Consider the following 72,089-nt stretch of genomic DNA (forward strand, 5'->3'; position numbering starts at 1 on the left):
ATGTTAAATTTCTAAAAAATAAATAAATAAATAAATATAAATAAATATATATATATATTAAAATATTTAAATAGGAAAGCTACTATAATATGCAAAAGAATGATGAGACTGAGGAATATACTTACTTCAATATTACCTTTAATGTAGGTCCACAACCAAAAATATAATTTTAGTGGTTTCATAAAAAGTACTGACATAAGGAAAAATATTTGAAAATAAACTTAAAAAAAAAGAAGTTTCTAAAATTTAAATGCAAGAAAAGATCATTGGAAGTTGAAATATCTAAAGTCTTACAGAACTGATACATGAGTTGGGGTTGGCAAATGGTGGTAACAAACAGGACAATATCTCTGAGGCTTAACATAAGATTTATTTCTTGCTAATGTCACATTCTTTTGCAGTCATGAAAGGACTCAGATTTCTTCCAGTTAGTGACTCCACCATTCCCAATTGCCTCTCTGCTGCAAAATGATCAAAGAGAGCAAATATGGAATATAATATGTATATAAAATACAATAATTAAATATCATATAAATAATATAACAATTAGTATTATATATAGGTATATATTATTTAATATATATTACATATATATTTATGTATAATATATATCATGTATTTTTTAGGGTCAGAAGGTATTTTCAACATACTATTTTTTTCTTCAAATTTTTATTTAAATTCTAGTTAGCTAACATACAGGGCAATATTGGTTTCAGTAGAATTCAGTGATTCATCACTTACAACACCCAGTGCTCTGGGTATTTATAAGACTGATGAATCATTGAACTCTATGTCTGAAACTAATAATATACTATAAGTTAATTAACTGAATTGAAATAAAAAACAGACACCCAGTGCTCTTCATAACAAGGGTCCTCCTTAATGCCCATCATCCATTTGCTCATCCCCCACCCACATCCCTCCATCAACCCTCAATTTGTTCCTTAACTCTAGTGTTAAGAGTCTCTTATGAAGGGTGCCTGGGTGGCTCAGTCGGCTAAGCGGCTGCCTTTGGCTCAGGTCATGATTCTAGGGTCCTGGGATCGAGCCCCACATCTGGCTCCCTGCTTGGAGGGAAGCCTGTTTCTCCCTCTCCCATTCCCCCTGCTTGCGTTCCCTCTTTCACTGTGTCTTTCTCTCTATCAAATAAATATATTAAAAAATCTTAAAAAAAATTTTTTTTAAAGTCTCTTATGGTTTCAAAATTCTTTGAACTCTAATTCAAAATATCTTTTTTTTTTAAAGTTTCTGTTGTTTATTTTTTAAAGCTAGAGGCTTCGTATTCTTTTTTTTCTTTTTAAAGATTTTATTTATCTATTTGACAGACAGAGATCACAAGTAGGCAGAGAGGCAGGCAGAGAGAGGAGGAAGCAGGCTCCCCACCAAGCAGAGAGCCCGATGCGGGGCTCGATCCCAGGACCCCGGGATCATGACCTGAGCCGAAGGCAGAGGCTTTAACCCACTGAGCCACCCAGGCTCCCCCAAAATATCTTTTTTAATATCTTTTAAGATGTGGCTAAATCTAAAAGTTTTTTATAAAGTCAATATAAAGAGAGACATTAAATAATTAAAAATACCAGCATTGTATTTCACTGATATGGTAAAAATAAGTTGAAAGGTTTGTGAATGACTGAAATGTGACACTGAAGGACGCTTCCAAGTTAAAACTCTTATTACTTTATTACATGAGTCTGATGTCCCTCAAGTTCCTCTGTTTCAAGTAAGCTATTTATAGTTAAATCATGGTGCATGAACCATGTTTTTGCTCCAGAAAAAGTTATGGGTATGTTGAGATAGATTCCTTCAGGCTTCAATAGTCACAAGCACCTGTTACATTGATCCCAGTGTGAGGGACTAATATTACCATTCTTCCCCATGCTCTGACCTGAAAATAATGAGAAATACTAAGATCACTATACAAACAATCCTTAGACCTGATTTTTTAGAGTATCTTACAGTGAAGCTCACACTGTAAGATAGGTCACACAGTTCCTTTTACAGATCATAATATTTGCAAAAATCTAGAGAAATTCATAGAAAAGCAAAGTGAGGCTTAAACATCCTAAATATTCAAGGACCATAAAATTTTCCAATATTTTTGCTATGAAATTGTGCTTGTCTCTGAGATGTTCTTAATATTTGGCCTCATGGTATACACTTAGAAGATTGTTGGCCAAGGGCTATTCATTTTTACAGGCTAAACTGTCTCCCCTAATTGATATGTTGAACTTGAATGTGACCATACAATGTGACTATATTTGAGGACAGGGTCTTTAAAGTGGTTAAATTAACTAATTAGGATTAAATAAAGTTATTAAAGTGGGCAGTAATTTCATATGACTGGTGTCCTTATAAGTGATTAGAGCACAGATATGCACAGAGAGAAGACCATGTGAAGATGTAAAGAGAAGACAGCCATCTACAAGCTAAGGAGAGAGGTCTCAGAAGAAGCTATCCCTGCCAAAACACTGATTTCAGACTTCTAGCCTCCAGACCTGTAAAAAAATAAATCTCTGTAATTTAAACCACCCAGTCTGTGCTATTCATTATGGCATCCCTACAACCTAATACACACCATGTTTATTAAAATCTTGCACTTCAATGTTTTCAAACACATGCTCTCCCAATTCTTGAGAAAATTTTGGTTTTCTCTAAAATGGACTAGGAAGGGGTTCCTGGGTGCCTCAGTCGGCTGAGTGTCTAACTCTTAGTTTTGGCTCAGGTCATGATCTCAGGTCCAGGGATTGAGCCCCACATAGGGTTCTGTGCTCAACAGGAAGTCTGCTTGAAGATTCTCTCCCTCTCCCTGTGCCCCTCTCCCCACTCTCCCTTCTCTCTCCCTCTCTCTATCTCTCTCTCTCTCGGAAATAAATAAATAGGAGCACCTGGGTGGCTCAGTTAGTTAAATGTCTGCCTTTGGCTCAAGTCATGATCCCAGGGTCCTGGGATGGAGCCCTGTGTCTGGCTCCTTGCTCAGTGGGGAGTCTGCTTCTCCCCCTGCCTTCCCCTGCCCCCCACTCCCACTCTCTTTCTCTCTCTCTCTCTCTCTCTCTCAAATAAATAAAATCTTAATTAACTAATTAAAGTCTTTTGAAAAATGGATTAAGGAGGGGTGCCTGGGTGGCTCAGTGGGTTAAGCCTCTGCCTTCAGCTCAGGTCATGATCTCAGGGTCCTAGGATCCAGCCCTGCATCGGGCTCTCTGCTCAGCAGGGAGCCTGCTTCCTCCTCTCTCTCTACCTACTTGGATCTGTGTGTGTGTGTGTGTGTGTGTGTGTGTGTCAAATAAATAAATAAAATCTTTATAAAAAAATGGATTGAGGAAATTTATTGTGAACCAAGACAGTCAACCTATCCAAGGGAACTCCCCCCGCCTCCAGTAGCTCAAAGATAACTCAGGATTATAAATAGTTTATGGTGGGGCCCACAGTTTCCCAATTAAGATGACATTCTTCTAACCTCAATGCAGAATCAGTTCTCTAGGGCAGACTCTAAAACATAAGAAAAAAATTCTCACTTGGAAAGCCTTTATACCAGTAGCCACTTCTCTTGAGGGGGCTTGATTTCAGAGTATACTTGGGTCCATATGGTCTTAGCTAGGATCCCACCCATTTGCAGAATTCTCCTAAGAGACTGCTTCTCAGGGAGACAAAATGTTCCAAAGCACAATTTGGTAAACAACAGTGTTCTGTGTGACTAGAGAAAGAGGAGGAACAGGTGGTTGGGAAAGTCTGAATCTTCGTCCCCTAAGAAGAAAGATTTATCTTATCTACTGAAATATCATAAAAAAGGAATAAGTCTTGAATAGGAGACAATTTAGTATGTTCTTGAGGACCACAGCAGTTTTTCCCAGAGTGATCCTCTTGGAACACTAGCTTCAGTAGATGTTCCTCATTACAAGGGCTTCATGACCAAATGAATTTTGAAAATATCGCATTCTCTATCAACTTAGGGATTCACAATTGCATAAATACATAAAAGGTCCTAAGAAATCCTATCAGTAAAAAAAAAAAAAAAAAAACAAAAAAAAAAAACCAACGATACTAAAAAACACAATTTAATTCTGTGAAACCCATCATTTCTCAAACCTATGTGATCAAGAACCCCTTATTAGAATTATTAGCAAGCATGCTATGACATACAGTTTGGGACTACAGTTTTGAACAGAGAGTCATGAAGAAACCCTGCTATATATAACATATATATATATATTTATATATATTAATATATATATAACAGATATATATGCCACAATGAGAATGTCAAAGGAATTGAAATTCCCTTCTCTTAATAATAATATTTAGTTGCTTTGAGCAAAGCAACATATTTATCTTAGACATTCTAATATACCTCTTTTTAGAATTTATCTGGAGATATATATATAGATAGATAGATATAGATATATATGTATATATATACACACACATAGATACACACATACATGTCATACTACATGTTACAACACATACACAAATGCATATTCTATTTATTTCCAAAGAATGTTCAGCATTTATATAGAGAGGAGTAATGGCCCTTGTGAACTAGGTTAAGAGGCAACATGAAGAATAAAAAAGGAAATTCTGTAAGCGTGACTTGACTCCAATTACTCCTCACTGAAAAAGCTGAGTAGTTCTATGTAATATCTGTCAAAAAGATGGCTGACTCAAAAAGATTTGGCCTCAATCCCTTGGCAACCATTTTAACTTTGTGACTGTTTATGCCAAAAACAATCAGCCTAAACTGTACACATTTCAGACAGAAAAAAAAAAGTTATCCAAAATGGTATGAAGTCAAGTGAGGAGTTAACCTTTTCAAATAAGTTAATAGTTTTGCAGTTTTACATGGTATATTTTCCTACCAGCCTTCACTCTAAAGTGTAGAAGATATGTCTGAGATATGAAATTAATACTGTGTTGATTTTGTTTAATTTAAAAATATTTAGCCTGCATTTTTAAAAGATTTTATTTATTTATTTATTTATTTATTTATTTTAGAGAGCTACAGATAGCATGAGCAGGGGGAGGGACAGAGGTAGAGGGAAAGAGAAAGGGAAAGAATCTCAAGCAGACTCTACACTTAGCACAGAGCCTGACATGGGGCTCAATCTCATGACCCTGAGATCATGACCTAAGCTTAAACCAAGAGTTGCAACTTTAACCAACTGAGCCACCCCTGTACCCCTAGGCTGCACTTTTTAAAAGAAACTGGCCTTCAGACATTTATTTGCATTAATCTAAAAAAAAATAGGTATTGTCAAAGCTGGAAAATATACCCAGGGTATTTCATCATAATGGAGTATATGAATGCTTACAATTTCTGCCTGGCAGAAACCAAATTGCTTCATCAACTCAATTAACTCCAAAGATTCATAGGCAAATGAGTCATCTATCACTGTTGTTTACATGAAGTTTTCAAAGGGTTCAGTGACAAAATGAGTCTGGCCTATTTCTTGATAAACATGTCTCAATACCCCTCCACTGAATACAACCAAATCATCTTCAAATTCTCTCACATCATATTATCACTGAGAACAAGTAATGTGATTATTAAAGGTCCAATTAATTCTAACTATTAAATACAATAATATTATTTTTTACTCTTTTTTAAAAATTGTGCCACTTATAAACATGAACATTTACCATTTTATATTCCTTTTTATCACCAGTAAATCTTACAACTCATGACATATTAAAATCAAAGAAAGAGTTCCATTAATATTTTTTCTCTCTAGAAATGTTTTGAACAAAATTGGATTAATGTAATACGTGGGCTCATAATGCAAAGTCATTAATCTACATATATGCACCAAATAACAAAGTACCAAAATACATGAAGCAAAAATGATAGCAGTGAAGGGCAAAAATGACAGTCAACAATAATAGTCAGAGACTTTAACATCCCACTATTAATATTGGAAATAATAGTTAGAAGATCAGAAACAGGAAACTTGAATAAAGCTACAAACTAACTTGACATAACAGACATCTATAGAACATTCAACACAACAATAGAATATATGTTCTTCCCAAGTATACATGGAACATTCTCTAGGACAGACCATATGCTAAGTCAAAAAGCAAACCTCAGAATATCTGAAAAGATAAAAAAAAAAAGAATGTAAAAGTATGTTCTTTGACTAGAATGGAATGAAAATATTTGGGAAAAATCACAAATATATGGAAATTAAAACACTCTTGAATAACCCATTGGTCAAATAAATCAAAAGGGAAATCAGGTAATATATTGAGATGGAAAAAAATACCAAAATTTACGGGAAGCAGTTAAAGTGGAACCTAGAGGGAAATTTCTGTTTATGCCTATATTAAGAAATTATAAAGAATTCAAGTGAAAATTCTAGCTTTCCTCCATAAGACACAAATGAAACCTAAAGCAAATAGAAGGAAGAAAATAATAAAGACTACAGCAGAAACAAATGAAAAAGAAAATGGAAAAACAATAAAGAGTATCAATGAAACCAGAAGTTTGTTCTTTGAAAAGTCTACAAAATTGGAAAATGTTTAATTTTGTACACCTGGAAAAAAAGAAATAATACTCAAATTACTAGAGTGAGTAATGAAAGAGGGATATTATTGCTGACATTAGACAAATAAAAAGGATAATAAAGAAGTACTACCAACAATTATACACCAACAAAGTAAATAACTTAAAAGGAAATGGACACATTCCTAGAAAGACACAAACAAAATTAACTCAAGGAGACTACATTGGGCGTACCTGAGTGGCTCAGTTGGTTACATGTCTAACTTCAGCTCAGGTCATGATCTCAGGGTCCTCAGATCAAGCCCAGTGTCATGCTCTGTGCTCAGTGGGGATTCTGCTTGTCCCTCTCTCTCCCCCTCTAACCCTCCCCCTACTTGTACTCTCTCTCTTTCTTATATAAGTAAATAAAATCTTTAAAAAAAAAAAAAGACTACACTGAAGAGCACTAAACATTGTTGAAAGAAATTATAGACAATAAAAATAAATGGGAAAACATACCAAACTCATGGATCAGAAGACTGAACACTATTAAAAAGGCAACACTCCCCAAACTGATCTACAAATTCAATACAATCAGAATCTGAGCTGAATTCTTTGAACAATTTGACAAGCTGATTATAAATTGCAAGGGACCTAGAATAGCAAAAACAATCTGAAAGAGAAGAACAAAGAACAAAGTAGAAGGATCCACACTTTCTGATTTCAAAATATTACAAATAACAGTAATCAAGACAATGTGGTACTATAAGGGTAGACATATAAATTAATGGAATAAAACAGAGAGTGCTGAAATAAACCTATACATCTATGGTCAACTGATTTTTTGACAAGGGTGCCAAGGTCATTCAATGAGGAAAGAATGGTCTTTTTATCAAATGGTGCTGAGACACCTGGACAGCTACATGCAAAATTAGAGAGTTGGACCTTTACCTCACGTATTCACAAAAATTAACTCAAAATGGATCAAACACCAAAATATAAGCACTAACACTATAAAACTGTTGAAATAAAATTGAGGTAAATTTTCAGGACACTTGATTTGAAAACATAAGAGCTAACACTATAAAATGGTTAGGAAAAAAATGGGGTAAATTTTCAGGACATTTGATTTGGCAATGGATTCTTAGATTTGACAGCAAAAGCACAAGCTTAAAAACAGATAAACTGAAAAATGTGGCTATGTGTAAGCAGCCCCAATAGGGCTCAGCATGACCCCAAAGTGAATTCTGTCCTGTGCTAAGGGAAGAAAACCAAACACACCAGTTTTGTGGGTGAGGATTACCTATTTTTTAAATATTTTATTTATTTATTTGACACAGAGAGAGAGAGAGAGAGAGAGAGAGAGACAGTGAGAGAGGGAATACAAACAGGGGAGTGGGAGAGGGAGAAGCAGGCTCCCTGATGAGCAGGGAGCCTGATGCAGGACTCAATCCCAGGACCCTGGGATCATGACCCAAGCCAAAGGCAGACACTCAACCAACTGAGCCACCCAGGTGCCCCCAAACATATCAATTTGACTGTGGGTCCCAGCAATGGAATGTGGGTTGACATCCGCTCTAACTTCAGGCCCCACTCACCAATAAAAGGTTCTCAGGGAGAGTGCTCTCCAGTGTGGTGTGACCACAACTATGACAAATACTTGGTCTGTCCCAGCTCAAGCCCAGGGCAGCTCAGACTAGCTACTAACAGCACAGAAACCAAAATCTGCCCACATCAGGCAAAGAGACCCACTGCAGACAACCAGACTGAAGACAAACAGGACTCAGCCACAATAGTAGGGTACATAGGAGACATTCCCCAAGTACCAGGTTCTGGTGAACAGGGGACATTGCATTACAGGGCACCATAGGACTTCTTCATAAGGCCATTATTTTCAAGAGCAGGAGACATAGCTGACTTTTCTTAACACAGAGAAACACACATATAGAGTTAAACAAAATGAAGAGACAGAGGACTATGTCCCAAACAAAAGAACAAGGCAAATTCACAGCAAGAGAGCTAAACAAAATGAAGACAAGCAATATGTCTGATAGAGATTTTAAAGTAGTGGTCATAAAGATACCTTCTTTAGGTAGAGAAGAGTGGAGGCCCTCAGTGAGACCCTCAACAAACAGATAGGAAATATAAGAAAAAACCAATCAGAGATGAAGAACTCAATAACTGAAATTTAAAGTACTCTAGAGGAAAAAAAAAAAAAAAAAGAAACTAGAAGAATGGATCAGCAACCTGTAAGACAGAGTAAAGGAAAGCAATAAGACTGAACAGGAGAAATAAAAAAAGAATTTTTAAAAAATGACTAGATTAAGAGAACATAGTGCCACCAGCAAGTATAACAACATTCTCATTATAGAGATCCCAGAGGGAGAAGATCAAGAAAGAAAAAATAAATAAAAGATGAAGAAAAAGTTTTTAAGAAATAGTAGCTGAAAACTTTCTGAATCTGAAGAAGGAAACAGAAATCCAGATCCATGAGGCAGAGACAGCCCCAACAAAGTAAACCCAAGGAGGTCCACACCAAGACACACAGTAATTAAAATGGCAAAATGTAGTGATGAAGAGAGAATTTTAAAAACAAGACAAAAGAAAAGTTACATACAAGGGAAACCCCATAAAGTTATCAGCTGATTTTTCAGCAGAAACTTTGCAGGCCAGAAGAGAGTGGCATAATATAATGAAAGTGCTGAAAGAAAAAAAAAAAAAAAAAAAAAAAAACCTGCAGCTAAGAATACTCTATCCAGTAAGGCTACCACTTAGAATAGAAGAAAAGATAGAATTTCCCAGACAAAAAAAAAATTAACGAAATTCATCACCACTAAGAAATGTTAAAGAGGCAACTCTGTGATTGGAAAGGAAAGACTGTAAGCAGAAGAAAAGCAGGAAAGACAAAAGCAGTAAAATTAAAATATATAATTAAAATTTATACATATACATAAACAAATATATATATATATATATATATAAAAATAAATGGGTCAAGAGATTCACAAAAGAAAAGGATGTAAACTATGATACCATGTACCTAAAATGTGGGGAGAAATGAGCAAAAATTTAGTGCTTTTAGAATGCAACCATCAACTTAATATAGTGGCCATCAACTTAATATAGACTAGTATATGCATAAGACATTATATTCAAATGTAATGGTAACCACAACCACAACATAAGATGTTATATGTAAATCTAATGGCAACCACAAGTCAAATTTGCATCAAAAATAATAAAATACCTAGGCATAAACTTAATCAAAGAGGTAAAAAACTGTAACCTAAAAACTATAAAACACTGATGAAAGAAATTGAAGACAACACAAAGAAATGGAAAAACATTCCATGTTCATGGGCTGGAAAAACAAGTACTGTTAAAATGTCTATACTACCCAAAGCAATCTACAAATTTAATGAAACCTATCAATATACGAATAGCGTTTTTCATAGAACTAGAATAAACAATCCTAAAATTTGGATGGAACCACAACAAAACCCAAATAACTAAAGCAATCTTAAAAAAGAAAAACAAAACAGGGTTGCTGGAGGGGAGGTGGGCAAGGGAATGGGCTAAATGTACGATGGATATTGAGAAGGGCACTTGTCATGAACATTGGGTGTTATATACAAGTGATCAATCACTAAATTTTACTCCTGAAACTAATATTATACTATATGTTAGAATTTAGAGGATTTAACAACTTGAAACATTAAAAAAATTCAGTGTCAGCCATCATTTTAGTGTTTACTATATATCAAGAATTTTACATAAATTAGTTGGTATTTTAAACTTATTTTAAATTTACTGCTTGATTCAACAAATATTTATTAAGCTCCAACTCTGTGTCAGGCATTGGATCTGTAAAAGCAAGCCAAATAAACAAGATATTGAGTCTCACCAAAAAAATGGCCAATAAGCACTTGAAAAGATGCTCAGCATCATTAGGTATCAGAAAAATACAAATAAAAACCACAATGAGATACCACTTCATACCTACTAGGATAGCTAAAATCAAAGTTATAGAATAACAAGTGTTGATAAAGACTTTAAAAAAATTGGAATCCTCATATACTGGTAGATGGAATGTAAAGTGGTGTAACCACTTTGGAAAACAGTCAGGCATTTGCTCAAATGATTAAACAAAGAGGCATCAGATGACTTGGAAATTCTACTCCTAAATATATACACCCAAGAAAAGAAAACATATATCCACACACAAAAACTGTACATTAATGTTTAAAGCAGCATTAGTCATAATAGTTAAAAGGTAGAAACAATCCACATCTTCATCAGTGAACAAATGGATAAACAAAATGTAGTAATTCCATATAATGGAATATTATCAATCCCTAAAAAGGAATGAATACTCACACATGCTACAATGTGGATAATAAACCTTGAAAACATTATACTAAATGAAAGAAATAGTGATAGAAGTCCACATATTATATGATTTCATTTACATGAAAGTTCAGAACAGGAAATCCCATAGAAATAGAAAGCAAATTAATGGCTGCTTAGGACCAGTTGGAGTAATGGGGGACAGGAAGGTGATAGTAAAAGGTATGGTGTTTCTTTTTGAGAAGAAAATGCTCTAAAATTGATAGCAGTGATGGTTGTATTTATTTGTAAATATACTAAAGACCACTGATTTGTATACTTTAAATGAATGGACTATATATGTGAATTATATTCAAGAAAGCTATTTAAAAATTGATAATATAAAAAAAGTTGATATTATAGTAAATAGATAGAAATTGATAATATACAAAAAAAAGTAACAATAGGAGAATTAGAATATTTTGCCAGCATAAGACATTTTAACATCTCTTCCAACAATTGATGGATTGAGCAGATAAAAAATCAGCTACTGTAGAAAAAAAATTTTTTTAAGATTTTATTTATTTATTTGACAGAGCTCATAAGTAGGCAGAGAGGCAGGCAGAGAGAGAGGGGGAAGCAGGCTCCCCGCCAAGCAGAGAGCCCGATGTGGAGCTTGATCCCAGGACCCTGAGATCACGACCTGAGCCAAAGGCAGAGGTTTAACCCACTGAACCACCCAGGCGTCCCTACTGTAGAAAATTTTAATGACATAACTAATACTGAATAAATAGAACCAAATATTAGAGTACAAATTTTTCTCAAGCACACATGGAACATTTACAAAATCAGTTATGTATAAGGTCATAAAACAACTCCCCAAAGTTGAATGTGTTACACAAAATCCCACTCTGCAACAAGAAAGCAATTAAGTTAGAAATTACTAACAAAAAAATTTTAATTCTGTGTATTTAGAAACTAACTAATTGGTCAAAGAAGAAATCATAATAGAAATTTTTAAAATATTTTCACATATTTTTATCCATTTTTAAGAAATCTGAAATGTGATAGAAGTATAATAAATGCCACCTATAACATAATTTAAAAATATCACGAATAAGCAGATTGGAGCCTTGCAATTTCCCATGGACTGTTTGGCTTGTATAATTAGTACCAAAGCAATGAGTAAAAATAAATTTCTAGCTGACAGACTAGAGAGATTACTCAGCTATATACAAAAAGTTGGATACTGCTGGAAGCCTCCCCTATGATTGGCTTTATGGGTAAAAAACTAACAAGATCAGACTTTTTAAGCTCTTTTTCTATAAATACACAATTTTCAGTATCCATTTCCATGGGAGAAGTGTCAGAGAGTTTCTGATTTTTATTATCACTCTCTCAGCAATAATTATTTGAATTAAAAAGATATACAGATATGAAGAGTCTGAATAAACAGGGCTTTATAAACAAGGATTTTTCCTAAGATGTTCCTTTCCCTACCTAATTCATTCAAAGTTTAAGTACACCCATTTTAATAGGCCTCCCAGAAACAACATCATAACTTCAACAAGCAAATCATACCCACAATTTTGTTTCATGAGGCACTAGTGATATGATAATTACATAAATGCTATTGATATTTTTTGACCCAACTTAAAATAGGTTTTCCCTGAGAAAAATGGTATGTTACATACAAGAAATGTTGTACAGAATTAGTAATTTAAGTACAGGTAGTTAGGAATACCATCAAGTTAAAATATTGTGTTTTTTTAAGTTACACACCTATAACTTTCAAGTTGTTTTTAGAACAAAAGTGATTGGCTAAAATATGTCAATCATATATCTGACAGATACAACTACCAAACTAAGTTAAGTTGGTTAAACTACCAAACTAAGATTTCTAGAGTCTAAATTGTCTTTTGACATTTAGAACAAAACTAAAAGCTAAATACTAAAACTGAGACATGGAGCATGGTAGAATTTTTGTTCTAGACATATGTCAGAAATATGAAGTGTTATATGCAACAAAGATTTAAGAAAAGTTTTGGCAATATTAAGCTACAATTTCAAGATTCTCAGTAATCTTTCAAGACATACGATGAAGAACAGATATTATTTATAGAATGGATTGGCTTCTTCTGGACAATTCAAGACCAGATAATATCCCTCTATTCAATGGCTTAACCATCATACACACTACAGTTGATTCTCTTAAATATCATACATGTATGTAATGAACACATTTAACTCCTATTTACTTTTTATAACAAATGGTACTAATGATGATGACATCGGTTACCATTAACTATTTCCTTTGTACCAGACTTGGTGTCATATGTTTCACATTTCTCTCTAATCCTCATAGCAACATAATAAGGTTCTTAGATATTATTATTATTTCTTTTTAAAGATAAAAATCTGAGGCCACAAAATTTTAATTACATCAAGCATCCAGTAAACATTCAATCCCAAGTCTGTAGTTCTTGAAAATCCAGGATCTTTCCTCTATTCCATGATTTCACTTGCATCTCCCTGTTGATCAGCCAGTTACAAACTAAAATCCAAATAGATATGTCTATCCTCCAGTGTGTGAAAAATATAATATATAGTTGAGAGTTTTTCAGACAACAAGAATTGTCATGACCTTGAGCAAAAGATTTCCTGTCTGGCTTTTGGCTGACTGTACCTACCAAAGAATATCCACGTATTCCCACAGGCTTCCTTTATGTCACTGGGGCTGTTGGTTTATTTTCATATTGCTTCCCTTTCACAGGAACCTGTGTATTACAGTTGGTTTTGAGTAACTTTGAGAGATGAAAGAGTTCAAGTATCATTTTTCAATCTACATTTTTCCAGTCTTCATGCCCTCTTCAAGAATAACAGCTCTCATATTTTAATGTGCATAATAAAGCACACCATGGGACTTGTTATAATTGCCACATTCCAGGCCCTTCCCCAAGATTCTGGTTCCTAAGTCTGGAATGAGATTGGGAATTTCCAAAATGATTTTGAAGCAGGTGACACTCAGGATGGATTTTATCCTTCTCCTTGATCAACTGTATATAATTATATCCAAATAAGAAGAGTAGAAGATGAGGTCCAGGTTTGGATTCACATAGAGTTATATTCTATAGCTGCTGCTTTCTAGCTCTGACCTAGGACAAATCTCCTAACCTCTCTGAGTTTCAGTGTTGTGAAGATTTAACGAGACAAAATATGAACACTCTTAACTCCATGACTATTGCTCACCGAAGTCTTCAAAAAACATTTTCTCCCTTTCCCTCTCCCCTTTTAAAGCTCAAATCTTCATACTCCAAATCCAGTTTTCTTTCTCCACAACATTACTAAGAAAGAGCAAAATGCTGCCTGCTAGCCATGTTGCAGCTCAAAAATGCTACCTGTCTTCTTAAACTCCAGTGCATTAAACCAAGGCTAATTATTTCCTTGATGATTAATCTTCCACTCATCGCTAGTGGAATTTTCCACTGACACCAGTTAATTTTGGCATTTTAAGCCTTCTTTGGGTAATAATGCCATTTGTTTAGAGAAAACAGAATAAATATAGAAATTCAACACTATACAAAACAGTTTATAAAGTACTGTGTTCCAGGGCAGCAAGAATTCACCTGAACTTTGTGGAGACTTACTGCTTCTTTGGTTCCTCTGAATGTGACTGGCAGGTAGCTTGAGTCATACTGGCCTGATCAGCTTTTATTTTAGCTTCAAATAGAAGTAAATTACCTTCTATTACTGGACACACTTCAGTAGACATAAGTACTTTGGAAGAGGCTAAAAGAGTACATTCTCTACACTGGGTAATAGCTGTGCCATGGAAGAGGACAGAAAAGAAATGTAAAAAGATGAGTAATTTATACTTTAATCTTCACCTATATAGATCCTTGCTATAGGTTCAGGTTGGTGAAATACAAAAGAATATTCTCTCATTTATTAACTTCTTACTGTCTAAGGACTTTTCATCTTAAAGGGGCCCTTAATTTAAAATGATTTTCTAATAGAAAGCAAATGGTAGTAAACTTTAAGATAGAATGGTATAATCATTAAAACATTATTGAAAGAATATGAAATACTTATTTGAACAAACTACTTGCATAGCCAGAAAGAATCTTTAAACTTTAAGTATCTTTACAGCTCTGATTCTTCTCTCCAAATTTAGATTTCATGAGCACCAACAAAAAAATATATGAAAAGTAGCCTCGATGCAGGATTTATTTTGCCATTTTCATTTACAGTTTTCCTACAAACAAAACATAAATATATGGAAACAAAAATGAGATAAAATGGTGTTTATCAGTACTTTATTTTATACTTTGTTCCTTTCAGACAATAGCCTACTCTCAAGAATCTAATTTGTAGCATTTATTTCTTCCAGAACTAAGTCTGAAACTTAGCTTTTCTGTTTCTAAGCTGTGTGACACTGGTGATGTTACTCAACTTCTCTGACCCTCCATTTTCTTATGTGTAATACAAGAATAACATTAGTGCTCTCATAGAATTATTGTGAGGATTAAATTAAGTTAGCATCTAGGACTGATCCTGGAACATAGTGGGCATTCAATAAAAAAGAATTTTTAATGTGCTATGAACATTTTAAAGAAATAACCATAAAGATAAAATAGACCTACAAAGAAAGACAGGCAGGGCATTTCCCAAGACGTCTAGTTGTTTCAAGGCATAAAATCATAAAAACTTAGTTGCCACAGGAAACTTAGGAAGTCCAAATGCTTGCATTTCTTTAGAACTAAACGTCTGAGCTTTTGCTATTTTGACATTGGGATCATCATATTACTCTTTGGTTTTAATGAATTTATCAGTGTTTCTTACTATAACCATTGTGTCTGAAGCTCTCCTCTATGGGTTTATCTATGGAAAAATGGAAAGTATCTACTACCTTATGGAAAGTATCTACTACCTTATTAAAATGGAGGTCTTCAGATTTGGTATATAGCTTACTACATAGGGATAACTAAGACTTGAAGGCACATTTCTTTAAGAAGAATTTATTATAGTGATAATCAATTAAGAATACCATTTTCAAAATTTTAATTGTATATAGGCAAAATTACTGAAGCCCCAAAATATGCAATAGCTTGGAGTTTAATTGCAACTGGAAAACTATCCTTTGGAAAGTCTATGTGGATGGAAATATTTATGAGTTGGCACGGAGACCTGGCACAGTACATTTGCTATGGAATAATTTTAACTGTTACCTTGTTTTACAAGATGGATTTTATCTGGTGCCTTTATGGGAAGGCTGAACAAGTCTATACCCTCACTGTACATGCTGAGGTTGCTGTTTTAGTTTCAATTCCAGATATGCTTGAGAAGGTTTTAATAAACATTTTATAGAAAAATGATCAAATGAAGCAAACTAGAAACATTTTCTATGTAAGAACAACATATTTTACTTGCTCTATTGTTTCATATATCATCAATTTTGCACCAGATTTTGGCAGAAAAAAAAAAAAAATCCTGCCCCAAGAATTTTCATTTTTTGGACCATAAACAAACAAAAATCCAAAAGTAAACAAAGACCAAACCAAAGAAGGCATAAAACAATAAAAATCAGAATAATGACTTGCATGTTAAGTGGAAAAAGAAACCATATAATAAGTTTTCTGCTCATTCTGATTATAATCGAACTTTATCAAAACAGAGTGGTCTTCCCCACAAAAGATTCAAAATCTCTAAGTTTACTCTTAAATGTGAAAATAGCTACACTTTGGAACTATGTGTCTACTCTGAATGTATACTTTGAAAATATTAGATTTTAGGAATATATCTTACAGAAATATTCTAAGTCTACCAAATCTATATATATACAAAGATGTTCACACAATATTATTAAAATAGAAAAAATATTCAAATAACTAGATTTGTCTAAAGTAAGGAAGTATTAAGTTATATTCACAGTGGTTTATTCTATAGCCATTGAAAAATGATTTTGTAGGAAAATAAAAGGACATGGGGAAATGTGCATCTGATCATAAGTAAAAAAAAATAAATAGTATCATCCTATTTTTGTTTAAAAAATTTGTGCTTGGGTGCTTGGGTGGCTCAGTCATTAAGTGACTGCCTTCAGCTTAGGTCATGATCCAGGGTCCTGGGATGGAGCCTCACATCGGGGTCCCTGTGTGCAAGAAGCCTGCTTCTCCCTCTCCTACTCTCCCTGCTTGTGTTCTCTCTCTTCCTGTGTCTCTGTCAAATAAATAAATAAAATCTTTTTAAAATAAATAAATAAAATAAAATAAATAAAAATTTGTGCTTATGTGCTGAAAACTGGTTTTTAGTTCTATTTGTCCATGTTTCTCCATGTGACATAGACTTACACCTTTTTTGCTTTGAAATTTAATGTATTTTCTAAAATTTCTAGCAATATATATACTTACTATCTTTGTGATAAGAAAGTATTTAATATAATAATAATTAAACATGGAAAAACTATAACTAAGTAGTAGCAACTGCATTTTTACAAATAAGTAGACTACTTCTCTATTGACATTTCTGTTTCCAAACTTATGTCACGGTATTCTTGTGTGTCCAACCCAATTAAATCAACTGAAGAGCCAAGTCTTGAGTCAAGGAAGAAAATTCAACAAAGGTCAAAAGTAAGTTAGGTAACTAGAGCAAAGTCAGAATCCAGGGGACCCAGAAAACATTACACAGGTTATCCCACAGATCAAAGGGCCAGGAGCTGAAACCCAAGCAGTGAAAGGCAACTGTTTCTTGCCTAGCTCCATCTTTCATGTTAAAGTGTTTGTGTCCATAGATGCGTGTGCACGTGTGTGTCAGATTTTAAAAGAGTTCTAGAGAACTTGAATTTCCCTGACATTATATTAGGAAAGACAACTTTAAAACAAATACTTTATTTGAATTTGAATTCTAAACTCCAAACCAAAACTTCGGTCTCTAATTTCAGAATGATTTTGGTGTGCATATTATAAGAAGCAGATGAGATCATACAATGCTCAAGAATGTCCTTGCTAATGTGCTCCCCAAACTATGTAGATTCTTCCAATATTACTATAGCTATAATGGGAGATAATTACTTCATTTTAAATCTTTACCTCTACATTAAAATAATCTCAATTCAATTACATTTTCTGCATTGGCTGGCAAATGGTTTTGGTTTGGGGGGGTTACCTCTGAATTTGCCAATTTTTCTGAAAATCAGATTTCCAAAAGTGAACCCCTAGCACTAATACATTCAATACCACAAGGATTCCATTCCCAGCACTTTCATAATAATTAATCTTAGATTACATTTGGCCAAAAAAAAAATTAATATTTTTTATTTTTAGAGTGTGAGAGAGCACAAGTTGGTAGAGGGGCAGAAGGAGAGAATCTTCAATCTGACTCCTAGTTGACCATGGAGCCCAATGCAGAGTTCTATCTCACGACCCATGAGATCATGACCTGAGCCACAACCAAGTTAACCGACTGAGCCACCCACACACCCGTAGGCAAAAACTTTGAGAACAACTTGTGTTGTAGTTACAAAGATAAAACAGAACATGCAAACTAGATGATAATTTCAAGTAATAATAATGTTATTTATTAAGTTGGTAATAGTAATGACATAGTTTTATTTCATTACACCTGTGATAAAATATGACCAGACCCAAGGGCTGGCTCTTCAAACAAGTTTTCCAGCTGGTTTCCCAGATAAAACCAAATTACCAGAGTTCCATCATCTCTTACTGGCAACACCAAGAATCAGAACTACTTCCTCAAACACTTATCCCTGGTCCTAAGAGTCTTTCCTCCCATTTCTTATGGGACCTTTCCTTCGTAGCTCATTTCAGTAAGCTAACCAAAATAGCTACTTAGAGTACAGAAGCCACTTCTCTCGGTATGTAGAGATCTCAAGGTACAAAATAACTAAGTACAGGCCAGCCTCTCAATTTACCTTAGCACAGTTTAACATATAAATCCAGGATTTACAGACATCCCAACTCTACTTCCTAGTTCACTTAGCGTGACATAGGAGCACTTTATATATTGGTGTTTAACCACATACCTAATGACTCAACCTGAAAGATATCATGTAGTCCACTAGGTGGCAGAGATGTTTACAAGGAAGTGAAGATGAACAATGCCCAAGTCTCCTTAAAAATAGTTCAGGAAGCAGGAAACAAAAAAGAACCCAATTAGAGGAATATATGGCATTTATAATTTACATAATACATACACATTAAACTGTGAAACCACACATACATAAACAGAAATTTGAATTTTTAACAAGATATAAAAAGTCTACCACAATGAGTAACAGCTATTTAGCTCAGCCAACACTGTTTATTTTAAATAATTTTTAAAATAAAATTTGCCTCTCTCTTTTTTTTTTTTTTTTCATTTTTAAGGGAGATTGAACTTTAAAGGAAAACCCAGTTAACTAGGATTTCACTGACAAAAGTAATTTATTTCCAGTCTGTACACCTACAAGCTTTGGGTCTCTTCCTGTTGTCTGTTGTCTGCTATATGTCAAAACTTGCTATTTTATCAGAGTTAATATATCTCAACTCTGGAGGTGACTTGTTGGCCAGAGTTTTCGGGAAGCTTTTTTCTGTTCTCATTCTACAGTCTTTGTTTAAGCTATCTTAGAAATTATTCTCTTAACTTGACAAGAAGTTCATCTCTCTATATGTCCTATATGACAAAAAGAAATAAGTCCTGGTGTAAAGAAACTAAGATTTTAAACCAAATACCTAAATCTGAATCCTGACTTTGCCACTTAGTAACTACCTGATCCTGGACAAGTTTCCTGACATCTTCAAGCCTTTGTTTCCTTCTTAATAAAATGGGAGAAAATAGCCAAACTCACAGGAACATCATGGGCATCAAATGAGAGTATGTGGAAAACATTTAAAGCATTATACAAATACAAATGATTAAATATATGTGAACATATATAAATATATATGTAAATATGTATTATCATCATTCAGAATTAACAGATCAAATTTGAAAGAAACATAGGACTGAAAAATATCAATGTTAGAAACCTAAAAAGACTAGTTGTAAATGTTCTTCAGGGCCCAACCTTCAAGTTTCTAGAGAAAAAATACTTGGGTTAGCAGAAGGCCATGATTATGACAAGGGCACATAGATTTACCTGCTGAAGAAACTTTATGAACCTTGGCATAACAACATGAGCAAACAAATGATTCAGATCCTCTTCTCTAGAAGTTAAAACTATGTATGAATACAATGTGTGCTATTTCTGTTTACCCTGATGGAAATGTAAAGCCATATTCTCTAGTACTTCAAAACTAATTACTTTCTTTTGGATTCTTGTCATCTTACTTGAATCCTTTAAAATTCATGCTTAATTGGTTGATTCTCCATTGCACATCTTTCTTTCTTTCTTTTTAATCTACATACTAAGATCAGGTATATTTGAAGTTATTTAAAAATTTTTCATAAAGGGTCTTCATGTAAAATGTATATTTCAATGCAAATAGATTAGCGTATTCTAAAACCATGCTACTCAAAGTATGCCCACGGTCTAGCAGCAACCAGCATCACTTTAGAGCTTGTTAGAAATACAGAATCTCAGGCTCCACTCTCAACCCACGGACTTAGAATCTGCATTTTTAATAAGATTCCCAAGTGATCTGTATACAGTTCAAAGTCTGAAAAGCATCATCTGATATTTATGTTTAATTCAACTGTTGTGTCATTTGATCAATCCAAAATATTGACCTTCTCTATAATTCCATTAGACATTATGAGGTTTTCTCCTTTTAGCATTAATACCTTTTTTTTAACCTCCTTGGAACATAGCATGTGAGGGTCTTTGTGATTCAGCCCCTACTGCCTCCTCAAGCTTTTGTTCTCTCCTTCTTCTTCTTTTTCCTCCCTATCAAGCTGCCTTTCAGAAGTGTTGCAATACTTGAAACTGACATTAAGAGACTAAAGGTGTACTGCATATGTTCCCAGTTAGGTATTCACTTTGACTACAGTATTGATTAAGAAAATAAATATGGGGATGCTAGAAAGATTTTTAGCCAGGAAAAGATTGAAGAGGAAGATTAAAGCTGAAAATATTGATGGTTTCATTGAGATTGGCCTGAGTCATCATAGAAACTTCTTTTTCTAAATGTTTTTCATTATATACCTAATTATGAAATTTCTAATTCTGTGTTACCTGCCATTATGGAGAAATAATAGAAAATATCCCCACATGAGTTGGGACTTTACTTATGGAGGTGAAGATGGAAGCCATTTTAAACCCAATTTTAAAAGAAGGAGGAGGAAATAAGGAGACTGAGGAGAAATAGTGTTCCATACAATAGAATAGTGGCAACTCAAAGGATACAGGAGGGTACAGAATAGAAACCGTAGACTTCAACACTCAGAAGAATATTTGGGTAACCAAGAGTAAGGAAATATTCAAAAAGATATGGCAAGATTGAACCTTGAGGACCTGCATCCAGAGAGATATGAAGAATCAGATCCTTTCTTAGCACACCATGTAGGACTTCCAACATTTCTTGCAACATGAGATGACAGTACCAGTATTAGGTGAGTATTATACTTTGATTTTAGAAATAAGTCGATATTCAAAGTGATGATCTTTAAAGCTTTTCTAAATGAGAAGACTCAAAACTATATTGCTAAAAACATAACACTTAAGATATCATAATCAAAATATCACAATATTATTAAAACTCCGTAATTTGACTTCAGAGTATTTCCCATTGGCAATTACAAAGCAGCAGGGATTCTATAGGTTTCAATTGCAAAAAATACTATGTCCTTTGAATTGCAACTTAGTATAAACAAATAGAAAGAATGACCAAAGATGACTACATGTCTAACTACAAACTCATTATAATTAAGAGAATTTGTAAGTCTTATAAAAAATTCTATTGCTTGATGCCATAAATTACATCATAAACTCAAGTAGAGATTATTTTACTTTGAAAAAGTTATTTCAGTCCTCTGCACCTCATTTTTCCCCATTTGTCTAATGCTGATTACTAATCCTCACTTTACCTGCCTTAATTCATAGGAGCTAACAACACAACAGTCCTATTTGCCAACATACAGTCTGATGGGAATTTTCTTTCCTAATTTTTGAAAGTCTTGCAAAAGCATAAATATTAAATATGATTCATGAAAGCATGTAAGAAATTATCATTATTGAAAAGTATGAACTACATGAAATAAAGGTTAGGAAAAACTGAGATAGTTAATCACAGTTAATCTAATCTTTGAAGTCAAATAATTGTATAAGTGACTAAAAGTGTTCCATTTTATTATGTACAAAACCCTAATTTAAATGCAAAGCTTTCATATTTTATTAGGAAAAAAATCAAGATTTTTGAGTATGCCATGTTTAAGGCATTCCACTTATTTATACCCTAAAATTATAATTGTATATGAAGGAATTTGATTAGCACTTTGACATAATTGATTTCTTAACTAGAAGGAAGAACCTAGAAATAAATAAAATCCTTACCTTCTCCACAGTGTCGAGTTGAAGAGGCAGCTCTCTAGGGCTGCTTGTTCTCAGTCTTGACAGGAAGGAAGTGCTCATGGAATTCATTTCCTGCACCAACTATCAGCAGTCCCCAAAGCCATAATGGAAGTCTCACTTCTTGCTTTCAGATGTCCTAAAAAGTCATATATATGCTTTCTCATTATTTTAAAATACAGAAATATAATACACTGATTAGAAAGGAGTATGCCTCTCTGGTGGCCATAAACATACATTCATTTTTGCTGAAATTTTAATTTGAGAACACATTTTATCTTTTAGTACTAAAGAAGTTCTACAGAAATGTTGTAAGAATTACACAAAGTACTTGTGTATCCTTCACCCTGATTCATCAATTGTTAATTTTTTGCCATATTTGCCTCATCTTTCTCACTCTCTATTTATATGTATGTGTATGTATATGAAAAAATTTTCCAGAACCATTTGAAAGTGAATCATAGACATTTTACCTATTAACCCTTTAATACCTCAATATGTATATCTTCAGAAAAGGAATTCTCTTTCACAGATCCAGTATGATAAACAATTTTAGGAAATTTAACACTGAGGCTGTCAACTAATCAGAGTTTATATTCAAATTTCACCAATTATTTAGCCATGTCACCTCTTACTAAGCAGTCTTAACAAATAAACTGGACATCCTACTTTCTTTAAGGGCAATAGACAACTGGAAGTTACAAAAAGTCATTTTATTTCCCAGAATGCACTAGGCATCAACATAGATATGTAACTAATGTGTTGAACAAATGTAATAAAATGTCATCTGCTATCTACACAGAAAAAAAGTAAATCCGAAACCATGGTTAACACAGTCTAGCAACCGACTAGAAATGGGTAACTAGAAGAATATATAAATATCAGATAAAATTAATATTTAATGAACTCTTTTACCATATTCTAATCATGGAAGAAAAGTGGAAAGAGTCTCTTGGAGCCTCATTGAATGAATTCAGATTCCATTGATTCTGACCTCACAGATTCATAAAGTTAATTCAACTATTGCCATTTTTCAAAATTTAACAGTGTGAACATCTGCTAGTAATATAGCAAAGGCTAAAGAACAACTGTTTTCTCAAAGTTTGAGTATAGAACTTGTAGGAGAAGACTTTCTTCTGAAGCTTTCTTAGGGCTTAACCTAAAACTTAGCCTTCATGGCCTTCACAGTTTACAATGATATCACCAATGTGGGAGAAACTGGATTAATTAACAATTCAGTCAAGGGAATTGCTGGGAGAAATATTAAAAACCACAATAATCTTTGTATGGCTGTATAGACTGTTTAGAAAACTCTGGAATATGTCCCAAGAGATAAAAGTACTAATGTTAAGGCTGATTCCTGGGCATCTATACAAAATGCAGACATCATAGCCACTTCTCTGAACAGACTAATAGAAGAGGAAATTCCAGCAGCTTTCAATAAAAGTTAATATTTACCTTTGTAAATGCATAAATACCACATTTGATAAATAAAGTTAAAGCATTCTAGTCAAATAGAAATAATACTAGAATAAGGTTTAACTCAATAGGACAGAGAAAGGCATAGGCCTGTGAGGGCCCAAAATGAGGAAATATCAGTTCTCTTACTTTTTTTTTTTAAAGATTTTATTTATTTATTTAAGAGACAGAGCAAATAAGAGAGAGCATGAGAGGGAAGAAGGTCAGAGGGAGAAGCAGACTTCCTGCAAAGCTGGGAGCCCAATGCAGGACTTGATCCCGGGACTCCAGGATCATGACATGATCTGAAGATAGACACTTAACCGACTGAGCCACCCAGGCACCCAATTCTCTTACTTTTTAATCTAGATAAAATCTTTCATTTCTGGTCAAGCTTTTAGAATTTCAGCCACTAAAATACCGAAGTTCTTCATATCTGCAATGGAATCTCTTATATGTTGATAAAGAAAAATAACAGTCTTTATCAGTTGCATCATAAATGTATTCTATAATATGTTAATATGTAGGTTGTATAACTTAATAAGCTTTATGTTCAAGGAGCTCCCAAATATTTCAAAAAAAAAATTAAAGAACATATGCACAACAGGTATTTTTATCCGTCCAAGGAACTTTAATTGCAACTGCTACTGTACTTTAAAATTGTATATTTATTTAAAAACATTTCTACCAATTCAAAATTTAAGAGTAATTTTTAAAAATAAATTTCATGCCATCCCCTAAAAATGAGACTATGTATGCATTTCAGCTAGTTTTTTCAATTTAATAAAAAAGGTCTTACCTATTTCTGACTTAATTTAAGCAATTACTAAAGTTGTTAGGGGTTTTTTTTGTTTTTGTTTTTATTTTCGTTTAGAGATCTCTTTTAAAAACTACCAGTTGGGAATTACTCAAACAATATTTACAATCATCTCAATCCCCTCTGTGTGGATATGTAAAGAAGTTTTCTATTTATTTTGTGTAATTGCATTATATATATTTAATTGAAAATATTTTTTGAATGACAGTACATTTAGCTAAGTTACAGATAAAGATAAACAGTGTAAAAGGAAGAATTGGCTGATAGTTTAATTATAATGTTCTTCTCACAGAAGAACAAATAAAGCAAGACAGCAAAATGTCCAAACCATGTCAAATGGTGATATCTCACTTGGGCATCATATTCACATAAAAAATGTGGAAGAAGAAATTTAAATATAGTACATAAATGTTAATGCTTCCTTCATTCTTAGTTTCATTTTTAAGGATAATGAAGCCAGGTTTCAATTCAAAAACTTCTTTTAAAATACATCATCTGCTATAAATAAACTAATTAATAATTAATTAATTAAAATATATTTTCGTGTGGTGCTGCTATGAACAATGCTGAATTAAAATATTCCTGGAGCCATCTTACCTCTCAACAGCACAACATATACCCTCCCCGCCTCACTCATTCAACCAATCAATACCTTTAAATTGTAATATTTAAACCCCACATCAAAAGTTTTGAAAAGAAGGGTCACCTAGGAGAAAAAAAAATTCAAAACTCCTTAGAATGTGAAATGGTATAAGATATGTGAAAGTATGGTAACAGCTGCTAGGCACAGATGAAGGTTTTTTGTTTTTTTTTCCAGAGTCGGAAAATCACTAAAAGACTCTAAGAGTCAGAGACACCCATGATTTTTGGTGCCATTTAAAAGCTTTATTGCATCTTCCACAGCTTTACTTCGTGGTTATTTACTTAGAGAAGAAACTGAGGGGACCTAACAAGCAGAATGAACTAAAAGTGCTACATTCTCTGACCAATTCCCACCTCCCCACTCCCAGGTTTCGTTAACTAGAAATACGTCACATGCTTAGCTTCAAGAGAAGCTAGAGAAATTGTATTTAACTTCTGCCACTTCTATAGTTAAAGTGCCCAAGGGAGAAAGGGGTGGGAAAGGGTGTTGAAAATAATAACCAACAGGATCTACCATATTTCCTTTGAAGAACTTTATACAGTATGTTAGTAATATTATTATAATCCCCCATAACAAAATATTTTGTTTTTACTCTACATAGTGTACATCTATTTTTGTCCTGGGGTTGATTATTTTATCAGCTTTCATAAGCCTCCCTCTCTCTGATCTCAGCAGCAAGTAACTGCCTGTTTTTTCACAAAAGCTGATAAATCTGCGTTCTGTAAAACCTGGCACAGCCGTCAAAAAAACAGAGGGGGCATGTTCCATGATCACACTATGGAAGAAAAAAACAAATATACCAATTATTTTATTTAAAGCAAATTCCTCACATTTTAATTTTAATAACTTAATTATTAAATGAAGTAATTTACATCCAGTTTTTCCTTTAAATAACTACTCTGTAATTTGTTGAATGTGGTAAGATGTGCTGCCTGAGGCTGCAAAACCTGACTCTGTGCCTTGCATATTAATTCTGCTGGTCCACACATGCTTAACCTTTACTGCCAGCTTCTGGAGGATTTACTTTTATATGCTAATAGGTAATACCAGGCCAATACACCTCCTTTCTTTTTTTCTTTCTTTCTTATTTATTTATTTATTTATTTATTTATTTTTGGATACTAACCCTTTATCAGATATATGTCATTTGCAAACACTTTCTCCCATTGGGTAATTTTTTTTATTGTTTTCTTCACTGTGCAGAAACTTTTTTTCTAAAAAGATTTTCTTCATTTATTTGAAAGAGAGACTGAGAGAGATAGAGCACAAGAGAGGGGAGTCAGAGGGAGAAGCAAACTCCTGGCTGAGGAGGGAGCCTAATGTGGGGCTCAATCCCTATATTCTGGGATCATGACCTAAGCAGAGGGTAGCCACTTAACTGACTGAGCCACCCAGGTACCCAAATACAACTCCTTTCTTAACGGGACCTAGAACCACAGGCCCTTTACAGTATCTCAAATGAAAAGAAAATAAGTCATATGCCATTAAAACAGAATACCTTAACCTGGGCCATGGAAGCAAATACCTCAAAGAGCACTTCAGAAATAACAAGAGGGAGCCTCGGTGGCTTGGGTGGTTAGGCAACTGCCTTTGGCTCAGGTCATGATCCTGGAGTCCTGGGATTGAGTCCTGCATCGGGCTCCCTGCTCCACAGGGAGTCTACTTCTCCCTCTAAACTTCTCCCTTCTTATGCTCTCTCTCTCACTCTCTCTCAAATAAACAAATAAAATCTTAAAGAAAAAAAAAAAGAAAAAAAAGAAATAACAAGAAAGTCACCTGCCCAGAAAAACAACCCCTACTTACAAGCAGAAGGCTGTATTTCCAACAAATCAAAACCGCAATGAGATACCACCTCACACCAGTCAGAATGGCTAAAATTAACAAGTCAGGAAACAACAGATTTTGGTGAAGATGCAAAGAAAGGGGAACCTTCCTACACTGTTGGTGGGAATGCAATCTGGTGCAGTCACTCTGGAAAACAGTATGGAGGTTTCTCAAAAAGTTGAAAATAGAGCTACCCTATGACCCAGCAATCACATTACTGGGTATTTACCCCAAAGATACAAATGTAGTGATCTGAAGGGGCATGTGCACCCAAATGTTTATAGCAGCAATGTCCACAATAGCCAAACTATGGAAAGAACCTAGATGTCCATCAAAAGATGACTGGATAAAGAAGATGCAGTATGTATATATATACATATGTATATGTATACACACACACACACACACACACATAATGGAATTCTATGAAGCCATGAAAAGAAATAAAATCTTGCCATTTGCAATGAGGTCTATGGAACTAGAGGGTATTATGCTGAGTGAAATAAGTCTTGGAGAGAGACAATTATCATATGATCTCTGTGATATGAGGAATTTGAGAGGCAGGGCAGGGGTTGTGGGAGGTAGGGAGGGAAAAAATTAAACAAGATGGGATCGGGAGGGAGACAAACCATAAGAGACTCTTAATCTCATGAAACAAACTGAGGGTTGCTAGGGGGTTGGGGGGAGGGATAGGGTGGCTGGGTTATAGACATTAGGGAGGGTATGTGCTATGGTGAGTGCTGTGAAATGTGTAAACCTGATGATTCACAGACCTGTACCCCTAGAGCAAATAATAGATTATATGTTAATAAAAATTTTAAAAATAAAAATAAATAAATAATTTTTAAATTAAAAAAAAGAGAAGGCTGTATTTCCAGGATCAGGGTTCCATGTTAATGGTCGAAGGCTGAACCATGTCGAAAGGTGAGTACCACTGAAAAGAAAAATTTTTTAGAATGATATCCATCAATTCCAGCTGAGTATTAGTAACTTTGGATTGCTTTCTTATTATGATAGATCATGAATGGGGTACAGGATGAAGTATATAATACATGAATAACACAAATGTCACCTCTGAACCTCACTATGCACAGCCCTGCTGCCCAAAAGGTAAACACAAACAAACCATAATTTGAAGGTGATATTGTCTGGGGGAAGGAAAGGCCAAACCGTGAATACAAACAGAATGATAAAATTTGGCAGCCAAGGTATAGCAGCCAACGGAATACGGCAACCACAGTTTGTAAGCAACTCACATTCAGGAATCTGACCTCAATTTATTGGCCATCCCCTAAGACATACTGAACAGTCATGGGAAATCCAGCGATAGCAGTGGTCAAACTTCAGGCAAAGAGGCTGACAGCGAGTACTAGGAAAGTCTATCAGAGGAATGTAGCACCCCAGCCTCTTAGCCAGGGCTCAAGAGTAGATGCCGTTCTCTGAATCAAGCCCATGAAACGTAGCACAAATATTCAAACCTAGAGTTATTAAGGATTTAAAAATTTATTGTGACAGGAAACAGACTTAAGGCTGCACATTTCAACCTTCTTGCCTTTTGGTTTACAAAGAATATGGGTATAGCTGCTCACAGACTTGGCCCTGGGCATTCACCACATCTGTAACACTCCATCTCCACAAACCAGATGGGAGGCTCCAACAGAGAGGAAAGACCCAAGCCAGGTTCTCTGAATGGGGCCCAAGGTCAGAGCCAGAGGGAAGGAAGGAAGAGGGACTTAAAGCTCAGATTTGAAGGGTTAGGGAGGGACCCAGGGTTGTGGCTGAGCTCTAAATAGGAGGCAGATGGCTCCTGTTATGCCAAGAGAAGGCCCAATAGCTACAGTATCCTTTTTGTAAAGAATACAATCATAGTGTTTAAGTCATCTGTTTATACAACAAATATTTATTAAACCTGTACCATATGACAAGCATAGGGTCAGCACTACAGATAAACTCACAAACAAAATAGATATAGTCTGGTCTAAAACTATGAGCTTAAGTCTACAGAGGAAAACTGACATTAAGTAACAATTCCAAATCTTTTCTTACATATTGCAGTAGGTTCTACAAGGAAAAGAACAGAGTTCTAAGAAAAAATGATAGGGCTAGTTGGCCAACTTCTTTAAGTAAGGAGACCAAAAATTACCTTTCTTATATAAGGAAGGTATTCCAAGAACATGGAACAGAAAAATACAAGCATGGCGCCTGGGTGGCTCAGTCTAACTCTTGATCTCTGCTCAAGTCATTATCTCAGGGTGGAAATTGAGGTCCCCCCCCCATCAGGGGACCTTAGTCCCTTTCCCTTTGCGTGAATGTGTGTGTTCTCCCTATCTGTAAGAAAACACACACACATATATATATAAGTATATGAAAAACACAAGCAATTCTTTTTTAATCTTTTTAAATACAAATTTAAACTTTAGTATTATATATTATATTGTAGTAATACATAAACATACAGTACTATAGAGGGATGATTGTCCAACCACTAATGGCAAAAAAACCTAAAATCAACTTTTCTTTTTACTTGGTTTTACTATGAAAAATAACATAATGACCTTCCCTTCCATGTGATACAACAGGTAACTATTCACAAAACCAATAGAGAGCTAGAAGGTAATAAGAAGGAAGAGAAGATCCCAGATATTACTTACATATTGATCTATCTACTTCTAAGAAAGCAATATTTAATCTTGGTTACTATTTAGGCAATCCAAATATAATAGTTGAAATCTGGGCAAACAAACTCATACAGGCACCTATTAGAGATAGAGGTTTCAAGATAGAGGTTTCCAAGATGATAAAAGAATTCCAAGCATTAGTAGATACAACTAGCTCTGGGAAAAATCAAAGTAATTTCAAGTATTTAGAGAATAAGCAGACAAACTCATTGGGGTATGATGTATAATCACATTTGAAATGTCAATTCCCAAAGGAGGGTAAAAAATCTAAACTGTGAAATGACCTAACTAGAGGTTCATGGGCCCCCAGATTTTGCTTTTATATATATACAAAAGTTTGTAAGCATATAGAAGGGAATACTAAGGGGTCTGTGGGGTGTAGGTTATATGGTGTAACTTATTTGTGAAAATTTCAGTAAGTGTATACTTGTGACTTGTACAAACTTTTCTGTTTGTTTAAGATGCAAATTTAAAATGGTTTATTTGAGTTTTTTTCAGTTTGAGAGAGAAAAAAGTCAAGTGGAGAAAAATACAGAAACCTTTTAAGAGGGACACTAGAACAAAATCTTTCTAAAAGGAGAGCTTAGAACAGCTTTTACAAAATTGGAAATTAGTTGGTAAAACATCGCCATGCCTGCTCCTTATTTTAAATAACAGGGGAACATTCAAGAGGTGCACAAACTTAGTGAAATCAAAGATCTTTGTACTCACTTAAAAAAAATTTTGACCTTAACTGTACATTTGAAAAATCAATGTCATCCTTTAATCTGTATTCTAATCAGAACTTTATCTTCACATATGGCTTTCATTTACAAACACCTGGAAAGTTTTATTTTGCTCTTTTGCAATTTCAATCGTTAATGCCTGAGGCAACTGCTCATAAAATTATAAATACTGCACTTGCCTCTTACAGCTATCAAGTAAAAAATAAAAGTAATATGATGCTTACTCTATAAAAACAATGGAGGAAAATCTGAAGTTGCACTTACTCAGTATTTATGAAAGAATCTAAGTTAAATTAAAAAGAATTTCTCTTTCTTATGACTCAATTTTCTGTCTCTACTTTTTGTATTGTACAGTTATTTTGAGAGATAAAACAAATTCTACCAAGTGTTCATCCTAATTTTTCTGGCTATTTCCCACTTATTAATGCAATTTTTTTTAGATCTTAATCCCCTGGAAATTTTGGATTTTCAAATCACAGGTAATTATATAAGAATAGGCTCTCCTCCATTCTGTCCTCCACCACCACCCAATATCATGGATTTTCCTTAGATAAAACTGAAGATGATCACTCCCTCTGAATGTGTAACAGCTATTCAGCTCCTGATAAGAATTGGGTCAAATTTATCTATTATTTGATAGCTTAGAGAGCTATCAAACAGTATCCTAGGACATAAATGATACAGATGCACAACAGACATTTATTTGTGAACAAAAAATAAAAGAGCAGAATTTGTATTATGGAAAATTATAGTTTTCAATAGCCATTATTTTCTTCATGAATGGAGTCTTAATTTCACTGGGGAAAAAAAAAAACACCTAAGCATGTGCTAATATTGTGGTTTATCCCCTAAGTTGCTTAGATGAGATCACAGAATCATTCATTCATTTCGTGAAACCAGTTACTCATGGTCACTCAACTCAATTTCCTTCTTATTGGACCCTAACAAAGGCATTCATGAGGCCCCCTTTTCTCAAAGGTTAAAATACTCCATGAACCACTACATAATTGTGAAAGTATGTCTTGGTCATATGAACAAACTCAGCAACATGAACAAAGACTCTCAGAGAAGGAGTGGGGAGAATTTTAATTTTAATCCATTCACTGCAACTAACAAGCTGAAAAAAAAATCAGCCAATTGTTCCATCCTACTCCATATATATTTTTTTAAAAAAATAAAAGCAGTTCCTTAATGCAACTGTCCCTAAGATGTGTTCCAAAACACTAAGTTTCTTCACAAAATTTTGGGCAATTCTGACTCTGGCAATCCTATACAATCATCTTGGAGATTTGCAAGAAACATTAACATAGTAAAGGTTCTGAGAATTCCTGCAGTTCTGCTTAACTTTGTGCAACCTACACAAATGTTTTACATTTTCTTGTAACCTAACACCCCTAAACATCTGTAAAGCCTGCACTGAGAAATGCTGCACTGGTGATTTTCAAATTCTGTTCTGCAAAATCATCTTAGGATTTGCCAGGAAACCACAGTGAGGGAAACCAAGAAAGCAAAGAGGAAGCAGTCAGCTGGGAGTACATTGGATTTCCCACCCCCACTTTAATCTTATTTACCTTTGGGCCTCGACTTACAATATCACTCTGAAGGAATCCATGACTGAAAAAAAAAAAATCTTTTGTTTCTAAAATTCTCTGATTCAGAAATAATTTATTTCTGGACATCTGAGTGGTTCAGTCAGTTAAGCTTCTGTCTTTGGCTCAGGTCATGAGCCTAGAGTCCTGGGATTGAGCCCCCCACCCCGTTGGGTTCCCTGCTGAGGGAGAAGTACATACAGCTGTTTCTCCCTCTTGCTCTGCTGCTTCCCTTCTTGCGCTCTCTCACTCTCTGGCAAATAAACAAATAAAATCTTTTAAAAAAAGAAAGAAAGAATTTCTTTCTAGTCTGAATTGACATGTTGAGTTTATTATGGGAATGCCTAGAGAAAGTCCATGGTATTTCCAAGATATAGGTTCTTATGGTACATTGAATTATTGTTAATGTCATCCCCTCCCTACACTTGCTGTGCCTTCCTGGAGGCAGAATTCACTTCCCTGCCTCACTGACTGGGGTTGAGCCCTCTGACCTGCTTTGGTCAAGGGGATGTGAGGGTCTAAATATACTGGTGTGGTTTACTTATATCCCTCTTGACTTAACAAGAGAAGAGTATGCCCTAGAAAATGCCTGCTCACCAGCCAAAGCCTAGTAATCAGGAGACACATGAAGCCCAGTTGATACCAACAAAGCTATGGCCAACACACAGTCCTCACCTAGCCTGAGAAAGAAATTAATGTTTATTGTTGTAAACCTCTCAAATTAAGGGATTATTTGTTGACAATGCAAAAGATAAAGTTCTAAATCAAATCTATGCTGACCTAATCCCAAATCAAGAGTCTGCAATTCTACCCTTGAATAGCCTCAGACTACATAATTAGGTTTAAGATAAGAGTTGCTGAATTCAATCATAGTTTCCCAATTACTCTGGATAACTTTAAGAAAGTATAGTAATGCTGTATTTCCTCTCTCTATACCCAAATTCCATTCTTTACCCTGCAAAGGTAAATATTTTACCCTTTATGATTTATAGGACAATCAATAGTTAACAACAATGCCAATAAAACTCAACTATATGTAGTTTTCCACAAGGGGAATCAAAGTATTTTTCCCTTTGTTCATAAAGCCAAATACCACTTTGGGGTTGGTATTTAAATAAGAAAAATTTGTGTACACATTATCCAGTCTTATGAGTGTTTTCAGACAGCTTAATCAGCTCAAAATTAAAAGTCAACTATGCTTAATCAACCCGTAAATCAATGCGTGAAAAGCAGTCCATAAAGGAAAGAAAAAAAAAAAAAAAAACACCAAAAAGCTATATTCACTTCCATCCTAAAAACTGAAACCACGTCTACTAAAAACAGGTACACAGGGAGTTAATAGGTTTTCACTTGGCTCAAGTTATTTAAATTTACAGGATAGTTATATGAAAACAGTATCCCATAGTATCTGGAATAACCATGGAATTACTCCACTTAATAGAAAATACAGTCGGAAAAATACTTACCTCAGAGAAAAATTCTACTAGTAAAGTATCCGCCCATGGTCATGTATAAAGAAATGAATAATGAAAGACTTCTGTAAGTAATATATTCTTACTGAGTTAAACATGTACACAGAAGAGCCATACAATCAAAACGAGATCTGTATAAGAATAGTAAGAGACAAAACAGCAGCAAGATTCAAAATTCCTAAGAAATGAATGTTAATAATATACATGAAGCTTAGAGCTCATGATTCTTTTGAAAAGGAATGAGAAAGGGATTTGTGATCTATAAAGGGAGAGGAATTTCTCTGACTCAAATAATGAAAAATAGTACTAACTACTATATATTAAGCACCAACAATGTGACCATAAATAGTTGAATAAAATAACGTTAAATAGGGAACGGTAATCTGGCACCATACATAACATGCCCATTTTACAGATGAAGAGATAAGAACTCCAAGAGTTTAAGTAACATGTTCTCACAACTATTAAAAAGTGGATTTCTGGGGTGCCCAGGTGGCTCAGTGGGTTAAGCCTCTGCCTTCGGCTCTGGTCATGATCTCAGGGTCCTGGGATCAAGCTCCACATTGGGCTCTCTGCTCAGCGGGGAGTCTGCTTTCTCCTCTCTCTCTGCCTGCCTCTCTGCCTGCTTGTGATCTCTGTCTGTCAAATAAATAAACAAAATCTTTAAAAAAAAAAGTGGATTTCTTGTGTGTGAATACAATACAGATTAAATATAACCTTATAATCTGAGAATGTGTACCTTGGGAGTGTATTACCAAAAACTTCTGTTAATTAAAGAAATGAAATTGTCAAGATTCAAGTTACTGATTTTTATTTTGACAGTAAATTTTTAAATTACTCATAAAAAAAGCTTTTGATTTTCTTTGCAGTGATATGGAGACATGTATGTAAAAAACAAATAAAGATTGTGGGAGCATTAATTTGAAAAAAAAAAGTGGATTTCTTTAAATGAAAGAGAGGATATTATAACCAATGCTGCACAAATAAAAAAGAGACTACCTGTGAATAATTATATACTAACAAAACACAAAACATAGAAGAAATGGATAAATTCCTAGAAACATATAACCTACTAAAACTGAATCATGAAGAAATAAAAATATGAACAGACCTATAACTAATAAGGAGAATTAATCAGTAATCAAAAACCTACCAATAAGGAAAAACCCAAGACTAGATGCTTCACTGGTGATTTCTACAAAACATTTTTTTAAACACTAATTTTTTAGAAGAATTAATATAACTCTTCTTAAACTCAAAAAAATAAAAGAAGGAACACTTCCAAATGTATTTTATAAGGTCAATTTCACCTTGATACCAAAGCCAGAAAACACACTACAAGGAAAGAAAAACTGAAAACCAGTATCTCTGTTTACTATTGACATAAAAATCCTCAACAAAATACCAGCAAACTAAAACAAAAACCAATCAATATAATGTACCACCTTAACATAATGAAAGACAAAAACCACATGATCTTAACTGATGTAGAAGAGGCATTTGAGAAAATTCAACACCCATTCATGATTCAACAAACTAAAACAGAAAACAACCCCAACATAACAAAAGTCATCTATGAAAAGTTCTTCAGATTCATTGTACAAAAATGTAAATACACTTAACACTACTGAACTATACACTTAAAAACGGTAAAGACAGTACATTTTATGTTATGTGTTTTTTACCACAATTTTTAAAAGGTGGAGAAAGTATTCGGATCCAGTTTTTGTTTTTGTTTTTTCACAGATGTTTTCCTGCAACATATGCCTGGAAGTGAATGAAAGGAACAGTAAGCAACCCCAGGTGGAAAGAAGGAAATGGCTAGGTGAGCAGGTGTTGACATTTGTATCTGTTAAATGAAAGTAACATGACAGGAAATCAGAACTGTTACATAAGTACCAATACATACAGGAGCCGGTTGTTCGAATGTTAGGATATGTACCTTTTTAAAAGATTTAAATGACAATCCTTTTTTTCTTCAAAGATTTAGTACTTACTTCACCATATTAGTTTGCTAGGATTGCCATAACAAAATAACCACAAACTGGTAATTTTCTCAAAATTCTGGAGGCTGAAAGCCCAAGATCAAAGTGTCAACAGGTTTGGTTTCTCTTGAGGTCTCTTTCCTTGGCTTACAGATGGCCTTTCTCGGTGAACATGCATCCCTGATTTCTCTTTCTGTATCTCCAAATCTCCTCTTCTTCTTCTTTTTTTTTTTTTTTTTTTTTTGATTATTTATTTGACAGACAGAGATCACAGGGAGTCAGAGAGGCAGGCAGAGAGAGAAGAGGAAGCAGGCTCCCTGCTGAGCAGAGAGCCCAATGTGGGGCTTGATCCCAGGACCTTGAGACCATGACCTGAGCCAAAAGCAGAGGCTTTAACCCACTGAGCCACCCAGGTGCCCCCAAATCTCCTCTTCTTATAAGGACACCAATCAAATTGGATTAGGGCTCACCTTAACGGCCTCATTTAACTATAATTACCTCTTTAAAAGACCTATCTCCAAATACAGTCATGTTCTGAGGTAATGGGTTAGGACTTCAACATATGAATACCTGGGGAACACAATTTAGTCTATAACAATCACACATACAGTTTAATTTCCTAGTTAGTTTCTCATGTGGTTTTTACTAAAGAAAAATGGAAGAGCTGTGGACAAATAGTTCAGGTCATGTGTTAAACCAGGGAATATAAGAGAATGTAATTCTTTTATGTTCTCAGCATCATCAGTCATTTATGTTTCAAACCGTATTTTCTGAGGCATTCACTATAGGCAATTTCACAAATTATACATTTCTTCAGATCCAGCCTTTTTTGTTTGGTTGGTTAGTTGACTGTTTAGCTGTTCTGCATTTCACTCAGTAGCAGGGGAAAAAAAAAAATCAGGCTATCAGGGCCAAGTGCAAGTTTGGAAGAACATCTCTATAATTCTGCAATTTTGTTCCCAAGAGATTTCACAACATCCTTGGGGAAGTCTGAAATTAAAACTTTCCTCAAAATGTTTTAATAGTCTGGCCTGCAGACTTACTCCAGACTGGTAAGTCCCTAAGTATTTTTAAATAAAATTTAAAATAAATCTACAAATATCTCAAAAGTTTTTTGTAATATTCTAAATGAAAATGTGATTTAATTTTGTCTCTGGAAACCAGATATCCTTTCTTTTTTTCCAGGTTCATTTCACAGTCATTTCTGTAATACATTCAACAGCCATTACTTCCTCTTCTGCATTTTTACCTGATTTAAATTCTTGTGAAAACTCTATGCTTGCACCCACTGACTAATTTTCTCAGTTGTCACCAACATCAGTAAATATTTATAAAAGACCAGCTGGATAAACTGCATTAACTAAATACATACACATATTATATTCTTCACACGCACACGCGCACGCGTGCACACACACACACACACACACACACACACAAAACAGCTCAGGAACTACTTTTAATTCAAGGACCTAATTGGTGTGTTTAAGTACATATTGGTGTCGGGGGGGTGGTTAGGTTCTCTTAATAGAAATTAATGGAATTGAGGAAAACAATCCAACTCACAGCTTTCTATAATTTATGAAGAGCTATGCACCAAAAACTTTCCTTTTTCAATAGTATGAGATCTAGTACATCTTTTGATCTATAAATAGAAAAAATATAAGACAGTTTAGAACTGTTTCTAAATGGATAAGAAAATTAGATTGTTCAGATTTAAAGATCCTTATATTTGCCTGCCACTGTGAATAAAACCTAAAATTCTTATAAAAAAATTTGAAGATTCTATTTATTTATTTATTTATTTGAGAGAGAGAGTACAAGAGGGGGTTAGGATCACAGGGAGAAGCAGACTCCCCACTGAGCAAGGAGCCAGATGCCAGGACCCTGAGATCATGACCTAAACCGAAGGCAGCCACTTAACTAACTCAGGTGCCACTGGGTTGTTCAAATGTAAATAACATCACCATACTAGTAAGAACATATTTGTTTATAGAGATTTTAAAGTCTCTATTACAATTTTTAAAGTACAAACAAATTCATAAACTTTATATCCAAAATACTGTTTATAAAGGCCCAAGTTTTTTCTTCCTTGATTATATCTTACAAATACTGATCTACTTTTAGAAAGTTACATATTTTTATTTGTAAGTCAAAGTGCTGATTAAATATTTCATTTAATTTCCCTACTACTGTACTGAGAGCATTCTTTTTTTTTTTTTTTTAAGATTTTATTTATTTATTTGACAGAGAGAGATCACAAGTAGGCAGAGAGGCAGGCAGGGAGAGAGAGGAGGAAGCAGGCTCAGAGAGCCTGATGTGGGGCTCGATCCCAGGACCCTGGCATCATGACCCGAGCCGAAGGCAGAGGCTTTAACCCACTGAGCCACCCAGGCATCCCCATGTACTGATAGCATTCTTTTTTTTTTTTCTTTTTTTAAAGATTTTATTTATTTATTTGACAGACGGAGATCACAGAGAAGCAGGCAGAGAGAGAGGAGAACGCAGGCTCCCTGCTGAACAGAGAGCCGGATGCGGGGCTCGATCCCAGGACCCTGGGATCATGACCTGAGCTGAAGGCAGAGGCTTTAACCCACTGAGCCACCCAGGCGCCCCACTGATAGCATTCTTAAATACAGCTTACTACATTAAAGAAAAAAGTCACTCTAGTTCAATGGGAATATCAAAGAATGAGTATCAGTAATAGTCATACAATAGTCAAATGAGACTATGAGAATGTTAAATTTCAAATACATTGATATAATACCAAATTTTCCCCTACTAACCTAAAGATGCTGGCACATAATACTTTTCTACTTCCTTGAAATGTCCAGAAAACAAAGCATTATCATGCTAGGAATTTAAAAGTATGCAACAAGGAAATACTGATGATGAAACATCATCATCATGTTGCTCTTAAAAAAAAAAAAAACTTTCCTGAGGGATACCTGGGTAATTCAGTCAGTTAAGCATCTACCTTTTGACTCAGATCATGATCCCAGGGTCCTGTGATGGAATCCTACATCAGGCTCCTTGCTCATTGGGGAGCCTGCTTCTCCCTCTGCCTGCCCTTCCCCCTGCTTGTGCATGCGCAAGTGTTCCCACTCTCTCTGACAAATAAACAAATAAAATCTTAAAAAAAAAAAAAAAATTTCCTGAAAACACAGAAGAACAATATTTTATGACTCCCTGATTAGACTGGGACCCCCTTGTGTACATTAAAATAACATAAAATAGGAGAGAGGGTAAGTTGGAGATAAGTTGTGTTTAAATGTCAACTTTCATCTAACATTTGAAATATCAACACCTTGTTGGCTGCTAGGATCTTCATAACAAAGTAAGTATGAGAGCACTAATACCAGGAAATATTCCTGCCAGACAGCCTAAAAAAATAAGAAATGCTTAGGACAGACATTGGAATAAGCTTTGATTCTCTATATAGACAGTTTCATCTCCTAATTGCTTCTCCACCACCCAGGGTACTTCTGAACTATCTTTTATGATCAATTTTATGACTTTATGAAATGTGAATTAATATTAGCATCAGATTAAGAAGAAAATATCAGAAGGAGATGAAAATATGGAGATAAATACAAGGTCCATAAAAGGGTAAAATAAAAATGCTTTTAGGATTTTTTTTTTTTTGCCATTGCTTTATTTCTTGAGTTAACTGTATTTTATAATTGATTTCTGTGCTTCTAATTCTCCATTAAAACATTACCAAGACATTAATGATTCTGCCTTTGGTCAGAATGCCTCTCCTGCTGAACTCTTATCTAATCTTAAAAGGAAAAAAAATGACATGTTTATGTATAAAAGCTGGCGTTCTGACTGCATTTGATGGCTGACAGAACCTGGAAAGGAAACACTACCCAACAACCACATTACCAAGAAAGCAAGCTCCTTTTGCAAGATTTATTCTTAATTCTTTTGGACTTAGCAAAATGTGATAAGAAGGAGGATTCCTTCTGACACCAGTTATGTTCCGCCTGCCTGTCTCAAGACTCTCCTGTTACCTCAGCAATCACATTTATGTGGATGACTCTAGCCCAACTTCTCCCCTGCCCTCCACACCAACATTTCAGTGTAATGGTTGACACTTCCACCTGGATGTTCAGCTAACACATCTGGCTCCAAATGTATTCAAAATGGAATGCCCTCCATCTACCTCCCTTCCCCCTACTCTGATAAATCTCCCTTCTTTTCTATTTCCTGTTTGCCATCACTATCTGTCACCCATCTTTGAAGCCATGTGTGGGTCCTTCCATTGCCTCCTCCCCACCAGATTCTAAATCAGCCCATCTTTGCGAAGCTAAGCTCCTTAGTGTCTGTCTACTATTGTCAAAACCTCCAGTCTTTCTCTGAAGCAAGTGGTCCGCTCTTCTGCTTAAAGATGTGCCTACCTATGGCATAGCTGTCACAGGCTATCACGAACCCATATGGTGCTTTTATACAAATCAGAAAAGGCTCTCTAACTTCAAGACACTTGGCATCCATCTGTCAGGGAACTGTCATAATGTAATATAACTAAACATGATAAAAGTAATAAATACCGTAATAAACACAGAAATATAACAATAATACATATAGAATGCAGAGTTACCATGTGAATGACAACCTCTGAGATTTGTAGTGCATTCTCTTCACACAACACTGAGAAGCCCTGTGACCCTGCCATCCTTCAACTCCACACATTTTAATGACCCCTCATCACCTATAAAAAGAAAAATGCGCACTCATCTACCTAATACAGGAAATTCACCAGGCTGGCTTCAGTCAGCCCCTCCAATATTATCTCTTATTTTTTAAACTCTTCACATACCTATACTCCACTCAAGCTGGCACACTTTCTCAGAACTGACTCACACTTGCCTTTAACCTTGACTTTAATCATTTGTCTGCCTGGTACATCCTTTCTCCTTTTTCCATCTGTAAATATCCCATCCATTTTTCAAATGTCATTTCTTCCAACAAGCCATATCTCTTCCCCACCTAAAATAAAGAGTGAGCACTCCTTCCTTTGAACCCCACTGTGTTTTGTTTATAACTCAATTATAAAAAGTGCAATATTCTGCCTTTTATTAGAGTCACTGGCTCATTTGATTGATCCTGTACCAAATGGTAAACTTCTTAAAGTGGATATTATGTGGTGGTAATTTTATGTCTTCTATGAAGCCAAATCCAGGGTTTATACAGAATAATTTTTTTTAATTCACTTAATTGAACTAAATCACTGGGTCTCATTCTCAATAAGGATGCATTAGATTTTTATGGTTAAAAGCTTTCCTTATTCCTTAGGAACCCTATAATAAGAAATTTTTTGTTTTCTAGCTACTTGCCAAAAAATTAGAATAATTTTATTTCCAGTCTTCATCATATTCCATTTGCTTTACTTCTCCAAGAGCTGAATAACAGTCCATTGTTATTAGATATATAACCCATAAGACCTATGTTCACTGTTTCATTTTGCTCAACCAAGCAAGGCTAAAAATGATTCCTTTTCTTTATCTTATAAAGTTAGTCTTGTCCTTATTGTATAGGTCTTCACTTCCCTAACATCTTCAGTGTATATAATAACAAAAGTCTTTCAGAGAAAGTAAGTGGTATTTCCTTATTCAAAATGGAGCAAGGGCGCCTGGGTGGTTCAGCTGTTTAAGCGTCTGCCTTCAGACCAGGTCATGATTTTGGGGTCCTGGGATGGAGCCCCACGTCAGGCTCCCTGTTCAGCAAGGAATGTGTTTCTCTCTCTCCCCCTGTCCCCCCCACTGCTCGTGCTCGCTCTCTCATTTTCTTTCTCTCTCAAATAAATAAATAATCTTAATTTTTAAAAGCCCCCAAAACAAAACAAAGCAGATCCAGCTCACAAATAATTATAAGACAGGAAGCATCTTTGGTCTTCATCTGCTGGGACAAGTAGGCCACTGTGGATTTTATCACTTTACTGTTAAGACCATACTTAAACAGTGCTAATGAAAAATTATTACCCTATTTGATTCAATTTGGATAACTTATAAATATGTGACAAATGCATAATTTTTAAAAATTATCCATTTATGTTTCTAAGGCCCACAGAATCAAAGACACATGTCAAACACTGGGTTCTAGATGCCAGTTAAAGATGGTGATGATTAATGACACAAAAATACAAATGCAAGTAAGACTGACAATATTTATAATTTAAAATCATTTTAAACTCCCTGCTTCATGACTGAACCTAACAATTAAATCCAGATATTTGCATTCGATTGCCCTGAGATGAGAGCAAATATTTATTCCCCCACCCCTAAATAAGCTCAATTTCTATTTTATTGAAATGAGATTACATTTCCCTTTTTGTTTTCACTCCTAGGAAGATCAGTTACCTGAGACTGAATTCTTACTTTCTAGACCCAAAAATACATAAGAATGCTGATGTTAAAAAACTCACAGTGTGTTAATTTTCAGTCACAGGGACTTAAAGTTTTGGTCTCCGATTCCTACTCCAAAATCCTCTATAACTTCTCTAACATGTGGCCAACTAATCTCCACTTTAATATGTCTAATATCAGGAAGCTCACCATTTCACAAAGAAGTCCTTTTCCCTAGAATTAATTCAAACTTAAGAAAGCCCTTTCTTATGATGTACTGAAATTTACCTTTTTTTCTAACTTTTCATTCATTCCTACTTCTATCCTCTAGGGCTACAAATGATTTAAAAATTACCATTTCACATCATGGCCCCCTTTTAAATATTTGATTAAAATTACCTTGCCCTTCCTTGGGTTTCAATCTTAGCTCTACGACTTGCCAGCCTTATGTATCATTCTGGCTTTAAATGACTTTGAAAACATTATCCTGTGAAAGTTACTATCTTTAAGCCTCAGAGCTTTCCCCTATAACTTGGAGATGAAAATAGATCTATCTCATAGGGTTTATTTTTTAAGGATTTCATGAGACAAACACTTATAGAAGTGCTTAACACATTGTCACTGCCCCCTTTGACTATGATAAAGATCTTTCTTCAAATATCCTCTCTCGGTATGTTCTATGAGAAGGCCTCTTTCTCTCAGTCTGTCACCATCTCTCCATTTTTGTTTTTATTTAAATTGTTCTTTCACAATGTCTTTTCCACCTGCTTGGCAAAGAGAAAACAACAGTGATGCTGCTCTGGCCCCAAATAGTTCTACAACTTGTGATACCATAGTCAAGTCCCACTTACCCTTTGTTGTGGTCTACCTTCTCTACAGGCTGGAACTCAGCACAGTATTAAAGACCACGATGCTGATTGGCACCGCCCATTCTTCTCTTGGAATTTCTATTCCAGGGTCCTCATTCCAGCCTTTATCCTCTCTCAGAGTTACAAAATGTAGATTGTAACAGATACTCTTTTCTCTCCAAGCTTCCCCTAACCTCCAACAGAAAATAGACAAATAAATGCAAGAATTCTAGGGTACCTAGGCGGCTCAGTTGGTTAAGCTTTCGACTCTTGACTTCAACTCAGGCCATGATCTCAGGGTCCTGGGATCGAGCCCCATGTCTGGCTCCACACTCATGAGAGAGTGTGCTTGAGGATTCTCTCCCTCTCCCTTGGACCCTCTTCCTGCTCTTTCTCACTCTCTCAAATAAATAAATATTTTTCAAAATAAGCAAATAAAAAATAAACACACACATTCCATGTTCTTTTTTGTCAGTGCCCTTGTCTGATCAGGTGTTGTATAGTTAATCTGACAAAGCACTTTTGCTGTTGAGATAACAGGAACTAATGGATTAATTTTTTACCTTTCCAAGTAACAAAAAATGTTATATTTGAGACCAACTTTAGAACCCTGACATATGCTTGGAATGACTTTAAGTCTTTGAGAACATATGATTTTTTCTTGCAGGTATCTTAATAACAGGCCAATAACCTTATTTCTCTCAGTTCTTTAAATTTGTCTTTTTTTTTTTTTTTTTTTTAATTTTAGGGAGAGAGAGACTATGGGGGGAGGGGCAGAGAAAGAGGGAGAGAGAGAGAATCTCAAGCAGACTCCCTGATGAATACAGAACCCCATGCAGGGCTGGATCTCATGACCCTAAGATCAGGACCTGAGTCCAAATCAAAAGTCAGACACTCAACTAAGTGACCCCAAGAGACCCCTTTAAATTTGTCTTTAGTGGGGTGTTTGTTTGTATATGTGTGTGTGTATGCAGGACATCACAGGCTTTCGTATCTGTTAATAAGAAGTGGTAACTTCCTTAGAATGGCAGTGATGGAAATCTCAGACTGGAGAATGTTGATATGATATGGGCTTCTCAATAAGAAATCCTGTGACAGGGGCACCTGGGTGGCTCAGTGGGTTAAGCCGCTGCCTTCGGCTCAGGTCATGATCCCAGGTCCTGGGTTCAAGCCCCGCATCGGGCTTTCTGCTCAGCAGGGAGCCTGCTTCCTCCTCTCTCTCTGCCTGCCTCTCTGCTTACTTGTGATTTCTCTCTGTCAAATAAATAAATAAAATCTTTAAAAAAAAAAAAAAGAAATCCTGTGACATATCTTAAGTAAAGGTACTTACCCCTGAAAGCTCACAATATCTGGTTTAGTCCAATTTAAATACAAGCCTATTCATGACCTCATGCTATGAACACATTGATATATAAAAAATATATTTCACAAATCCTGCTGCTGTTCTTTGTGGGTGGATGTTCACTATCAACAGATGATTATCTAAAGATTAATAAATTAACTTTAAAAGAGAGAAAAAAAGAGGGATGGCAAATGCTGCAGGGCTAGTAGCAAGCTTCTCTTTCCTCAGTATTTTCCTAATGCTTTCTTAATGCTAGACCTCAAAATGGATTATCCAAACAACTAAAAAGATCCTTATAATCAAATAGATTTTTCAACCAACATCAACAAAAAATACAACCTTCCTGAATATTTTGTGTATTCCCCAAACAGGAAATTACTTAAATTCCTCTAAGAGTTAGGCTACTCTTTAAAGAGCATTGATTTCCTCAACCATTTCCATTAGAAGTTATCCTTGCTAACTATGAGACCACTCTTCAAAACAAATTTAAAGTAATATGTTAAAATCAATTTTGCTCATATTAGTGGCTGGCTTTACTGAGAAACATCTTCTATTGGCTTGTTTTCTAGATGTGGCACATTTCAGAAACCCTATCCTGTAGAAATTTAAATGGAAATAAAATAAGAAAATAAATCAGTGATTCAAAAGATTGTTTTAGCTATTAAACACCACACTTTGGGTCTTCTGTACCACTCACCATAAAGTGACCACTTTGAGTGGATAAAGTTGATTCAGCAGTTGATAAAAACTAAGGCATCAATAAAATCCATCTTTTGTTTTCACAAACATCCAAAATTCTCATTTATAAAATAAGGAGGAACATGATGATAACTATACATAAAAATGATAGAACCACAGCTCTGGGTGGCTCAGTGAGTTAGGTGTCCACCTCTTGATTTTGGCTCAGGTCATGATCTCAGAGCTGTGAGATCAGGCCCTGCATCAGTTTCCATGATGGGTATGGAGCCTGCTTAAGATTCTCCCTCTCTATCTGCCCCTTTCCCCACTGCTCTTTCCCCCTCTCTAAAAAATTAAAAAAAAAAAAAAATTATAGAAACAACACAGATATGTCAAGAACAAAAGACATTAAAGAGCTCTCTTTTGTGGACATTGGTATCTGGGTAAAAGGAATGAGGGCTCAACTCAACCAGTTAACCAGTTAACTGGGCTTACAATCTGATGTCAGATATGCTTCTTAAAATAATGTTAAAAGAAAACATTTAACAATCTCACATTCTTAAATACTTTCTTCTTAGATTAAACCACTTTTTATTTTATTTTATTATTTTTTTAAAGCTTTTATTTATTTATTTGACAGAGATCACAAGTAGGCAGAGAGGCAGGCAGAGAGAGAGGGAGAGGGAAGCAGGCTCCCTGCTGAGCTGAGAGCCCAATGTGGGACTCGATCCCAGGACCCTGAGATCATGACCTGAGCTGAAGGCAGCGGCTTAACCCACTGAGCCACCCAGGCGCCCCTAAACCACTTTTTAAATCAATATTCTACACATCTTAAATGTATCAGTGTTTTAAAGAATATAAAAGAGTTTCCTATTTATTATCTTACTCTGTAGAAGCCTCTCTAAACCTGAAGATTCCCTTCCCTTGCCCCTTTGGGACCCAAATCACGGGACTTTGCAGTTACACGCTATCCTCAAGGTCAGTCCCAAGCTGCTAAGACTTTATCTCTGAAAAGGGATCACACATTTTCAGTGACTTATTCTGAAGCTCATCTTTTTATTCCTGACAATGACCTTTCTAAAAGGTAAACATTTCTTAGCATTACTGATAAAAGAGATCCTTTGTACTTAAACTTGTAGCAGAACAGACACAAATGTGAGTCAGCTAACATAGCAGTCAAAATGCATATAAACCAATCACTGCTAGAAAGGTATCATGTGGATATATAGCTGCATTTCAGAAGATCACTAAAAATGTATGAAAAATTTGGTGGGTATGTTAATTTTTAGAAATAGAGCCCTTAGCTTTTATCAGATTCTCAAAAATGACTCCCAAATCCTAAGAATCAAGCTTTCTAAGGTAGATATGTTTTGGAGAAGTTCCAAGTTAAATGCTTGGAATCAAATATAAATAATCGATAGATGTGCATACACATGTATATATGTATCTATATATATAGATGTATAAAATCTTCTGCCACTAATTTAGATGTTGCACAAATTGACAACGTGTTGGTACTTACTATATATGTTTCTCAGCACTTACTATATATGACTCTTTAAATATAATAAATACATACACCTTTATGAAGTTGTTGAAAATGTTTTTTTTGGGATTCGCAAGTAAACAAATAACTATGTTTCACACAGATGAAAGCTTATATAATAACTATTTCAATGAGAAAAACAATATTATAAGTTCAAATGGCTACATATGGAGATGTCTAGCAACTTTTTCTCTTATTAGGTCATGTGTAAAGAAAAGATGGACTTGGGGTGCCTGGATGGCTCAGTGGGTAAAGCCACTGCCTTCAGTTCAGGTCATGATCTCAGGGTCCTGGGATCCAGTCCTGCATCAGACTCTCTGCTCAGCAGGGAGCCTGCTTCCTCCCTCTCTCTCTGCCTACCTCTCTGTCTACTTGTGATCTCTGTCTGTCAAATAAATAAATAAAATCTTTAAAAAAAAAAAAAAAAGAAAAGAAAAGATGGACTCATTTGCTCTATCGTGGATTTGATCTTGCCTTAAGCTGTACACCACCAGTTACCAAGAGAAAAAGACATGAATCTTTCCAAGTAAAAGTATTAAATTCCTTCTGGCTTAAAAGAATAGTTATATAAGTTACACATGCACATGCACACACACGCATGTGCATACACACAGACATAGGATTCATGAGGAGTCTCTCATATCCTCATTCCCTCTGAATCCCTTATATGCCAGTGTAAGCCATGAAGAAGTAGGAGTTTTTAACTCAAGTTCATTTATTTAGAAATCTTTTCTGCTAGGGCGCCTGGGTGGTTCAGTGGGTTAAAGCCTCTGCCTTCGGCTCAGGTCATGATCCCAGAGTTCTGGGATCGAGCCCGCATCGGGCTCTCTGCTCAGCAGGGAGTCTGCTTCTTCCTCTCTCTCTCTGCCTGCCTCTCTGCCTACTTGTGATCTCTGTCTGTCAAATGAAATAAATAAAAATCTTAAAAAAAAAAATCTTTTCTGCTAATGCAGCATTTTGGTTCTGAATCAGGATATGTAACTCTGGGGTATGTGTGTAGAGTATCCTAGAGGCCCTCCTTGGGAATGCAGACTACCAGCCCAGACATCTTCCCAAATTTCATGATATTCATCTGAATGTTACTATGAGACCCTTCATCCCCATGCCACTGCCACAATATTCTGCAAGAAAGAAAAAATCAGAGACTGCACTTTGCTCCATTTCAAATCATTCCTTGGGAAAAAAACAAAACAAAACAAAACAAAAACTTACATTATCTAAATTAAATTATAAAAAGGAAAAATCACAGAATCCAAATACAGCCCAACTATGTGGCTTTAAATAAGTCAGACTCATAATCTCAATGAAAAAGTAACATTAGAACTTTAGGTCTTCTGCTTGCAAGTTCATCATTTTTTCTATGGTGCTTCTTGCCTTCTTAATAATGTCTTTGATACTTCATGAATCAGAACACAGTTCATATTTTAAAAACACTGCAGTTGAATGTTAGTCACAGAGTACTTTCCAAGTAATAGTCATATACATGATAAATAACCCATACCATAGTCAAAGTGATACTTTTTAAAATATCTTAATTCACATAGCAAGCATTTCTACAGTATTTTGTATATACCAGGAACTATTCAAAGCATGTTACAAATATTAATTATTTTGATCTTTACTCTAATCTCACATTGCAGGTGCCATGGTCACCCCATTTTACAGGTAAGAAACCAGAGACACAGAGAAAAAAATAATTTGCCCAAAGTGACCCAGCTAACAGGTCAGGTCAGGGAGTCAAGACTTCACTGAGGTAATCTAGCTCTACGATCCATGAGCTCAGACAGTGTCATTCCCCTGCTTGAAAATATCCATTATCTTCCCATCTCACAGAGTAAAAGTCTAATTTCCCACAATGCCTTACTATGCCCTATGTAACACTGATCTACCTAGGACAAACCAAGCAGTCTCCCACCTCAGGTCTTTGAGCTATCCCTCCGCCTAGAGGACTCTGCTACCATACACACCTTTAGCTTGCTCTCTTGCCTTTCCTATTTCATACACAGATATTGCCATCTTCCCTATTCTTTATTTTTCTCCAGAGTGTTTATTATTGCCTAAATATGTATTTGTTTCTTTCATCTATTTCCCGCTACTACCATTTTAAGTGCAAGCTCCATGAAACAAAGGCTTTGATTTTTTTTGTTTGCTTCTGTATCTCCAGTGCCTAGACAGTTGCTGGCATGTAGTAGGCATTCAATCATCATCTGTTGGACAACTGAATAATGATTTATGAATGTGTAGAAGATTCATCCATCTGTGGAAAAAAGGGAAGAAATGTTGATTCTACTCTGTCTAGCCTGCCTTTAACTCCCATGCTATGTGACCTAAAATTTTTACCCTGCTGATGCATTTTCTTCAAAAGGACCCAGACTACAAAGTGATTCAAAGTACATGGAAAATTATACTTGTAATACAATAGACCAATCCTGGACACAGAATAATCCTAAACTATTTGTAGAGAATTACTCGGCTTTCTCATAGGCTAGCTAAAATTTAATGTAACTTTTAAAATTATTTACAATAAACAGTACTAGTAAAAATAATCAATGTAAATATTCTATTCTCAGTGAAATTTTTATAGACTAAAAACTGACAGGGGCGCCTGGGTGGTTCAGTGGAGTGGGTTAAGCCTCTGCCTTCAGCTCAGGTCATGATCCCAGGGTCCTGGGATCGAGCCCCGCATTGGGCTCTCTGCTCAGCGGGGAGCCTGCCTCCCCCTCTCTCTCTGCCTGCCTCTCTGCCTACTTGTGATCTCTGTCTGTCAAATAAATAAATAAAATCTTTAAAAAAAAAAAAACTGACAAAAACTTTTATCTTGTTGATAGAATTTACAGCCACAAAAACATAGCAAGTAAGAATTATATTTTGTACAAACAAAAAAGTCACATAAAATTGACAGCAGTTAAGTTTGTACATTTTATTCACTTAAAAATATTTATATAGCTTTCACAAGTTTAGCACCATTCTAACACTTCTAATAAAAAAGTTATTTATTGGGGCGCCTGGGTGGCTCAGTGGGTTAAAGCCTCTGCCTTCGGCTCAGGTCATGATCCCAGGGTCCTGGGATCGAGCCCCGCATCGGGCTCTCTGCTCAGCAGGGAGCCTGCTTCCTCCTCTCTCTCTGCCTGCTTCTCTGCCTACTTGTGATCTCTGTCAAATAAATAAATAAAATCTTTAAAAAAAAAGTTATTTATTAACCCTCATCAGAGAATTAATCACAGAATTATAGTACAATATTATAAAATAAACTATGAGTTATATGCTAATATCATCCTTTTGCATAGAGGAGAGCAGTGAAGCATAAGAAAGTTAAGTAACTTATCCTAAGCAACACAGAAGGCAGTGGCAGAGGCAAGTTTGGAACCTATCAATTTAGTCCTATAGTCCCTTCCATGTACTGCTCTCTCTCTAATAAACCTTTATTACTAATAAGAAAGTTATAGAATATTTACCTCTTATTAGAATTTAGATCTGAAAATTTTGACCAGGCATATTAAGCTTGTTAAAAATAGTAGCCACAAAAGAAAACTCCCAATGACAAAAAGCTAAAAATCAGTGCACTATGATATGAATAAAACAACTATAAATTAATAATTTGGGAATTTGTACAAAAAATAGTTCATTGTAGTGAAAATAATTCCTGAAAAATAAAACAAAAGATGCCGTACAAAATAGTTATTAAAGAATAAAACAGGTTTTATGAAGTTTGCTCTTCTATACCAGCTGAGGTGGGTTAAGTAAAACTCTGGTAACCGATGACAACTAACTACATTCATTTCAATGGTTTGAAGCTGGAAAGTTTATTTTCATTCATGCTACATGTCTATCATATTCTGAGAGAGGTTTCTGCACTGATTGTGTTCTCTTGGGACTTTCATCATCTAGAGTGCCATTGGTTGAGGTGACAAGCATCATCTCTCCTATTTCATTGGCCACAGCAAGTTACATGCCATGCCCAGACTCAAGCAGGTACAGAAGTGCCATTCCCTTGCGTGCCCAGAAACAAAGGAGAATCACTTGTTAGTAAGCAAGTTTTCAGTCAAGATTCAGCAGTATATGGCTTCCAGATAAATACATAGAACAATACTTGATTTACAAGGAAGGTGGGGTAGTGGGAAATGACTGTAGGTAGGATAGGCAACCATCATTTCTGTCACCATCAATGCTGGAAATAATAAGCATTTTGTGAGTTTGAGAACTCACAAAATGCCCAGCACTGTGCTTTTATTGTGCATTTATTTTTTAATCCCCAGAGCATACAAGATAAGTGGGTTTTTTTCCTGTCTATTTTACAAAAGAGGTTAACTGAAGAATAGAGAAGTAAGATAACTTTCTGAGCTTTAGAGCTAGTAACTGTTGGAATTAGGACAAGAATTTAGACAATCTGATAAATATTCCCCCTTAGAACTGCTCCTCTATAATGTTTCCCCTATTGTGCTTCTCTACAGAATAGCTCACAATTCAGAGTTCAGAGCACTTTATGCCTGGATATTGCAGGTTTTGCGAACAGTATTCATCAGTGGATCTTGTGTGCAAAACAGAATTTGACCCTGGTGGTTTAGCTATAACTGGAAAAGACAACTTCCACAAAACTTTCTCATAAAGCCTGTTGCCAAGATTGTTGAGAACAGCATGTGCTTTTCCAGATTGTAGTGATAAGAAGGTCGATGTTGCTGACACCTGCAAATCTTGAAGAGGCAGCACATCTCCAGGAGGGGGATATTTTTGCTGGCCTCCACAAAAGCCTGCATTGGCTTCTTGGTGGGGGGAGCTGGCTGAGAGTACTGGCAAACCACACTGATGAGATTCATGCTGTTGGAAGGGCCATCAACAGGAAATGGTCAATAGATTGCCCTAAACCCACTGGGTTTGCAGAGGGGTGCTACTGAAATAGTCTGGACATCACCATGCTGTCGAATCACTTGAATTCTAAAGGTGGAATAATTGAAGGAAAAAGGAGTCTCTGCCTAAATGTTCTCAAATTACTCACCCACCCCTGGGAGTTTATATATCGTACCAGGAAAAAAATGTAACTATTACAGTGTCTGTTATCTGCTGAACTACAAATCTCTTCAATAGGTGCTAATTGTCATGGGCTGGTAGGCCCTGATGATAATGACCTCCAGTCATTGTTCCCACCACAGATCTCACACACACACACACACACTCTCTCTCTCTCTCTCTCTCTCTCTCACACACACACACACACACACACGCACAAGTATACACACACTCCATATCTTTCTTGTCTTGCCACAGCTTCCTTCAAGTCCACTTGATCTCTTTTAACACTAGGTATGCCCATTGGATCCTTTCTTTCATCCATAGGGTACAAAGGACTCTGTGAAGAGGTCTTCAGCACTATTAGCTCAGGTTATCCATCTTGTCAAAGCTGGTCTACTAACCAGCCCCATGATAATCAAAGGCCTTCTAATAGGATTCCAGTCTACCTTGGCTATAACCTGAAAGCCTGGGATAGGATGCACCAATTCCCTTCTGCTTGGGAGGTGGGATTGAGGGGATACAAAGCAGGATTTGAATCTCTGATCAATTCTTACATCATCATACATTTTGTCGATTTTGGCATAATCTTCATGCCTTATTATCAGGACTTTGTATTCTGATATCCAAAGGCACACTTTTGAACTTTAAAGTAGCTTACTTGTTTCAAGAACTTAGTTTTCAAGACTTTTGCTTCTGCTATGAGTTTCAAAATCCATTTATCAGTTCAACTAACATTCCCTTTCTAAGCTGTATACCTGCCCTCTCTCTGTGAGCAGTATACAAGAAAACTATATTGTGAGGAAAAGGTAATAGAAGAACTCCTCAGTGAAACAGCAGAAAAGTGGGGTCAAAAACTCTCACTAATGTATCTCAGAATATTATTTGTTGGACATGCTTTCTAGAATGCTGAGTGTTTTATCCTATTTTGAGGTTAGTCTAATAAGCATAATAGCTACACGTATGAAGCATTTACTCAGTGCCAGCACCTTAGATGACTTTATCTTCTAATCCCCACAAAACTCTATGAGTTGGAGCTTTTTATCTCCTTTCATAGATAATAAAAGGGAGTCTTAGATAGATTTATCAACTTAGCCAAGTTCACACAGGTGGTAGATGGTGCAGCCAGGCACTATGTTAGATCCTGGATGTACAAAAACTAATGATACAAGGATGAATAATACAAAGATGAATGTACCATCTTTACAGACATCAGACATCTCAATGGATCCTTATAGCCCATGTGACCAGGACTGTTATTAAGGTTTACACATATAGAAGAGGTATTTGACCAAGGATTATGGAAGACTTACTAAAGAAATTAACACCTGAGTTGATTCAAGAAAAATAATCAGGAAGGTTAGACAAGTACAAGGAATGGGAGAGGAAGGAAAGGAAAGGGTATTTTAGTCACAAGAAACAGCTTCAACAAAACCTCAGAGGCAAGCTGAAATAGAATGATTTGCTCCCTGTTTAGGACTATTTCTCCAGTTATCAACTACTGTGTAACAAAACACCTGAAAACTTAGTGTCTTTAACAGTAGTTATTTTGCTATGAACTTGTATTTTGGATGGGGCTTTGTGGAAACACCTCATCTCTGCTCTGCCTGGCATCATCTGGAACAGCTCAAAGAATGGGCTAGTATCAGCTGAAAAACTCACTCTTACATGAATTGAAAATGGCAATAGGCTGAGACCTTAGCTGGGTCCATGAGCTGATAAACCTATACCTCTGGCTTTTCCCTGTGGCTTGAGCTTTCTCACAACATGGTCACCAGGTTGCCAGGGTAAGCATACTGAGACAGTAAAGAAGGTGGAAGCCATATCACATTTTTTGACTGAGCCTCATAAATCATGCAGTGTCATTTCTACCACATTCTCTTTGTCAAGACAGCCACAAAATGCCATGCAATTTCAAAGACAGAAGCAAAGACCTCAACCCTTAAGGTGGGTATAGCAAGGTTTTGAAAAAGCATATGGAATCAGAAATATGGCTGTAATCTTTCTTAAAATATACAATCCAACACAACTCTAAACATAAAAGCACAATATAAAATGCAGGTAGTCATCTCCTGTAACAATGCTCTTTCCTGATCTAATCACACCATTAGCTGTATGAGGTCATCAATTTACTCATTGCTTACCAGGAGGCGGTTACCAGCATAAAGTCAAGAAAATAATGTAAGTCATTCACAAGGCATCAGCATGGCTTACCCACACAATAGACTGGGCACAGGGAAATCCCATCCTCAGTGTACATAATGCTTGTTGTGTTACCTTGGCCACGTGGCAAAAAATATATTCACGCAATGTGTGCAAAAGACTTAGCTAAAAATTATGTCCAAAGGTTTGAATTTCATTCTTGCAACTGAAAGTTATTTATTTTCTAGGTTGCTACAGAAGCTTCTACATCTTCTGTAGGTCATAACCTGTAAGCCTTACCAAGAATCCCTAACGGTTTTCCAGAAACATTTCAGGAAAGGTCTTCTTGTTTGTGAAAATGTTCTCAGAATGGCTTGGATGCTTTTAGCTTCATCTCACTTACTGGATACAACAATCATAGCCCCATGCCATTTAATTTTAACAGTCAGATTTTAAGACATTATTGGTTCCAGGTCCTATGGGGCCAGAGTGCAGGTAGCTCCACAATGAAATGTAAGTTGGAATAGGGCCCTAAAAGGAATAGGGCCCTTTTATCTAGAAAAATTTAACTCTGCATTTTCAGCTTCTTAACCACCTCACCTCCCGCCTTCGATGGGATCATCAGAGACGCAGAGTGGAAAATCAACGATTTCTATTGCCTCCCACAGGTGAGAATCAAATAATGGTGAGCAAATGCAGACACGGACCCTACAACCATGGAATTTACATTTTGGGAGGAAGGGCAAAGGTTAATCAATTAGTCACTGAAAAAGGTATGTAATTGAGAAGGGGAAAATCCTATGAAGGAAAAGCACCTGTGAAAGCATATTATAAAGGTCTCAGGAAGGCCTCCCCGCAGAAGTGACGGTTGAGCTGCAGCTGAAGAATGAGTATGAGCTCACCTGCAGTCAGGGGTGAGAGGGGCAAAGGGATGGAGGGGGAGCTCCTGACAGAACACATGAGCAGGGCCCTCTCAGGATGCAGTAGGGTGAACTCAAGGAAGTGGAAGAAGGACAGAAGGCCCAGCACACAAGATGCTTGGAGGTGTGGGCTCAGGCGAGATTGGAGGACCCTTCGTCCTGAGAACAAGGAGAGGCCATTAACAAGTTTTAAGCCTCGCTATTTTTAAGCTCATTCCATCCCAGTTCACATAATTGTCAACTAGAGGAAACCAAGCGAGGGTAGTGCCGTTTTTGAGGTACCCGTGCATGTTTGCTGCCATGGCTTAGCACTCGGACTCTACCGCTCGACCACTTTGTTTAGCAATACCTGTTCTTGCCGTCAACTCCTTCCCCAGACGCGTCCAGCCTCCACACCACAGCACTGGAAGCCAGTTCCTCCCGAGCTGCAACCTCCGCGTCCGCTGTGGCGGGAAAGCAGGCGCCGCCGGAAACGACGATGCCCTGTGGGAGGACCCGGATGTAGAGGGCGCAAACCTCTGGCGGGAAGAATCCGGACTCCTGCGCTTAAAGCAAAGACCCTGCTTGTCGTCGTCTGTGGCTGCTTCATCGTCTTGGTCCTTGGCAGCACCTTTCTGGCCTATCTGCTTGATGAAAGATGCAGGGATGGGACCACTAAGAGGCTGAGAGGCTCGTGAGTTACCAAGAAGCCCGTGGCCTCCAGATCGTGGATTCCAACAGCTTGGACCCCAAGAAGATCCAGCTGCCGGACAGAAGACGAAGGCTGACCCCCGAGAAGCGCCACGCCACATCCCCCAGCCTCTGCCCGCCATTCTGCCCTCCTCAGAACACCTCATCAAAGAGACCGAAAGTCTGAAAGGTTTGCCTGTCATGTTGTCAGAACTTTATAATGTGGGGCCTGGCCGAAGAGAAGATCTGTGAAACAGTCAGCCACCTGTTTTAGGACAGTTGGAAGAGAGAAGCCTTTGCTTGGAGACGTGTTCCCACTGAAGCGAAAGCAGACCTTTGATGTTTTTAAAGGGGAGCTGACTGGCCGAACATCTCTGAGAGCAAATTCAGATGATTTTGTAAATGGTCAGCCGGAGGAAGGCCAGTCTCTGGAGAGAAGACCAGACCAGAAACAGAAGCCCCAGCTCTATATGAAGACAAACGGGTACCTGTTTTATGTTGGGACGAGGTTGGGGGTGGTATCTGCTATGCCCAGACCAAGATTTGGCGGGAGGGGAACCTTAGCAAATGACGAAGGGACCAGGATAAAGTAATTACACAGTGAAGGAGGCTCAAATAATGGTTTGCAAGGGACTGAGCTGTTGTGATTCTCCCTGACCCCAATACCCGAACAGTTGATGTTCCTACAGTTCTTCACATCCCTCTTCTGCTCAGAAGCTTTTAGAGGCAAAATCGGGAGGGAGGGTAAGTTACAGTGCTCCTCTTTGTTATTTCTGGTCCTATACAATCTGTCTCCTCCGCAGCCAACTCTCACTCTTCCCCAATGAGTCTTGCACTTCACCCCAGCTCTATATTTATTTCCACCTCCATGCTTGTGCTCATGTCGTTCCTCCTCCTCGGAATGATTTCCTTACCTAGGCCATCTCTTACTCATCTGTTAGAACATCCCCCAAGTCCCAAATCTATGAAACCCCCACGGCCACTCCTGTTTACATTTATTTCTCTGAGATTTTAGAGCCCTTGCTTCTTCCACCCTGCGTATTTGCAACTAGTCACAAATGAATGCCAGTTTTGTAATACTCTCTATTTGCCTAGGTTTGTCGTGTCTTTTCTAAGAAAAACACAAGTCCCTTGTCAGGAGCTGTGTTGGATCTCTTATATCTCTAATAGCTTAGTTGAAGGGTAAACTTCAGGGAAGAGGAACAGAGGCAGTCAACAAACAGCTCTTAAAAACTTAGTCACCTAATGGGAAATTCTATATCATATGCAACAGTGACATCTAGTGGTTAGAAGGTTGCATGGCCTTTTCTGACTTTTCAGTAGTTGGGCAAGACATTTACAAAGAAAATGTTGCAGATTATTTAATGAATCCAAATTATTCCCATCACTTGTGCTTGCTTATGAAGGGATTTTTAAATGCATATTTATTTATTTTCTCTGCCTTCCCAGTGCCTTCCCCTATCCTTCTGTGACCCAGTGGCCCACAAACTGCTGGTAAGGGGTCCCTGAGTGTGCTTCTTACAAACCACAATTTCCCTTTCCCGTAGGAAGACCAAGAAGCTTTTCATGGCAATTATGTGATTTTTAATTCCCTGCTTCCTGTTAGGATAGAGATTTATGTGCGTAAATATTTGTTTTGGAAACAAAGTATGTAATTGAGGAAGAAACTTGAGATGATAAATATGAGAGCTCAAGTGGAAACTCATCTCAAAGCCAAATGGGAGAAAAGCAGTGTGGAAAAGGAAAGCTTGTGGACTTTGGCTTCTGAGGCACTTGGGATCAGATGCCAATTCTTCCCACTAAAGTCACACAGTAGTTATGTCAGACTAACATCCTTGGGACTCAATTTCCTCATCCCAAACAATGAGGTGACATATACCATGCCATGCTGTTTTGGGAGGATTAGAATCGTGTAAAATAATTCTGGTCCAGGGGCATCTGGGTGGCTCAGTCAAGCAGTGAGTCTTGATGTCAGCTCAGGTCATGATCTCAGGGTCGTGGGATCAAGCCCTTTTTTGGGCTCCCTGCTCAGCTGGGAATCTGCTTAAGGATATTCTCTCCCTCTGCTCCTCCTCCCACTTGTGCTTGTTTGCATATGCGTGCACTTGTTCTCTCTCTCTCAAATGACTAAATTTTTTTTTTTAGAGATTTTATTTATTTACTTGAGAGCGTGAGACAGAGAGAGCATGAGAGGGAAGAGGGAAGAGGGCAGAGGGAGAAGCAGACTCCCTGCTGAGCAGGGAGCCAGCTGCAGACTCAATCCCAGGACTCCAGGATCATGACCTGAGCTGAAGGCCGTTGCTTAACCCAACTGAGCCATCCAGGCAACCCTCAAATGACTAAATCTTAAAAAAAAAAGAAAAAGAAAAAAAAAATCTGGTCCAGAATAGGTAGTCAATAAATGATAGTTATTATTTTATTTACATTTTACTAAGAATAATTGTCCTCATGTTTCCAACTTGATATTTAAAAAAAAAAAAATCCTGGCTTTATTTTGGATTATCAATAACTAACTTTGATTCTGACTGAAATTACTTCATCTCTCTTGGTTTCAGATGCTTAAACTGAAAAATAATGCATTTGGGGAAAATAAGTCTCTGAAAATGAAAACTCTAATCTACCATAGACATCAAAATTTGAATGGTAATGAAAGGTTTAAAAAAACTGGAATGGACTGAAACTATCTTTATATAGGGAACTTGAAAAATTTTAACTCAAGTTATAAATTATAAAAATAATCTGGATTTGTGGAGGGAGGAAAAAAAGCTCTAGGAATAAATACGTAAACCAATTTATCACACACACACAAAAAAAGTTGTGAAATACTAATTTGTGTGGCCCTCCTGTGGGCAGAATGTGAATCACAATCGTTTTAAACTATATTTTGTTAGAAAACATCACTTGAGTACTGTCAGTTTTATCTGAAGTCTGAAGTAAAAAGCAAGAGCTTATTTCAATAGTTGACCTTTTTGCCCATTATTTGGAACTTGTACAGACTGTTTTCCACATAAAGAATATTCTATACCATGGTTTCTTTCCCAATCCCACAGGTTACTATCACTGTTAGGCCTCAAGTATATAACTCCACAAATAGTGGTAGCCCAAGTAACAACAGTGGGCAGTGATGTTTCTTTGGGAAAGTCAAAGAATTTCTGGGATGGAAGAAATTTGAGGTCTCTATTCTAAAATCTACTTGAGTATACCAAAACACACCTCTCCCCCAGTTTCAGCTCTAGCAATGAGAGTAAATAATCCCCTCCCCATCTAGGAAAGATGCAGCTGTCTTCTCCTGTTGGGTAGTAGACAAACAGCTAGGCATGAGCAGAAGACCTGGGTTCTAATTCTTCCATCTTTACAGAAGAGGGAGTAGGAGGTCAGGGGTAGTCATTCCAAAATCCCAGGGGGTTAAGCAAAGTCTGTTTTATGCTCAAATCAACAACCATTGCAAGTTGGCTATAGCTCTGTTTCAAGTCTTTATTCTGTGATGCAGGCTGAAGTAGCAGCCACTAACAGACATGTTAGTCTGGTGGCAGAGGGAAAAAATAAATTGACAACTGCGATGGCTCAGAGTTTCTTCTCACAAGAAGCTCAGGCCTCTTCCACTCACATTTCTCAGTCAAGGCGAGTTACAGGACCAAGGCTGATGTCAGTGGAACAGTAAATGTACCCCTCTGTACTTCTCTGGAGGGACTTGAGAGAAGGGCATAGTAATGAAAGACAGCAAATATTTTGAACAAATAAGGAAATTTACTCCCTTTTGTGAACATAAACAGACCAGCATGGTCTCCAAGTCCTATTTGAGTCAATCCAAAAACTGGAAATGATCATTTTCTTCAGACAAAGCTCAGGATTACAGTAAACATCAAGTAAAACCAATATATGTGTGTGTATATGTATGTATGTATATATATATGTGTACAAGTTAATACATATATGTTGTTACATCCTTACCCAGAGATTCTGTCCAGTAGATCTCATGTGGAACCGTGATGTCTCTATTTTTTTCAATGGTCCAGTATTGAGAAGAATTGTGGTAATAAAGTTCTGATAAGTAATCTCCAAACCCAGCCACACATCTTAGAAACCAGAGAGCTGTTAGAAAATACACATTTCTGGGCCTTATGCCAAAGATTCTGATTCAGTGGAGCTCAGATAGAGCTCCAGATTCTGTATTTTTAAAAGCTCCCCAGAACATACTCTCATGTAAGACTAGGCAGGGAACTCTTGAGCTCTAGGATCCTTTTTAGCAACAAAATTCAGCAACCTATAGTTAGTAACTTCCCCTTTTATGCAGGGAGAGGCAATTTTTGTTGTATTGTTTATGTAACTTTGTTTAAACTTTATTTTATCTCAATCTAATACAGATTTAGTCAGCTGATTTTAACCAGGCAAAAAGAACAGGTACTGATTTGTTCATAAGAAAACATAATTTTGCTCAGTAAGAGAAAGAGATATGTGACAGAAAAGTAAAGGGAATGATGCTTAAAGTGAACATTATAGTACTGACACAGAAAATAATGATGTTTAGTGCTCCCATTTATTCTGTGATCACAGGCTCTGGCTTAACATACAATATTCTCTATGAAGCCTCAGGATTTGCCTTATGAGATAGGAAATATACCCATCTTAATCTGGGTGCCAGAAAAGTAAAGTCACACAGACTAGAAATGGTAAACCAGGATTCACACTCAAGTGTCTAACTTTAAAGTGCAGGATTTCAGCCACAGCACTACCCAGATGACAGTGTCCCAGAACCTCCAGGAAACTCCATCAGAGGCTGCCAAAGAAAAGGGGGAAAGTCAGCAGTAACAGAAGTGTCAAGTAAGCAATATTTTATACTTTGTTCCACCTCCCCAGGTGGCAGCAGTTCACTGGTCTCCTCTCATTGCTGTGTCCCAGATGCCTTTTCTCTACTTGCATACCTCCCTCTCTGTTGTTGTCACTGTGAAGGCAACACTCAGATTAACGATCACAATGTAGCCGCACTTTATCATTTACTGAGTGTTTTCACAGCTTTATCTTTTACTGGCATCAGAAATAGTATTCAAGAAATGCAGAAACCAAGGATCATAAAGCTTGAGGTGATTTGTCTAAAGCAGGTTTCCAACATAAGTATTATTGGACTGGATAATTTTTGTTGTAGGGCTCTGTCCTGTGCATTGCATGATAGTTACCAACATTTGTGGATTCTACCCACTTGATGCACCACCACCCCCAATTCTAAGAACAAAAAAAAGTCTCCAGACATTACCAAATATCCCCTAGAGGACAAAACCATGCTTGGTTCAGAATCACTGGCCTAAAGTGATGCAGCAAACAGGTAGAAAGTACTCTCTGACCCACGTCGTGTGGCTACAAACTAGTGTACATTCCATTGCATCCCTGAAGCCTTCCTAGAAATGTAAAATTTTGGAGCCTGAAGGTTTTAGTGACATCCAGGAGACTCCTTTATTTTACCAATGAGCAACCTAAAGCATAAAGATGTAAGGTGACTATCACAATTTTATGGCTCAAAGCCAATTAAAAATAATTTTAAGATTGTTGAAATTCCTGTGAAGTCCTATTACTGATACACATTATATGATGACAGCACGTCTTGTCCTGTGGCCACATCCATTACCCATCACATATCTCAAAAGAGTGCGTCTGTCATGCCAGTCTTTATATCTTGAATCTTCTTCACCCTCTATGCCAAACTTTCTGCAGGGTCTAACAGTGGCAACTGAATTATCAAATTAGAATAGCAAGTTAATGGCATAGATGCCCATGGATGAGCTTTTTTTCCCCCCATGGATGAGCATTTTTTTTTTTAAGATTTTATTTATTTATTTGTCAGAGAGAGAGAGAGAGGGAGAGAGAGCAAGCACAGGCAGACAGAATGGCAGGCAGAGGCAGAGGGAGAAGCAGGCTCCCTGATGAGCAAGGAGCCCGATGTGGGACTCAATCCCAGGACGCTGGGATCATGACCTGAGCCGAAGGCAGCTGCTTAACCAACTGAGCCACCCAGGCGTCCCTGGATGAGCATTTCTAACCTAAGATTTCTTTTTAATCAGCTGATAAGCAGACCATTTAATAGCAAACAAAACAAAAAAACTAGCTAAAGAACTTTTCTTTACAAAATCCAGGGACCTCCATCAAGCAAAAGGGTGTTTTCAGAATGGAGAGGTCACGGTCCTCCCCCGAGATAGAACATTTCATTGGAATAGCAGACTCATCCAAGAGATGTTATCCTGTCCCCCACTGCCATTGCCAGGCTCAGAGAAAGCCTCCAGCTGAAGGTCATCTAGCCACTCTATTTCCCCATATCACTTTTGGACCTTTGCTAAGATGAAGTAGAATATTTGTTCTTAACATCTAGTACTAGCCTTAAAGCACCTTAAAGAAAAATATTCTCCTTGATTTATTCTGTCCTCAGTAAGTAACACAAACTATGTGGCCAATAAAAATTTATTAGACAACTTAAAAAAGAAAATCAGGGCTTCCTGATTGATTTTCATGATCCCAATGTCCACCTAGAAGCATTTTGCTTCTCCAACAAATTTCAAGAATTCTGCCTCTTTACCCTCACCCAGGAGAACCTTTAAGAGAGAGGGTGAGATTTAAGCATAATTCTGGTCCCTGAGTCTGGCTGTGCCTGAAGCTGGCAAACTCCCAAAACTGTTTTCGTTTACCTATTTGGTGTGGATTTCTGTCACTTGTAATCTAAAGAGTCCTAATTAATATACCACCTTCAGGAATAATCAGTTTTGTTGTTGTTCTTATGGTTTAATACATAAATTTGAAGAAGAAATCAAGTAGGTAACCCAGTCCAGACTATTAATGCTAAAACAATTCATGCCATACCACTGTTGCTCCTCATGCTGCGGCTTTTCAGTCACCTACAAGTTTCTGTGGTACTAGAAGCCAGTCATCCAAGAAATATAAAATCTGTTATAGGTGTTCCCATACAATAAAAGGAAAACCACTTTTCTGGCCAGATGAGAACATTTAGAAAATAGGGTACTGCTGTAGTCAAAGAGCTTTCCTTTCTAAATCTTCTCCGACTCCTCCCTTCTGTCTCCTTTGTCTAACATTCTGATCACTTCTACTCCACATCTGAGCCGTTTACCCAGCTCCACTTTTCTCAGATGTTCTTCAAACAGAATGAGCTCTGTATCCCTTTCATCAAGAAACCAATGGAATCTTAGCTAATGCCCTGGCTCCATGCCAATAGTAGATACTGTTGAGATGTAGCAGTTCCTCAGATTTATAAGTTTTCTCAGGTCTACTCCATCCCTAATTATGATATTCAGGTGTTTGGTGTTGCAAGGAAGAAAACCAATTAGTATTTCTCTTTGGCCACACACAGAATTTCAGAACAGATGGACTTGGATGCCAAATACTGCTGTAGAGTTTAATTTTTTTCTTGCTCTAAATTTAAAATATCATTGTAAAACTGTTCATTAAGAATTTAAAGCTAAGTTTTAAAAAGTGCCCTTATACTCTTTGAGAAGTGATAGAACATTAGCACATGACCTCAGAATAGGGTTGGTGTATAGGAAACCACCCACCCACACATCTATAAGTATATCTAACATTTGAATTCAGAAATTTGTCCAGTTTAGATCAACAACACAAGAAATTAACTGTGTCAGGTACTTTTTTTTTTTTTTTTAATTTTCCATATTTTCTGATGTTTTGACATCTTGGGGCCTTGCTGACCCTGGAGGGACTGCCCCTCCCAGAGTTAGCTAATTCCTAGAGAGAGCAAACAATTCATCCTAGAATGCTCCTTTCTTACATAAACTTATCCAGAGCCCATACCTTCAAACATCTCCTTTATTAGGCTTTCGCGTGCTGAGTGATTTGTGAATTAAAAATTATTTCAGAAAGCTTTATAAAACTCAGAGGGCAAAAGCATTGCTTCTAACAACTTGCTCAATTGTTCATTTAGAGCCTATGATTTAATTTTATTATTACTATTTTTTAAAGATTTTATTTATTTGAGAGAGAGAGAGAGCATAAGAGGAGAGAGGTCAGCAGGAGAAGCAGACTCCCTGCCAAGCAGGGAGCCTGATGTCGGACTCAATCCTGGGACTCCAGTATCATTACCTGAGCCGAAGACAGTCGCTTAACCAACTGAGCCACACAGGCGCCCTAATTTTATAATTTATTTACAGAAGGAGCTATTAACAAGCAAGTGGCCCCCACATGTAAACTAGCTGGTGTTTCTTTGCTTGGAGGAAATTAATCTTGTGATCAATTATAGCTTTTCTTTTAACTGATGTTTAAATGAGAATGCAGTTGATGGCCTACTGGTAGATAAAAAATTGCATTTATGAATGCCTGGCTGTCTGGCTGGGATATTTTACGCACCAGAACAACATTAATGTAATCTTCTATAATTCATATTACGTAATAAATTCATATTTTGAAATAAAAGCATAAGTGTCCTTGAGAAGTTACTTTTCCTTCATTTAAAAGAGAAACTTTATAAAAATTCTATATATAAAACAACCAGGGATAGAGCTAGAGTGCTCATTATTTTATGCAATGGATCTGAAACTCTAATTTGCATTAAATCACTTGTAGAGCTTGTTAAAAAAATGTGTATTCATGGTTCATACTCTCCAGAGATTCTGATGCAATAATCTGAGCAGAAGCTTAAGAATCTGCGTTTTAATCAAGAAGTCTGCATCCTGACACAGGTGTTCCAAGAATCACAGTTTAATAATCCCAGAGAAACCATTACCTCCTAAAGGCCCATTGTTGAGCCAGTCTACAATCAGCCATCAGCTTTTGGGTCATAAGTTATTTTTTAGTAGCATCTCTCTACATGTTGGGCTGATAATGTTAATTTTATATGTAGATAAATACATACATGTATCTAGATATATTTGTTTCATTAATACTCCCTCTTCAGATCCAGACATAAATAGGTAAACAGGTCAGTCACTAAATGTCTATCCAAGTTAAGGCAAGTTAAACACTTTGAATCTCCGTTTCCTCATCTTTAAAATGGGATTACAATGCTGCTTCATAGAATTATGGTGAGGATTGAATGAGTAAATGTATATACAACAAAGAGTTAAGGGGTCAGTAAATAGTAGGTATTACTGTTAAAGGATAGGGGCAAAGGCAGTATGACCCAGTGATGCCTTACATTTGTAAATAAATTGCTTTAGGGTTTCCAGAGCCCTTTGACACACATCATGTCATTATACTCATACAATATGTATGTGAAATAGTATAGGATTTTATTCCAATTTATAAGTCAGATTCAACTTAAGTCCGCTGTCATGAGCATTTGCTCACAGACTAGTGGGGGGGGGAAATGAGCCTCAGAGTAGTTGAAAGGGTAAAAGGTAGGAGTTTCTTTTGCCTTTTGAAGCCAAGAAATTAGTATGCCACAGAATTCCCCTGTAAATTTCAGAGCTCCTAGGGAGTTTCAAATTTATAGAATGGCAAAGCAGAGTAGCTCAGTGGTTATGAGCTTAGGTTTTAGAGTAGATAAATTTGGTTCCACCACTTTAATAGTTGTGTTGGGGTGCCTGGTAGCTCAGTCATTGAAGTGTCCAACTCTTGATTTCGGCTCAGGTCATGATCTCAGGGTTGTGGGATTGAGACCCACATGAAGCTCTGCACTCAGCTGTGAGTCCACTTCTCTCTCTCTTTCTCTCCCTCTACTCCTACCCTCGTTGGTGTACTCTCTGTATCTCTCTCAAGTAAATTTTTAAAAAATCTTTTAAAAAATGGTTGTGTTACCAATATTATTTAAGCCTTCTAAGCTTCAATTTCCTCTTATAAAAAAACCAGTGACCAAATAAGATCTATTGCATAGTAGTAATAATATCTAATATTTATCGAAGCTTCCATCAGGTACTCTTCACAGTGCATAGCAGAGTAATGCTCAAAATAGAGATGGTATATACCTGTCCACTCATGCAACCTACAAGTACTACTGATATTTGGGAGCTCTTGATTACTATTGCCAACTCAAGAGTGAAACAATGAATTTTTTCTAATGTGAAGAGATAGCTAATTGACAAAAGATTAGTCACCATTATAAGTACTTACTTTATTAGGATACAGAGTAAACATGAAGAGACTATGTTGATAAACCCAGATCACAAAATGACGCCATGGCAAGGTCGGATTTCTGCTCTGTGCAAGACCTTTTTTCTTCTCTAGAGATTGCTATGATCCTTTCATTTTACTCCAAATAAAGAATTTCACTTAGGGAATTCCCTTATAGAGTTCCATGGTTTTATCCCACATGCTCTTGGTCTGGAAAATTACTTTGTAGTCTTCTGTTTAATATTTTGAGTTTCTGTTAAAGATGGAATTTTTGCTTAGTTAAAGGCCCACACAGTTCTTACAGGTTCCAATTTGGCACCAACCCTAAATCTTTTGTGGCTTTGAGTTAGTCTTGGCAGAACACTTCCAGAGTAGGAGGATTTTTAATGGATTTCTTTAAAGAGTCACTTTAAAGTGTTCATTTAGGCTCAAACCAAAGTAAACTGACCATTTTATTCCCATGAATTTTAGAGGGCCAAGGGTTAGAATTCAGGGGAAAATGTGGTAAGCAAACCTACTGAGAGTTTAGTTGATACTGTGGTTTGATACTATAAAACAGAAGCAAGACCATGGTGTCACTAAAAGAAACTTTCTCACAAAGGCTTTTTTTAAATTTCCGCTCTTATGCTCCCATAATATTGGTGGTGTTTTGAATATATAAATATACATGTACACATAAACACACACATATATATGTTTTTTATACCAATGCCAAAGTTGAGTGGTAAAATTGATAGTTTACTGAAAATCAAATCGTAATATGAACTTCCAGTATAAAAGAATAACTAAAATTTTTACAGAAAATCGTAGTGAAAATTTTAAAGTCATGATAGTGAATGCTGCAATAAACATGACAGTGAAGAGCCATAATTTTCCACTATCAGCTGCTACTAGGTCCTAGAGTGACTACGCAGCATTTTTATCTTACTATGTAGAAATTTATCTGAGATAAGTGAAAGACAAAAATATTCTCTCACAATGGTATTTTCTCTTCTCCATAGTCTTTATATTATTTATTATGTCTGAAAACTGTATGATTTTGGAACTTTTTATCCTCAGGAATATTTGAGATGGCAAACTGATACTCTGCTTTTAATTCTTGCTCATAAGTTGTGAAGAATTTCCAATGAGACTTTTTCTTGAGAGAACTCACATTTTAAATATAGTTTAAAGGTTAAAAATTAAATGTGTCTTATAATGGTAACATTGTTTAATGTTATAATAAATGTTAGTATCCAATAATTCTATAAAGATTAAAATAATACTCCTTGATTTCTGTTGTACTCTGTCTTTTGAATCATGTAGTAACTATTTTTCATAATCTTAAATCTATCTAGCTAAAGTAGCTTTTCTACTATTAACACCTTAGTTGAATTTATTTTGTTAACTGTTCTTTTTCTATTGAAAAATAGTTGACATATAGCATTTAAGGTGTTTAATTTTAAGGTATATTTAAGGTGTTGATCTGATACATTTATGTATTGCAATATGATTACCACTATAGCATTTATACCTGTGTCATATCATAAAACAATAATTTCATTTTGTGTTGAGAACATTTAAGAGCTAGTCTCTTAAGTTTAATAACTTCAATTTGTTATATTTTCTTATTAAATATTTACTTTAAAAAAAGCTAAATATCGGGGCGCCTGGGTGGCTCAGTGGGTTAAAGCCTCTGCCTTCGGTTCAGGTCACGATCTCAGGGTCCTGGGATCCAGCCCCGCATTGGGCTCTCTGCTCAGTGGGGAGCCTGCTTCCTCCTCTCTCTCTCTGCCTGCCTCTCTGCATACTTATGAACTCTGTCAAATAAATAAATTAAAAAAAAAAAAAAAAAGCTAAATATCCCATCCGGGATTCAAATAAAATTATTCTAGTAAGTAAAAAAAAACTCTCTTAGCAACTTTGAAGTGTGATTACAGTATTGTTGACTATAATCACAATGCTGTACATTAAACCTCAAGAATTTATTCATCTTCTAGCTGTAAGTTTATACCCTTTGACCAACATCTCCCTGATTCCCCTACCTCCCAGCCACTGGGAACAACTTTTCTATTCTGTTTCTATGAGTTCGACTTTTTTAGGTTCCGTATGTTAGTGAGACCATGCAGTATTTGTCTTTCTATCTCACTTAGCATAATGCCTTCAGGGCCCATCCATGTTGTCCCAAATGGCAGGATTTCCTTCTTTATCATGGTTGGATAATATTCTGTTGTATACATTTACCATATCTTCTTTGTGGAGACTTAGATTGTCTCCATGTCTTGGCTATTGTGAGTAATGCTGCAGTAAACATGGGGGTACAGATATATTTTCAATATACTGTTTTTGTTTCCTTTGGATATATATACCCAGAAGTAAAAATACTGGATCATATGGTAGTTCTATTTTTAATATTTTAAGGAAACTTCATAATGTTTTCCATAGTTACTAAGCCAGTTTCCATTCCCACCCTTGTCTTGTTCCTGACCTTAGAGGAAAAGCTTTTAAACTGTTACCATTGAGTATGTTAGCTGTGGGCTTAATATACATGGATTTTATTATGTTGAAGTAATTCCTTCTGTACCCAATTTGTTGAGAACTTTATCATAAAAGAGGTTGAATTTTGTCCAATGCTTTTTCTGTTGTGTATCTATTGAGCTGATCATATAATTTTTATCATTTGTTCTATTAATGGGATATATCACATGTATTGATTGGAATATATTGACTCATCCTTGCATCCTAGGAATGGATCCCACCTGTTCATGGTATATGTTCCTTTTAATGTGCTGTTGAATTTGGCTTGCTAGTGTTTTGTTGAGAATTTTTGCATCTCTATTCAAAATAGGTATTAACCTATAGTTTTCTTTCTTGTAGTATCCTCATCTAGGTATCAGGTTAATGCTGTCCTGTAAAATGAGTTTGGAAGTGTTCCTCGTATTCAATTCTTTGAAATAGTTTGAGAGGGATTGGCGTTAATTTTTCTTAAGTGGTAGAATTTACAGAGAAACCATCTGGTCCTGGGCCTTTCTTTGTTGAGAGGTTTTTGATTATTGATTTAATCCCTCTGCTCATTATTCAATAGATTATATTGTTTTCTAGGCATTTATTCATTTCTTCTAGGTTATGTAGTTTCTTGGTGTACAATTGTAGTTCATTATATCATAATTGTCTCTTTTGATCTTTTGTATTTCTGTGTTAGTGGTAGTATCTCCTCTTACATATCTGATTTTATATATATGAGTCCTTTCTCTTTTTTTTTGTTTTGTTTTGTTAGGCTAGCTTTTGGTTTGTCAATTTTGTTTATCTTTTCAAGAAAGCAGCTCTTAGTTTCCTTTGTCTTTTCTACTTTCTTCTCAATTTCCTTTATTTTCATCCTGATCTTTGTTATTTCCTTCTTTCTGCTAACTTTGGGCTTAGTTTGTTCTTTTTCTAGTTCCTAAAGGTATATAGTTAGGTTATTGATTTGAGATCTTTCATTTTCTTTTTTTTTTTTAAGATTTTTTATTTATTTATTTGACAGACAGAGATTACAAGTAGGCAGAGAGGCAGGCAGAGAGAGAGAGGAGGAAGCAGGCTCCCTGCTGAGCAGAAAGCCCGATGTGGGGCTCAATCCCAGGACTCTGAGATCATGACCTGAGCCGAAGGCAGAGGCTTTAACCCACTGAGCCACCCAGGCGCCCCGAGATCTTTCATTTTCTTAATGTAGATATTTATCACTTCAAACTTTTCTCTTAAAACAGCTTTTGCTACATCGCATAAGTTTTGATATGTTCTGTTTCCAGTTAGTTTGCGTCAAGATATTTTTTGACTTCTCTTTTGATTTCTTCTTTGATCCATTTGTTGTTCTGAAGTATGTTTCTTAATTTCCACACATTCATGAATTTTCTAGTTTTTCTGCATTATTAATTTCTAGTTTTATGCCATGGTCAGAAAAGATATTTGTTATCATTTCAGTCTTCTTAAATTTGATAACAATTATTTAGTGATCTAACATATGGATGCTGGAAACTATTTTATGTGCACTTGAGAAGAATGTGTATTTCACTGCTGTTTTGTGGAATGGAATGTAGATACCTGTTAGGTCCATTAGGTCTAAAGTTCTAGTCCAAAAATTAAGTAAATAAATAAAAATGTAAAAATAAAGTTCTAGTCCAATGTTTCTGTATTGATTTTCTGTCTGAATGATCTATCCATTGTCGAAAGTGGAGTATTGAAGCTTTCAACTATTATTGTGTCATTGTTTATTTTTCCCTTTATATCTGTTAATACTTAATATATTTAGGTGTTCCATTTTTGGGTGCATAAATATTTACATTTGTTATGTCCTCTTAATGAATTGACTTCTTTATCATTATATAATGATCTTCTCTATCTCTTATTGCAGTTTTTGACTCAAAGTCTATTTTGTCTGATGCAAGTATAGCCACCCCTAATTTCTATATATGTGTAGTATCTTTTTCCATCCCTTCACTTTGAATGTATATGTATCCTTAGAGGTGAAGTGAATCTCTTGTAGGCAACATATATTGTGGTTTTTGTTGTTACTGTCTTTTCATCCAGCCACTCTGTGCCTTTTGATTAGAGAGTTTAACCCATTTATATTTTAGTAATTTTTAATAGGTACTGACTAATGCCATCTTTTTAATGATTTGCTGGTGGTGTTGTAGTTCCTTTGTTCCTTTCTTCCTCTCTTCCTGCCTTCCTTTGTGAATTAATGATTTTCTATAGTGGTATACTTTAATTGCCTTTTATCTTTTTTTAAAGATTTTCTTTTTATTTATGTATTTTAGAGACAGAGAGAGTGCACATGTAAGGGGGTGGTGGGAAAGGAGAGGGAGAGAGAATCTGAAGCAGACTCTGTGCTAAGCAAGGGGCCCACTGTGGGGTGGGCACGATCTCACCACCACAAGATCATGACCTGAGCTGTAACCAAGAGTTGGACGCTTAACCGACTGAGCCACCAAGACACCCCATCTTCTCTTTATCTTTTATAAGTTTTTGCTTTGTTGTTACAGTGTGTTCCAATTAGGGAGAATCAACATAAAACATATTATGGATTTAACAGTCTGTTTTAAACTGATGACAGTTTTAATCATATACAAAAATTCCTTTCCCCAACATTTTGTTTTAGTATCATAATTTATCTCTTTTTATATTGTATATCCAATAATTAATTATTATAGTTATAATTATTTTTACTAATTCTGATCTTAAACTTTATACTAGAGGTAAATGATTTAATACATCATCACATTATGGTACTGGAGTATTCTAAATTTGACTATTATTTATTTTATCAGTGTGTTTTATATTTTTACATTAATTTTGTATATTTGCATCCTTTCATTTCAGCTTTAAGAACTCCTATCAGCATTCCTTGTAAGGCGGATCTAGTAATGAAAAATTCCCTCAGCTTTTGTTTGTCTGAGAAAGGATAACTCTTCTTTATTTCTGAAGAACACCTTTGCCAGCTGTAGTATTCTGGGTTGACAGATTTTTTTTGTTCCAGTGCTTTGAATATATCATCCTGCTCTTCTGACCTGCAAGATTTCTGCTGAGAAATCCACTGATAGCCTTATGGGGGTTATCGTGCATGTGAAGAATTTGAACTTCCTTACTTGATGAACTTTGATGTCTAGATGTTTCCCTGGTTTGGAGAGGTTCTCAGTCATTACTTCTTTAAAACAGCTTTCTGCCCTTTTCTTCCTCTCTTTTCCTTCTAAGGCTCCAATAATTCATATATTGTTTCTCTTAATAGTACCCTATTGTCCATATAGACTTTCTTCACTCTTTTTCATTTTTTTTTTCCTTTGTTCTCCTCTGACTGGTAATTTCAAATGTTCCATCCTCTACTTCATAGATTCTCTCTTCTGCTTCATCTAGTGACCTGTTGATGCTATTGCATTTTTTTATTTTATTTTCTGATTCTTCAGCTCCAAAATTTGTTTGTTCTTTTTTTTTTCTATCTCTGTTATACTTCTCATTTTGTTCATATATTTTTTTCCTGACTTTACTAAATTGTCTATCTATTTTCTACACTAGCTTGCTGAGCTTCCTTAAAACAACTACTTTGAATGCTTAATCAGGCAAATTGCAGATTTCCATTTCTTTGAGAAATGGAAGATCATTGTGTTCCTTTGGTGGTGTCATACTTCCTTCTTTTTCATGCTCCTTCAAATCTTGCAATACTGTCTTTGCATTTAAAGAAGCAGTCACCTCCTCCTGTCTACTGACTGGCTTCAGGATTAAAAAATACCTCCATCAGCAGTGTTAGGGATTCTGAGGCATTCTCAGGATTTTTCTATGGATATACCTGCTCCCCATCCTTGTTCCCTTGGAAATTCTTAAGATTGTGTGCCTTCTCTTGATTTTGCAAAACCAAGCCAGGTGCTGACAGCTTGTTTGGTTTTTTTCCCCCTAGAATGCTGCTCAATTTTGTGTGTTATCTCCCAGTCCCACAGAATCAGGCAAGTTTTTTATGCATGTGTATGTATACTCACTAGCTATCTGCAAAGGCTTGCTTCCACAACCCCCAGTGGGTAGGGGCGGGACAGGTGAGACATGCAGAATGTTGGGGTGTCCATAGGCCAGCTTGGGGCGGGGCTGCAGGCAAGAGGTCCCCAGCAGTTTAAGAGTTGGCTTTCTGCCGTACAGTTAATAGGATCTGCATTCCTTTTGTACGTTCCAAACCCTGGCTGCTAGTCTACAAGCCACTCCCTGCCCTGCAGTCAAATAGCATGCCTCAATATTGTGGATAGAGTAAGAAAGGAATAGGTATCTTTAGCGGCTTCCCGCCCAGCTTGGAAAGTGAAGCTGTTTATTTTACTTCTTCAATCCATCCTATCTTACAACTTTTTCCTCTAACACTGTGCTGAAACTTCTCCATTGTATTCCTAGACTTCCGCAAAGACACCAGTTACCTGTAAATGATTGTCTAAATTGGTGTGCTTTGGGAAGGAAATGGTAGAAAGCTCCTATTTCATCATTTTGATCCCTGTCTAACTATGACTTTGCTTTTTTTTTTTTTAATAGTGATGTTACAGTCACAGCTTGTGTTAAT

This window comes from Enhydra lutris, unplaced genomic scaffold, assembly GCF_002288905.1.
Source record: "Enhydra lutris kenyoni isolate GAN:26980312 unplaced genomic scaffold, ASM228890v2 scaffoldscaffold16, whole genome shotgun sequence".
Taxonomy (NCBI): Eukaryota; Metazoa; Chordata; class Mammalia; order Carnivora; family Mustelidae; genus Enhydra; species Enhydra lutris.